We start from the raw sequence: 72,089 nt of genomic DNA, 5'->3' as shown, positions 1-72,089 counted from the left end.
AGGATGAAATCCTTGTAAGGGGGGAAGAAATGTAACACCCGGATTCAAGTATGTCAGTAAACTCCACTTCCAAAATTACCCCTAGAGTTGATTTTATAACTTATTGTTTAAAGAAATTGTAAAAGAATTATAGAAACTACTAAATAAGCAATAATTTTCAAAGGAGGTAAAATGGTCATTTTAGAAGGAATTAAGAGACAAAGTGGGAATGACATTGAATGGCATACTTGAAATTATATGGTGGTGCTAAGGGTTTTTGGTAATTGGCTAAGGATAAAATAGTCAATTACGGAAAAGGTGAAGGGCAAATTTGTCCAAAAGGTTTATATAACCCATAACCTATTCATTTTCTTCTTCATTTGCCGAGAACCTCCATTATTTTTAGCTAAAACTTTCCTTCAATCAAAATTCATCAAAAAACCTAACTAAACCACCTAATTTTCAAAGCCTCCAGTTATAAAAGGTGTAGATCTATCAATTCTGGTCAGTTCTAAGGTAAGAAATTTAATTTTTAAGAGATGTGAAATTTAGAGTTTTGATGGATGATTATATTTTTGGTTGATTAAGGTTGTTATGAAGAAGAAAAGAAAGAGGATAAGCTTAAATCACCTAATTACCAAGGAAAAGATAAGAATTTCATACTTTACATACTTGAAGTAATTTGAGTTAGGTTATTTAAATAACCTTTACTTATATAAGTGTGTAAGGTATTAGAATTAAGGTGATTTATGCTTAAAAGGATAAAGAAATTCATTATGATTCATGATGTAATTTTTGGCCATAAGGTTATTTTAGACATTTCATATTCCTAGGGTTAGCTTTGTGGATTTTGTGTGTTGAATATATGAGAAATGATGAATTGATGAAAGAATTTGTGTTAAGGGTAAATATGTAATTTTATCCATGAGGTTAATTTTTGCTTAATTATGTACATGATATGTGGAATAACCCTTATATTAAGTTTATATTATATATTTTGAAATTAATTTGATGCATGAGATATATATAAATGCATGAGAAAATAATATGATGTTTGATAAGGAGTGAAAAGAATAAGGGAAAACAATGAATGTGCATATTTCATATTATGGTTATACATGCATACATGAGGAATCATAGCATATGCATGATTTCAGAAAAAATAAAGAAAGAGGAAAAACATTTTCTAAGTTATGCATGTTTTCAGAAAATGGAAAACAAGTATTTTTGGTTTTATAATGACTCATATGATACAGGAAAGCAGAAAGTATGCTTAAAATCCTTACACGTGAGTTGTCCAAAAGCAGAAAGCATGTTTAAAATCCTTACACGCGAGTTGTACTGTGTGGACAGTAAAGAAAAATATCAGTTGTACTGTGTGGACGACAAAAAAAAATATTAGCTGTACTGTGTGGACAGCAAAGAAAAAAATGCGTGTAAGAGAGAATTGTACCTTATATGGTGACTGCAAGTACTATCATATGTAGTCTAGACTAGTCAATGAAAATATTTAAAAAAAAAAAGAAAGAGAGAGAAAGAATTAGTAATTATTTTATGAAAGTCATTTGCATTAGAATTATGCATACAAGCCTATGTGGCTGATAAATAGTTGAGAAAGATGTACAATCAGAAAATAAAAAAGTCATGGCACTCATACATGCATAAATCATAATGAGTGAATCATATCTGTATAGTAAGGAAATGAATAAATGGGTGAAAGAAAAAAATTATGATATGTGTTTAATGCGTGTTCTATGTCAATTAGTTTGTTGTAAATGGCTCAAACACGTTGAGTATGAAAGAGATTAGTACTGATAAGAAATACTTTGAGTATTGAGTATGATTTTCTTACTGGGTCGTGGTCGCTCACTCCGTTTAATTTAATATTTTACAGGTAAAGAGTTACAGCAAGGGTTCCCGGGGAGCACTAGTAAGACATGAGGCTAAGGGAGAAAGGCACCATAATTTTGTTGATTTATATGTTTTGATGTATATATGAATATATGCATATATATATATATATATATATATATATATATATATATATATATATATATATACACACTTGATATAGATGTTGGTGGATATGTATATATTTTGTTTCTTATATGTATATATGTGATTGTGTATAGCTATATCTATATATGTATATATATATGGCTAGTTATGAAAATTGGTTGTAAAGTTTCTGTGGGTGATAATTTTTTATGATGGTTATTATTATGTACTTATTTTATTAATTGTGATTAAGTTGATGAAAATCCAGTCGGTTGGTAGGACTGGTTTATGTGAATTGCTAATTGGGAGTGTTACAGAGTATAATTAAAAAGAAGAAAATTTTCCCCGGGCCCTCTAAAATAGGGGAACTCTTGCCGTTTTTCTGTAACACACCTATTTGTTAGGAGAGGTTACAGAACTTCTAGACTAATACTCAGAAATCTCTTGAATATCATCATGTTCATTATATAATCCCCTTCTTTCTTTGTCTTTATCAATATTTTCCTATAACGACTCTTTTATTTGAAATCGAACATCTCCAGTAACCTTCTTACATGGATCAACATTACCTCTTTCTCTAGCTAAATGCTGCTTCATTCTATAATACCTCTACCTGTTATTTGTTTTTGACAAAATCCACATATTAACACCTTCTTCCCATTAGAATTACTTCCCTCACTAATATACTTCCATGCTATATCTTTTTTTTTTTTTGTATGGAGTGTTCGAAAGATGCTTGTTGTCTAGAATCTGCCTCAGAAGATGGTGTTGACCTTGATGATATGTTTTCCATTTCACTGAAAAAATAAACTATCATGTACAATGACATTATTACAAGCAAACATTTTTCAATAAGGTAAAATGGACACACTAACTTAGACATGTGATTTTTTAATCTACCAAGAATTGAATGTTCTCATTCATCACTTATCATAGCAAAAAAAATGGTCAAGGATTATACAAACTTAACTGCAAATAATTTTCAATAATTCACTATTGGGAGATTTCTATGAAATGTCACATTAGAATTTTTAACTTGCTTGGAAAGGTAGAATGTTGGAGCTCCAGTAATTATAATTTATAACATGATAAAATTGAAGTAGCAAAGTGGGTGGTTTTATATATAATTAACTGAAAAAACAAATTTAATAGCTTCTAATCAGCACCTTAGGGTAGCAGTTTTTATAGGCAATGGTTTAACTCAGTTGTCTTTAACACGACCTAACATGATTCTTTTGTTTGTTAAACAATTTCAAACACCAATATCAAAGTATCAACAATGCTATGATTTAATCAACTACCCAACACCAAAAAACTAAAACTGAAACATTAATAGAATGGATTTCAGTAAACAAAAACAAAGATCATCTCCCTTTCAAATAGAAAAAAAGCATTGGGACCACAAATTAAAGTAAACCCATTTAAGCAAATAAGGAAATAAATAATAAATCAATAAGAAGAGGATTTACCAACGAAAAGAAGAAGACGTTGTGCCTGCTGGGAGATATTTTGTTTAAGTGAAATTGTGAATTGGGAATCTTTAGGGTTTTGTTTTATGTTAATAAATTAATAATATAATAATATTTTATTAATTAAGTAACCTAGGTTGAGAAGATACAAGCTATCAAGGGAGCCAAACTCGGTTTGTTGGAATTAATAATAATGTGCAGTGTTTGTTGAAATTTTAAAGTCAAACCTGGTTTTTTCAATTCTGATCGGTTTGTCTGGTTCTCCAATTTTGACCGGATTTGATCGAGCTATTTACTAAATCGTATTTTCACATCAACTAGATTGGATTTGAAGTCGGTTTCCGATTAAACTGGTTGAACCGATTAATTCGATCTGATTTTCAAAATATTGTTAAAAATCATAATTTTAATTTTTTTTTAATATGTATCTATTAAATTGATGAATAGTATAAAATTTTGCCCGTGCTAGATGTAAACAAAGCTTTGAGTGCAACCATAAATAAGGTTTTAACCAAACGACTACATTTGATGTGATGGGTTGGAAAATTCATGGAGACCGTGCAAAAATTTTGGCTTTAATATTTCGACTATTAACTTATTAGACACGGTCAAATCTAGTCTTGTCAACTAACGATGGATTTGAGCATAATTAAAACTGAATTGAGATTTGCTGAATCTTAGTTTGGCTGATGAGAGTCGATGCTTAAATATGAATTTAATGAAGTTTAACAAAGATGAATTTGAGTGCAAATTTAATATAATGAACCGAACTCTCATGTTAAAATTTAAATTTGGTATAACCCATCATATTATTGGTGTCTCAGTTTACAAAATTTGAAAGTCAGGGACACAACTACTGTATGATGAACTATAACGCCATAGGCTTGTCAAAATTTTAATATTTATATATTATTTAATTTTTTAAAATTTTTAACTTTTATACATCATACCAAATTGATCTAAAAACCTTTTGTAAAACCTCAACACGACCTAGACATGGTAATTCGTATTATTAGATTGTATTTGTACCGTGTCAATTTGAGTTTCGTATTAGCAACTTTCAACTGTAATCTTAATCCGAATTAAAATCATATCAAAATTTTTTAACTCTAACTCATCCTTATAATATTCGAGTTGATCGACCTGACCTAATTTGACATGAAATTATCTATTGTTTTCACTCTCCAAAGTATTTTTATCATTTTAATTTCTTCTTCAAATTATCTCAAACTATTATTAATAAAACATATAACATAACATTTTGTTTTATTGACAAATGTTTTAAACATTTACGTACTAAAACTTTTAAAACACGCCAATAATCTGACTAATCAAATAAAATTCTTATTACTTAATAATAAAATAAAATATTTAAATAAAAATACAAAATTATATGAGTAATTATATTAAACAAAGATACATTATATGCAATCTGTAAAGATTTCAATTTTTTGCTATAAAAATGCAACATATAATTTTAATATGAATAAGACCTTTGAACAAACACATCTATAGTCAGATTAACTAAATCAAATTCTTAATATTTAATAAGAAAATAAAATATTTAAATAAAAATAAACAATAATATAAGTATTTATAATTATACAAAGATATAGTTGTATGTAATATCTTAAAATAATTTCTCCAAAATATTTGTATCGATTCGAGTTTTGTCAAATTATTGTTGTGTGAACCTTAATACTATTTGATTTAATTTTGAATTATATCAAATTAATCAAAAATAAATTTCATATCAAAAAACTCATTTTTAATCTGATACTTTTCATATTGTATTATGTCGGATTAGTAGGTTAGGTTGAAATTGCTAACTTTAACACGGCCACCCATATTTACTTGTCTTCACGTAACCCTTGAATTTATGGGTGATGCTAAAGTGGAGTCATGCTAAATTTATTTGGACATAACCCACTTTCACCATTAGTCAAATTAGGAACATAAATGGAACACTCGATGAACCTATCACACAACGAGTAAATTACATTTTCCCACTACTTTAGGTTTGCCCTAAAAATAATTTCCATTGCAAGATTATATAAATAATACTTTCCTATCTAAAATCAAATTCTATTAATTAAAAAAATTTGATAGTGTTTGAAAATAAAATTATCATTTTATTCCTACAATTTTATTTTTTAAAGTATCATATAATTCAAAATTAATAAAAATTAGATAAGGGTGTCAATAACATATAATTATATGTTTAAAGTGAAAATGTAATTTTTGAAAATATTAGAGGCATTAATGAAAATATTTAGGGGTTTTGAAAATTAAAAAAAACTTCAAGGGTGTTTTAAAATTTTCATAATGCTCCTCGACAGCCTAAAAAATGATAGTTATAACTACGAAGGCTTGAACAAAATGCAACCAATTAGAGGTGTAAATGTTACATTATAAATATTGGGTCTATATCAATATTTTCAAAATATATGAGATGAATATGATAATTTATGAAAAAAAGAAGAGGACAATATAAATTTGCCTTCAAAAGTTTTGAATATTCCAAAATATTGTTCATAATTTAGTCTAGCAGGACATCGTTGTAATATTTTAAACGTTAGGAGGTGACAAGATGAGGTCATGGTGATGATGAAGAAACGACGTTGACATTAGGGTTTTCAAAAATTTTTAGGGATTGATTTGTAAATATTCAAACCTTTTAAACGGTTTACATGTCATTTTAAAAACATTTAGGTTTGACATTAAAACATTTTTTATTTTTTTTTCAAAATTTATATCTAATAAAATGACTATTTTACTATAATAATATTAACTTTTTAAATAAAAATTTAATTTTAAGTGAGAATATATTATTTATATCATTTAAAGGTGAAAGTATTTTTAAACCAATATTGTGTGCAACAATTTAATTTACTTCCCTACAACTACAAAGCCTATCACTTGTAAAACCCCTCCATTCAGAACCAATGAAACTCATAAATAAGGGTTATTAATTAAAATAGGTACGAAACTTTTTGTCTAAATTTTTTTAGGCAAATCTTCAGTAATTTTATTTTTTAAAGTTAATTTTATTTTATTTTCAATAATACTCTTCTCTACTAATTATGTTATATTCGGTATAATTTTTTTGACAATCTCTTCTTCTAGAGCATACTCTGTGTTTAATAAGTTATGATCCAAAGATTTAAAAATTTATTTGGAAACAAATCAATTTTTAGTATAATACAAATTAGAAAGAAGAAATAAATATAAGCGCAAAAAATAGATGTAAGTGCAAGTGGGTTCGTGCATATATAAGTGGGTGCATGTGGTGCGTGAGAGTACGTGCAAGTGTGTGTGGTATATACGAGTGTGTACAAATCCATATAGGTGCATGCGGTACATGTGGGTGCGCAATATATATATATATATATATATATATATATATATATATATATATATATATATATATATATATATATGTATATATATTATATTCATATTTTTGTAACGCACACATAATTTTTGTGCATTTACACTCTTCACACACTCACATATATTTGCACACACCACACGCACCTACATACACCCGCACTCACTTGCATGCATCGCACACATCCGCTCGCATTCGCACCTATTCCTCATATTTATATTCATTTTTTTATTCCAATTTTATTATACAAAAATTGATCTAATTTCAAATAAATTTTTGAATCTTCAGATTATAACTTACCAAACATAGAGTATGCTCTAGAAAAAAAGGTTGTTGAAAAAACCATACCAAATTTGACCTAATTAATACAGAGAGATATTATTTGAAATAAAATTAAATTTGCTTAGAAAAGTAAAATCACTCAAAATTTACTTAAAAAATAATTTAGGCAAAAACTTTCATACCTATTTTAATTAAGGGAAATTAAATTAATTACCTAAAACAAAGGGGAATTAAACAAAATTGCCCAAAAATCTAAGGATTAAATGAAAAGCCCTCTTTTGATGAAATGACCAAAATGCCCTTTTATATAAACCAAGAATTTTACATATCCCTTTCCACATTTCCCCATAGGTCTCCCACGGGTCTTCCACGAGTGCAACAATTTTCATCTTTTCCATCGACTTTTTATGTTTTCTAGCTACCAAAAATGGCAAAAAAGTTTAGTACACATCTCTAATCTTGTTTGAATCAATCTATTTTTAGAATTGTTGAGATTTGATGAAGATTTTGAGGTTTGAACACTTAGGGTTTCAATTTTGAACAATAGATAAAATGTTTTGATTCTTGGTTGTTTTGTATGAAATTTTTTAGGGCTATTGTGTTATAGGATGTGTATAATTGATTTGTGTTGAAATTGGAGGTTGAAATGAGGATTTTTTTGTTGGAAAATAGGTTAGATTGGTTGGAGATCCGTTTCAGGGGACCCCTAGATTCCTCGAGCTAAATTAAACCTCCCATGGGTTGAAACGATTGCCCATGGGATGAAGGGAAATTGAGCTTTTTCAAAATATTAGGGCCTAGGAGAAGAGGGGGAAATCCACGGGGCTAGTTAGAAATTTTACACTAACCCATGGGGGAATCCAGGGGGTTGGGGGAAATTGACTTTTTTAAACTATAGGACATGTAGAAGATTAGAAAATTGATAAGGGGATCAGAGAAAAATATTAGACCTGTTTGAGAGGAGAAAATTTATAAGAAGATAAATTAATATTTTTCACACTTAAGTTTTTTGACGTGTAGTTTTTGAATTTTATATCTGGTTTTCCTACTTTAAGGTTTTTCAATATGTAGATTTTGAATTTGACGTCTGTTTCTTGATTTTTGTGCTTTTTAGGTCTGTTTTATGATGTAATTATGGAATGTCAGATCAATTTTTTGGTTTTTGTTATACTAAGCTAATTTAATGTTTAGTTTTCGAATTTCATGTTTGTTTTTCCTAATTTAGGGTTCTTGGACAGGTTGTTTTCGAATATCATGTCAGTTTCATTATTTTTGTGATTTCTACGGTCATTTTCTTATGTAATTTCCTAATTTCAGTTCAATATTTCGGTTTTTTCGTTTCTAAGCTATTTCAACGTTTAGTCTTTAAAATTCAGATCCCTTTTTTTTAATTTTTGGTCATTTTAGGATATATTGACTCATACTTTTCAAATTTTCAAGTGATTTTTTTATTGTTGATATTTTAAGGTATTTCAACGTATATAATTCAAATTTCAGTTATGTTTTTTCAATTTTTATAATTGTAAGGTTTTTAGATATGTAGTTTTAAAAATTTTGTCCAATTTTTCGATTGTTATTATTCTGGAATATTTCAACTCATAGTTTTCAAATTTTCAAGCGATTTTTGGATTTTTGACATTCTAGATTATTTCAACATGTAGATTTCAAATTTTTATTCCGTTTTTTCAATATTTGCATTTTTTAGGTTTTTAGACGTATAGTTTTAAAATTTTTGTTCAGTTTTTTTATTGTTGTTATTTTGAGATATTTTGTCTTGTACTTTTTGGATTTTCAAGCGATTTTTAAGTTTTTCACATTCTAGGGTATTTGAACATGCAAATTTTGAATTTTAGTTTTATTTTTAATATTTGTCATTTCTAGGTTTTTAGACATGTTATTTTCAAATTTTATTTCATTTTTTTTTTATTATTATTCTTAGATATTTCGACATGTGCTTTTCAAATTTCAGTTTGATTTTTCAGTTTTTGTCATTTCAGAGTATTTCAATAGTTAGTTTTAGCAATTCAGGGTCATTTTTTTATTTTCATCATTTTAAGATATGTCGACTTGTATTTTTAGATTTTTTTGTGATTTTTTGGTTTTTGACATTCTAAGGTATTTCAACGTATAAATTTCAAATTTCAAATTTCAATTATTTTTTTTTTTGTTTTTTCAGTTTTCATCTTTCCAGGGTATTCCAATATGTAGTTTTCACATTTTAGCTTTGTTTTGCTCTTATTTGTCATTTCCATATTTGTTTATATATCTGTTTTGGATGAAATTTTTATAAACTTTCAAAATTTTTTATAGGATACTTTTCATAAAAGAAAATGTGTCTATAGCAAGTTATGACCCCTGAATGAGTCACGACACTTCCGAGCAGAGGTGATATGTTGTGTCCAGTGCACCCCCACATTTTTCTAACAGTTTATTAAACCTTCTATAATTATCTAACATTTCATTCAACACCCTCACATATTGTCTTGTATAAAAATGTATTTATATACTCTTAATATGTTATTTAAAATTGTCTTACAATATTTAATATCAAAAGACCCCCATATTTTTTTAACTTTTTTTAACTTCTTATAATTATCTAATATTTTATTTAACACTCTCACATATTGTCTTGTATAAAAATGCATCTATCTACTCTTAACATATCATTTAAAACCGTCTTACAATATTTAATATCAAAATGCCTCCATATTTTTTTAATATTTCATTTAACTCATATAATTATCTAACATTTTATTTAATATCTTTACATGTTGTCTTGTATCAAAATGTATTTATTTATTCCTATCATTTCATTAAAAATCTTCTTACAATGTTTACTATCAAAGTACCCCCATATTTTCTAACTTTTTTTTAACCCCTATAATTATCTAATATTTTATTTAACACTCTCATATTTTGTCATGTATTGAAATACATTTATCCATTCCTAACATTTTATTTGAATCCTTCATACATTGTGTAATATCAAAATACCCATATTTTTTTTTAACATTTTATTGAACCCTAAATTATTATCAAATATCCAAATACTCCTTTTACATGACATATGAACTAGATTTAACAAATAAAATTAAGTTTTGAGTTAAAATTCGTATAAATATCTTTTTCTCACGAATTGACTTTTTTCGATTCGAATTTAAAAATGCAAACTTCTTCCTTTTGAACGAACCTGCAATCAAGTATTTAAAAACCGGATTGGACCGACCGATCAAACCGTGAACCGGTACTGTAGCCAAGTACTGTTGAAGACAAAACCGTTGTAAGGTTGAAATTGGGTTGGACCGCGGTCGAATCGTCGGTTCGCACATGAACCACAGTCCAATTCGGTCTAGGCGATTCCCGGTTTATAAAATAACACTTTTATTTTTTTCCTGTTCCTTGCAATGCATGTAAACGCAAAATGCCTCAATATTTTTTTAATATTTCATTTAACTCCTATAATTATCTAACATTTTATTTAATATTTTTACATGTTGTCTTGTATCAAAATGTATCTATCTATTCATAACATTTCATTAAAAATCTTCTTACAATGTTTACTATCAATGTATCCCCATATTTTCTAACATTTTTTTAACCCCTATAATTATCTAATATTTCATTTAACACCCTCATATGTTGTCATGTATTGAAATATATTTATCCATTCTTAACATTTTATTTGAATCCTTCATACATTGTGTAATATCAAAATACCCATATTTTTTTTTAACATTTTATTTAACCCTAAATTATTATCAAATATCCAAATACTCCCTTTACATGATATATGAACTAGATTTAACAAATAAAATTAAATTTTGAGTTAAAATTCGTATAAATATCTTTTTCTCACGAATTAACTTTTTTCGATTCGAATTTAAAAATGCAAACTTCTTCCTTTGGAACGAACCTGCAATCAAGGATTTGAAAATCGGATCGGACCGACTGATCAAACCGTGAACCGATACTGTAGTCGAGTACTGTTGAAGACAAAATCATTGTAGGGTTGAAATCGGGTTAGACCGCGGTCGAACCGCCGGTTCGCATATGAACCACGGTCCAATCCGATCTAGGTGGTTCTCGGTTCAAGGCTTAGTATAAAATAACACTCTTATTTTTTTCCTGTTGCTTGCAGTGCATGCAGACGCAAAACTTCAGTTGCTGCAGTCGCTGAATTTCTCTAACTTCACATGCTTGGGTACGTCATTTATTACAGAATGATAAAGAAAACGGTAAAACTAATGCAAATGTTGAGTCTGGTAAGGAGGTTGAGAATTTGAAGGATGAAGCTTATGCATATACCAAGAAGCTAGCTAATATGGAAGGTACTGGGGCAAAACACAGAGGTGGCGTAGCTATTAATGAAAAAAGAGAGAGAGAGGTAGAGACAGGGAAAAAAGAGGATGTAAGGAATTACTGTTGGTATTTTCTTGAGAACTTTCAGACCTGCTCCTTTTGTCCTCTGTGCCAGTAACTAAGCATGTAAGTAGGGTATTTTTTCTTTGCTTATCAACTCTTCTGATGTGTTGCAGGCTTTTAGGTTTTTTGACTTGAATCTAGTCGGCTACATAAGGGTGAGGAAAATCTTTTGCTTTTGTTGAGTTAAATCCTGTAAAAGAGTTGTAACGTGTATTGGTTGGCTTTTCAGGTTGAAGACATGAGGTTGATTATCCATAACTTGGGAAAATACCTTTCCCACAGGGATGTCAAGGTGAGAATTTGAATTTTATATCTTCTTTCTAGGACCTAAATTTCTTTTTTAAATATAGATTTAAGAGCAATACTTTATATACCTAGTTTTGAATACTTAATTGGATATTCAAATGATATATCTGAATGTTATTTGTGTGATCGTGATACCCAATTTGGGATATTCAAAACTCTCTCTATATATATATATACACACTATGTAAATCATATGTAATTATTAATTAGACATAATTTTTTTTAAGTTTTTACATAAAACTATAATTCTGGTTCAATTGACCGGTCCAAACAGTCCAATCGATACCAATATTTAAAACACTTTTTTTTCGGTTCGGTTTTGAAAACCTTGCCTGTAATAATTGATATTAAGTTTAAATGAGAGTGAGATTGAGTGTTTGAGTAATATGAGAAGTGTTGATAGTGAAAGTGAGAGTGAGAGAGTTTATATAGATATGGTGAATGGTAGTTTCGATATTTTAAAAAATATTTAGATAATTTTTGTTTAAGAATAGAAAAAGTGAGTATTTTCGCTTAATATGGGGCAAAATGGGTAATTAATTTAATTTCCCTTTTACTAATATCCCCAAATATAATAATAATAATAATAATAATAATAAAATTATATATATATTTTAATATATAATTAAATATATAAATAATACATCATAATATAATTAAATAATTTTAAATAAAAAATAATATTCAATAATCAAGAGTTTGCTAAAAATTCTCCGTTACTAGTCATCATGATCGAATCTAACTACATCTATTTACTTTGAATTTTTAACAATTTTCAGTTTTAATTAATTCTCAACCATTCCGCCGCTCATCAATTCACACACGCGATAATCACGTGACCTCTTCACTCTGTCGTTTTGCCCCCACCTTTTTCTCGTTCTATAGCTTAGACATTCACGCACGCAGTCACAGTGGACTAGCTTGAAGCTTCTTGGTACACCGCTCATAATTTCAGCTGTTCGATCGCCCTTTCCCAAAGCGCACGATCTTTCCCCTAATATAGCTTCACATTATTATTATTCTATCTCTTCTCTATTCTTATACAAAATTAATCCATTAATCAAAGTCTCGTCGGGACGGGACATTTTCCGGCCGATCTTTTGGTCGGTAAGTCTTTTTTTTTTCTAATTTAATTTAATTTAATTTATCTTTCTAACAAAGCTGTGTTTGCTTAAATTGCAGTGATAATTGACGTGTTAGACCAAACTCGATTTCTTTTTAGTAGCTACCTTTTTCTTTAGGGATTTTATTTTTTTTCATTTTTCTAGGTAATATTATAAAATTAAATGTTCATTTTATTGATTTCGTGGTTTACGTTGCTGATTTTATTATTATTTAAATTATTTATAGCGAGGAAAAACAAAAGTAAATATAAACTTTTTTCTATCATTCTTTCGTAAGGCATCTTAAAAAGGAAAAATGGAGTGGTAGAATCAATATTTAACAAATTTATTTGTTTTATTTTCAAGCTTCGTTTATTCCCAGTATGCTTATCCAATTTTGTCAACCCTTCTGGTATATTTCAATTCTGACCAATGGTCGTTTTCAAAAAATGTGTCCTGTGATTTTTTTTTTGTTTTAATATATATTTTACATATGGATTGGTTTTTCTTTATTTTGCATACTAGCGCCCAGATTTCGGGCGTGTATAGATGAAGATGGATTTAGAAACGATGATTTGCTGTTGAAGAAGTGTGCTGTATTCGGCTTCTTTCTTGTTCCTTCGTTATAGGTTATTGGAAATGGGCTGTTTTCATTCTAAAGTTGCAAGACAGCCCCCTGGACATGAAGACCCTGTAGTTCTCGCCTCACAAACTGCTTGTAAGTCGTTGGATTTTTTTTTTTCATGAACTATTGTTTTGAGTTTCTATGAGCCATGGTTCAATGCTTCTTTGATTGGTACTAGATATGAAATTTAATAATAAAAAACATATAAAATATTAACATCATAAAGCTAAACTTTTTGCATCTTGGAAGTTTAGGATCTTGATTTTTTTCCGTGCCTTCTATTTTGATTTTTGATGTATAACATGTTTTAGTTTTCCTGATATTTCAATTGATTATTGGAGGAAACATAATAATTCTGAAGATTGTGAGTATTTTACCGGTACCCAGGCTTGCTTTTATATTGATAGTTTATTTTGACTTAGGATGAATATGGGGTGATTTTCTTTATAGTTGATATAAAACATGGAATGGAAAAAGAAAAAAACATTTTCAAAGATGGTTATGTCCAAATAGATTCTGTTAGTCTCAAGGGCCAGGCTTAGAGTAAAATCCCTTGGTTTCAAGGGCAAGGGATTAAATTCCTTGGGGCCATCTTCTTGGGGATATTCTATTTCTTGGCTATTTAGGTTCTAGGGTCTGAAAGTAGTCTGCAGTTCAGAAATTGTTGAAGTTAGATTAATCTTCTATGTGTGCCCATTTGCTCAGGTGCTCTATTTTATGTTAAGTTAAGTTATCTTCATCTGCTGCTTTTTTTGATCCCCAGTTAGTGTCAGTGAAGTTGAAGCGCTTTACGAACTATTCAAAATGATCAGCAGTTCTGTGGTTGACGATGGATTAATAAGCAAGGTATCTCGTGTTTCATTGCTTGTGTCAAAGGATTTTCCTCATCTATATATGCATTTACACTTAAACATACATACATTATATTTAATGCTATGTTAGTCCGGCTTCTCATTATGTAAAAGTGCTATATCTTTACTTATTAGTTATCTCTCTTTCATAGATGGTAATTCAGAACAATTGTCTTCCTTTGACAAACCCCCTAAGCCCCCTGGCTACCAATAAATAAAACTTTTCACAAAGTAATATAAAGGGTAAGATGTTGCATATGTAGAATGGATAAGCATTACAATTTGGGCTGCTGAAGACACTTTAGTTTTCTTTCTTCAAATCCAAGGCTGAATTTCACTTTAGAATTATATATTGCATCAAAGTTGATTAGACCAGATACTTTGTGTCACTGAATTGTGTTCGTATTGTGTCATTTCGGGTTTTTGGTCATAAATTCTCAACCCTACCTTGACCCGAATTATATTCGTTTCGAAAATTTTCAACTCTAACCCAACCTAAACTGTGTTCAAATTGACCCGACACATCCTGAATTGACCAAAATTGTCTATTGCTTTTGCTTTCTTAAATGTTTTTAGCATTTTAATTGCATTTCCAAATTACTACAATCTATTATTAACAAAACACACATGACATTTTGCCCTTTTTACAAATGATCTGAAAAAAAATGCATACCAAGATCATTTTAAAAAGGTCAATAATTTTAGTAACCAAATGTCATTCTCACAATTAAAAAATAAAATAATCTTTTTTAATAGAAATCAAGAATAATGGGAGTAATTATAATTATATGGAGATACAACAATATGTAATACGTGAGGATTTCAACTGTTGTTAATAGTTGTCCTTTAATATTTCTTCAATTTACTCCTGACAAATTCTATTATAGTGCCATTTTTCTAAACATTCAGGTAAGTTTGGGTTAATTCGAGTTATTTTCGTGCCAACCCAAACTTGACACGACTTAGTTTTGACTCATATCAGTTTAATTCAAGGTAAATTTTATGTTTAAAAAAAAAAAAACTTAACCCTAATTTTATTTTTTTCTTGTTATTTTGGGTTAATTGATCGTATTAAAAATTGACAACTCTAAATGTGATGTAAGTTTGATGACTTACCATCACAACTCAAATATATATACATGAAAACGTAGTGCAAGATGTGTTGATATGATTGCTATAATAAATTTGCGGCTTTCTATATTTCTCATGAATTTTGTGTGGAGCTTGCTAGACTTTCCATGACTTGTGATTCTTATGACCTCTATATCTCAATTTGATTTCATATATAACCTTCACCAAATCTCCTGGATTTTATTTTAGAGTAGTGTATGTGCACAACTTCGGTGCACAAATAACGATATGTCATCATGTGATTGGATAGTTGAAAATTACAGATAAAACAATACCTAATCACATTATGATATATCGTTCTTAGGAGACAAAAGTTGTGCACATCGTTTTATTGTTTATTTTATTTTCCAGTCAATTAAGGGTGTTGACAAGTTGATTTGTGATTACCCTATATTTTGCCAATTCTCTTGAATCCTTAAGGAGAAAAAGAAGACTTTTTTTGAATATATTTTATCTTTGAGTAGTCAAATTAGAACCAACTTTTACATCAATCTTTCACAAAAAATAAAGCAGCAACCATTCTACCATATGCCCCATAAACCACCATAAACATTTTACCATTCTATTTCACCGCCCAGTTACTTACATATTGTAATTCCCTATTCCATATCATGGTTTATTAACTGCATCTTTCCAAAATCCTCTCTTGTTTTTCTCATCTTACCTCTCTTTTCCTTCACTCATCTCTTTAAGATTTATTGATCTCTTTGATTTTATGATGAAAATTATTAAAGCTTAAAATGAGAACAGACAATATAAAGAAAGTTAATTGTCATCATGAGTTATGATTTAAGTTTTAAGCAGATATTTGAATCTTTTTATTAATTTTGGTAGTGTTGTATTTGAGACTAAATTTTAATTATTTTTTTGCATATGCAGGAAGAATTTCAGTTGGCTCTCTTCAAGAACCGAAAGAAAGAGAATCTCTTTGCTAATAGGGTATCCACATAAACTTGCATTAGAAGCATTATAAGTGTTATTAATATCAACTAATTAATTTGTTTGTATTACTTTTGAGATTCTAACATGCCTTAAATTTGTGTGTAGATCTTTGATCTGTTTGATGTCAAACAGAAGGGAGTCATTGATTTTGGTGACTTTGTTAGATCTCTCAATGTATTTCATCCAAATGCTCCTCAAGAAGACAAGATTAATTGTAAGTTAACTGGATGTGGTCTGTTGACTTAGAGTATTGTGTACGTCAATCTTTTTCCATTGTATTTTTTGACTATATGTGATAGGAGCCCAACCCATTATTCAACCAAAACAAAATCACAACCAATGAAGGAATAGAAATCATTTTATTTATAAAGGGGGATTACAATAGGAGAAGCGACAATTTGAGGAGCCAACACCCACAAATTCTAGCCATTCGAAGTGTCGGAGACCTCCTAAATCAGCCCTAAGCTTGTCCACAATTTAGATGCGCAAAACTATAATTTTCCTTCTCCTTTTTCCTCATTGTTACTCCCTTTTTATTCTTATCATAATATTAATATCGTAATTCAAACTTTATCAAAATTCTTAATTCCTTTAATTCAAATATTATCCAATTAAATTATTTTCCTTATTATTTTGATTCCATTACTAAGATATTATCATTATATTTAATTTCTATTATTTTCATTACTATTTTAATTTTAACATTATGTGCCCATTTGAAAACCACCTTTTCCTTAAAGTGGAAAATTTTAAATTTTTTTGCTTTCTTTCTATTTTTATCCAACTTGTCCGATTTTTTTTTCATCTTTATATTTCTTTCTACCCAATTTGGAAAAACAAACAGAAACACAATCACGAACAAACACAACCAATAAAGCAACATAAATCATTTTATTGATAAAAAAGATTACAATAGGATAAATCAACAATTTGAAGAGCCAAGACTTCCCAATTCCGACCATTGAGGCGTTGGGGACTTGCCTATTTAGTGCTAAGGCTGCTCACATCTAAGATGCCCAAAACTATAATTTTCTTCTTTTTCCTTATTGCTACTCCCCTTTTATTCTTCTCATATCATAATATCCTATCCTAATTCAAACTCTATTACAATTCTTGATTCCACTTAATTAATTCAATCATTGTCCTAATATTTCATTATTCAAATATTATGCAATTCAATTATTTTCCTTATTATCCTGATTACATTATTCATATATTACCTTAATATGTAATTTCCATTATTATTCTAATTCTAACATTACTCGTCCCTTCGAAAATTACCTTGTCCTCAAGATGGGAAAATTGGAAAAATCTCCTTTTTATTTTAATTTTTATCCCACTAATTCAAAATTTATTTATTTTTCATCTTTATATTTCTTTCTACCCAATTGGAAAAAACAGAAATACAACCAATGTAGAAACACAAATCATTTTATTGATAAAAGGGGATTATAATAGGATATATAGGCAATTCGAGGAGTTGGGGACTCCCAATTTTGGCCATTCGAGACGCTGAAGACCTCTTAAATCAGTAGTAAGGTTGCGCATAGCTAGGATGCCCAAAACTATAATTTCACTATTATTTTCCTCTTTTTCCTTACTGCTACTCCTCTTTTGTTCTTTTCATATCATTCATTCAAATATTGTCCTAAATTTCCATTATTTTCATTATTATCCTAATTCTAACTATATGTGTATCTGGAATGTCTCTGCAGTTGCTTTCAAGCTTTATGATCTTGATAGTACTGGATTTATTGAGCGCCAAGAGGTATGTTGGAGGTTACTCTTTTCATGTGCTCTGTCATGGTAGTTCTTCTGGAACCCACTTTATGTGTTTTTGTCAATTCATTTTGCATGGTACTAAATATTCCTTTGCCCATGGGGAGCTTGATTTTGAGTGTGTTCAAAACCATGGTGGTGGGAATTTTCAACCACTCAACCTATGTGACAGAAATTGTGGCTCATATCATGGTTATTGGTATTATTTTTAATGAGCCAAGCAATTCAAGTGGAAATTCTAAACAGGAGTATGAGTTTTCCGCTTTTACGATAAATTGATGGTCTTCCACAAAGATAGCATTTTCATTGTTACACGATCAGGTCCTGTACTATTTTGTTGACTCATTGAATATATAGATAATATTTTCAATGATACAGTTATAAATGATTTTTGGGGAAATTGTCATTTGTATGTTGATTGGCATGTGATACAGTTATACATATGTTCTTTTCTTTTAGTTTTTCAACATCATTTTGTGCATGAAGAAATATGTCAAGTGATAAAAGATTTATTCCTCAGTACAATATGATACTCTGTGACTTGTTCTTCCCTGTCCTCTAATTAATAATGATTGCTGGGCACCTCTCTACTAAAGCTTTTTCTGTGTCATATCAAAACGTATACCATCCATATGCTTAATGAGCCTTTTCGTGTACTTAGCAGTTAAAATTGTCTAGATAAGTGGTGAAGAAATAAAAATGGTTGAAGTTTGGATTCTGGATATCGTCGTTGATTCAGTTGTGCTTTATCTAATCATCTTTGCAGGCAACTTCATTATATGTGATTTTGGCAGGTCAAGCAAATGCTAATTGCACTTCTGTGTGAATCTGAAATGAAATTGGCTGATGAAACCATCGAGATCATTCTTGATAAGGTGAGCTAATGCTATTGGATCTTATTATTATTTTTATGTTTTGGCTAACCTCAGTTGTACTGGGATTTTATTTTTCTCAAAACTTAGCTGCAATGTGAGCTTCTTTAAAAACCCTATGAGTCAAATAACTTCCCAGCCCCATCCCCACTCCCACACTGAATTGGAGTATAATATTATTAGTTCTTGATCTTTCTAGCATATTTAGATTGTAATGGGACATTATTAAAAAAAAAATTAATCAGATTTTGTTCATAAGGTTGATTTGAATTTGTGGATGTGTGGCTTGTTAAGTATAAGACTACAGGCTTGGCATGAGTTTTGTGTGGATTTGCCAGGGGCTTAATGGGTTTGATCAGGTTTTGATCAATTGATTTTGGGGCATATGAACATGTGTTGTGGAGGCGATAATTTTTTTCCAGTCACTTTATTATATAATTGTATGCCTTTTTTAGTATTGACTTAAAGTTTTAACATGTTCAACTTCCTGTTGATAGACATTCATTGAAGCTGATGTCGACCAGGATGGTAAGATAGATAAATCTGAATGGCAAAATTTCGTTTCTAGAAACCCATCACTGTTAAAGATCATGACCCTTCCATATTTGAGGTAAGTAATTGTGTTTGCTTGCGTTGAATATTTTGTTTTACTAATTGCAGTTGCTTCTGACTAATATACACCTTACATTTGGTAATGTAAATGCAGGGATATTACAACTACTTTTCCAAGTTTTGTTTTTAATTCAGAAGTTGATGAGATTGCTACATAATTGAAGCAGGAATCGGCTTAGAAAATTTGTGTGTTTTCCCTTGTATTTGATTTTTGAAATTAACTAGTGCAGAAAGGGAAGGGAACAGTGCTTTGATGTGTGACTGACTATATAATACTTAGTTTAGTACTCGGTTAAATTTGAAGCTTGGTGATGTGTAGCTCTTTCCCAAATGTGTAGATTTAGATTGATTTGATTAATATCGTTTTTCTTACTTTAATTCCAATACCAAGTGATTCAAACAAAGGATATACTTCGTCATGATTTAGGTTTAGGGGAGAATGAGGCGAAGAGAGGTCAGTTGAAATAATACAAACTTTCATTCATCCTCTTCAATTTTGTTTCTTTTAATTTTGGTCCTCATTTTATTGCCCTTATGCCAAACAATTAGGACACACTATCTATAGGACTTACATGTATTTATGTGGTTGTCAATTTTAAATTAGACCTTCTACATCAGCGAACGAGTTCAGTTTTATAAAAATGGAAGCATTATAATTTTTGAATTATGGTTGTATCACATTTCCAACTTGGAAGTTATTTATAAAAATTTATATGTATAATTTTAAAATTATAACTATAATTATCTCTCTTGCAAATTGGAGTTTACAAAATTAGGGAAATTTCTGTATATGATTTAAATGATGTGTTGTGATTGATCTAGTTTGCTTATAACAATTATAATAATAATTATCAGGTGACCATTAGATTGACTCTTTATAAGACAATTTACAAGAGAAAGTATAGATCATCTTTTTATTGGGATAAGGTAAGCAAAAGATGTTCTAGCATAGGCTTTGGGGTCAGATGTGATTCAAAATATGATTGAGGATATCAGACTAATTAGGGAGAGGATGACACAAACCCATGATCGTTAGAAGAGCTATGTTGATCAAAATAGACGAGACCTGCAGTTCAATCTGGGTGATGACACAAACCCATGATCGTTAGAAGAGCTATGTTGATCAAAATAGACGAGACCTACAGTTCAATTTGGGTGATAAAGTCTTTGTGAAAGTTTCCTCCTATATATATGTGATGAGGTTTGGTTAGAGAGGTAAGTTGGCTATCAGGTATGTGAGACCATTTGAAATTTTGGGAGCGTATAGGTAAGGTTACCTATTGACTTGTGTTGTCAGTAAACATTGACCATATCTATAATGTGTTTCATATGTCGTTACTGCATAAGCATATCGTGACCCAACTTATGTGTTGAGGATAAAGGATGTGGAATTCAAGGATAATTTGGTTCAGATTCTTGATAGGTGAGTTAAAAAACCTCAGAAACAAGCAGATTTCTTTGGTTAATGTTCTATAGAGGAACCATAGGGTTGAGGAAGCCATGCAGGATGTTGAACAGGACATGAAACAAAGGTTTCAATAACTGTTCGAATGAATATTGAAGACAAAATTCTTTTAAAACGGAAGATTGTAATACCCGTAGGTATGCTCAACGGTTTTCTCATCTTTTGGCCTTGATTATTGTGTTGATGTGTTTAAAATTAAATAGTTATTGTTTGTGGCTAGAATGGATGTTCATTGTAAGGGTGGACACCTATTTGTGTGTTGAGAAGGGCAAATCCATCATTTTGCGTTGATTGCGTGAAAATGGTTAAAGCATTCATGTTAGGGCGTAAGTTCGTTCATCAGTTCACACGAATTTAAAATTAGATAAGGACTAGTTTTATGGTGATTTCAAGATTTACATTTAAGTTGGAAATAGTTGGAACGACTGTTCATGAAGGGGAACAATTGTTTTTGATGTTATTTTTTGGCAAAATAAAAAGAAGTTTATGGTTGTTTGGCTAATTTTGGAACCTTGTGATTTCAAAGCAAAAAATAGTTAGTGAGATGGAGATTTTGAAACATCAAAACATCAAATTCAAGCCAAGCCACAAAAAGATCATTGCTTTCATAAGAGGAAAGGTAAGTAGATGATCCTTTCCTTGTTAGCATGATTTGATACTAAAAGAGCATGATTTTATTTTTGTTCTTGCGCTAAATATTGAGTATTGTGAATGAGCATAGTGGAAATGTGTCTATTTTTTTATGATTTGCATGATGAATATGCTAAGGATGTGTAATTAGTAAAGGTGTCAATGGGTTGTGTTAAGTTCGATCAACTTTGGTGTGGCCCATCGGGCCTGTAGGCCTTGTCCGACCAAAGTTTGCATAGTCATGGGCCTTTCGTGTTGAGTCGGCTCGCTAAAATATATAGGCTTATGACACAATTCTATATATATAAGGATGTGCGATGTTGAGCCCTTAACAGGTTGACCATGGGTTGGCCTGTTAATTAAATAAAACTAATTTTTATAATTTTTTAATTAAAAGATTAAATAAAAATTATTTTCCAATTACACAATTTTATTCAGCCATATGCATGACTTTCTTCTGCATGAATTAACAGAACTTACCTCATGTTATGAAGTTTGTGCCCTCCTTCCATATTTATTTTCATAAATACTATATATTTGCAATAAAAATTATTGAACATTGTCTACTCTATTATCGTTGGAAATTAAACAATTTTCATTAATAGCATTTAAACAATTTTTTACTCCTAATAATTTTGCCCTTGGTAGCAACATAAAGTAAAGGAATTTCGGTTTAATATTTTTTAAATTTCTATTTTATTTGTTTAGATATATTTTAGAAAGTATTATGATACCTATATTCTTTAAAAATTTCATTAATTTCTAACATATTATATAAAGTTAAACATGTAGTTAAATAGTACACACTTGAGCATTGGTTCGTGGTTGTCTTCAAGTTCCAACATGTTTATTAGAGTCATAACAATCTCTCAATCATAAACTGTATTAAAAAAATAGAATTTTTTGGTTGACTATTGAATAAGCATATTACAACTAATTCATACATTTCGCCTGCTTTCAACATGAAATATGTTGAATTTCACCTAATTTTAACATTTGCTTTTAACTTTTTTCATCTTAACCTCATTGACTTACAAAATTCATGATAAGCTCGAATTCGTGATGGAGATAATGAAATGTATACGATGATATTTCTAATTGTTGATATATGATCTTTAGTCATGCTTCAATCATTTTGAGTTATTAAATTATAATATGACATGTATATTTAATATGAAAATTTTTTTCACTAAATAGAATATATATATGATTTAACATTAATTCAATTACTCTATCATTATTTTTTCTTTTATCAAAACTCATTGTAAAAGTAGAGTTATTAATTTTATATTCATAAAAAATATTAGCTAATTACCTATAAATTATATCCTTATGTGTATATTCTAATGACTTAAGTACAATTACTTTTTTACACAATTGTCAGTCATAATCAATGAAATAAGGCATTGCACATAAGTATCTTATGTTTTGATTTGTGGTCGTTCATAAGTTTGAAGTTATTGAAATAACATCATTAAAATTACCAAGTTCTATAAATTTTTAATTTCATTAATTCATAATTTCTAAAAATATTTGTCATAAGGGTAAACCTAAGAATTCTTTTAAATGTGGGTTGAATATTATTCTGCATCATCTATACTAAAATTTCATCTTCAGTGTAAGAAAAAGGTTAGTCAGAAGTGACAACATACCTGTCATGTAGTGTCACATTTTAGTTTGATCATGGATGAAATTAAACATTTCTCTAATGCACTTGGAACCACTCAAACCTTCTACTACATTGACGTTAGCACTAATAAATTGTGATCTGGTGAAGGCAATTTGTTGTTATCTTCTTATCTCGTGTGAAATTATTTTACAATAATTTGTGATATGTCAATAAAGATGACTGGTGCCACCCAAACTGACACATTTCAAACATGAGTCATAGTGTTTGCACATTGCCCATCGAATTACTCTTCTTTCAGTCATTTCCTGTGTTTGATCAAAGTGGTCCCACACCATAGATTTTTGCTTCTTTTTTTTTCTGTCAAGTTGTGACTCTCCTACTTTCACTTGTTGGTGTTTGTGCTCTTCTTCCACGTATATTGTCAATAATATCATCAGTGTCATAGTATTCAAATGGATTGAATTCATTTGAGCTCGTATCCATCTGTAATATTTTGATAAATGAAAAATAATCAATTGACTAACAAAATTCAAAAACTAAATTTTAAACACAGAAATATTGATTATGAATTTAGATAGTTCGAGAATAAGAGATTGATTAGAGAATGTGAGATTGAGAAAAATAAAAGATTGAGAGTGTATAAATTTTGGGAAGGGGAGATGGGTTTCTATAAAAAAAATTTGAAGAAAAAATTTTAAAAAAGTTAATTTGGTTAGGTTGGGTAGAACTTTTTAATTTTTTGGATTTTTTTTTTTTTGTTGTTTTTAAAGGCATGACTATAGTGTCATGTTGGGCTGGATTGGCCTACAGGCCGAGCACGACCCACTATAGTATTAGGTCATACGCTGTTAGATCACATGAATAAATAGTAGCCTGGGTCGTGCTTGGAGCTAGTAGCCCCTTTGACGCCTCTAGTAATTAGCCATGGTGATTTAACTTGTGGTAAGAATCTAATATTTATTTTCATGATCTAATGTATGAGCATTGATTAATGGTTGTCTTGAGGTAGAAACATGCCTAGGAATGCTAAATTGTGATTTGGTGGCCAAAAATTGCCAAACATCTGTAAGGTAAAGAAGTCGAATCAACAACGAATGGTCACTCTCACACAATGGTGACAACTATTCATCCCCTAGATTAGAGACAACGAACTTCGTTTGCCCTAGGAATGTTTGTTAAATAGTGACACCCTAAAAAACCATTCGTTATGGGATGAACATCCATTTATGATGATCTAGGAGGAATGACTAGTTTAGGAGCAAACAAACGTGCTCGGGGAGTAACATCGTTAGTTAAAGGTTTAGGTGAATGACCATTCAAGCTAGAGGTGTGACACTCGTTCATGGGCCATGGGAAATGAGCATGAAGCAATGGCCTCATATGCCTGTTCATGCAATGGGAAAATGGCTATGGAAAATGACTAGGGAAATGAATGAGTATAGATAAGCCCTAATGAAACTCGAAAAATAATGAGATGGATAATTGAAGATGCCTAACTATGTGGACAACAACACAGATCTCGACTGGATTAGATCTGAGTCGAAAACATAATACGATGTATATCTTTATTTTATCCACCAAGTTGTGTACAGTGTAGTAGTGAAAACAATAAGGCTAGTCTCTATGACCTTGATACTCATATGATTTATTATGCACTTGGCCCCGGGCATCTTAACATCTAGGATGCTTACCCACATACTTGACAATAGGCGTCTTAGCATCATGTAATACAATATGGGAAAGGCCTGACATGTAAGTGCATTAGGTATACTTTCTGTTAGACATCGAGGATGTTGTATGTTTTCACTAGGCATCCGAGACACCGATGTATATCGTTTGGTATTAGTTATTCAGGATGACACCACCAATAGAGATATGTCATTGGGTGTCGAAATAGTTCAAATTGACATTTGGAGAAGAGTGTCACAATCTTTCACCTTGTCTCAAGTTTATGAATTTTTATAATTGTTGATGTGTTTTTGAATTACATGAGTGGCTAAACTTTATTATTCTAGGAATTGAGAGGGATACTTCGATCCCCATGAACATGTAGTTTTTACTATTTTATATTTTAATATTATTGTCGATATTTGATTTAATGAATGGATATATAATGTGTTGTGTTGAGTTTAGGGCCTAACTTTGCACATGTTAGTAGACTTACATAGATTATCGAAAGGTGGGTATGACAAGGGCTGGATATGAACTGAGCTGAGCTCGAAAATAGATTGGCTCAAGTTCGACTTATAGAAAATTATGATAGTTTGAGTTCAATTCGAGTTCATTGAATTGAAACTTAAGTTAATTTGAATTTGATTTGATGTTTAAGTACAAGGTTCGTAACTCGGCTTGTAGATATGGCTCAAATTTGGTGTTCAAATTCATGATTCGTATTTGTGATTTAAATTCTAGCTCGAATTTGTGGCTTGAATTTGACTATTAAGCTTAATCCATTAACATATATTAATTTCATAATCAGTGCATCTTCGAACATTCAACTCAATTTAATTTTCACAATCTTTAATCCTTGGCATGATTTTAGCAGACCACGAATTTGAAATAATGAAAATCAGAAAACATAGGTTCATTTAATAAGTATAATCCATGGAGAAGAGTTGTAAATAGACTTTGTACTCCAAGCATCCTTTACATTAAAAACCCCAAGTTTCATAACATTTAATCATCCATAAACTAAAATGGCAATGGTAACAAGAAATCCCAAGGTTCACAATGATTCGGGGACACCAACCAAATTCTGCTAATTTGCCAACAAGAAATCAACAAGTGAGTTTAATGGATCAAAATGTATCATGAAGAATCATCAGTTCAACCTATCAAATCACACAAATATGTAGATACTACTAGATGTAAAATAATACCCTAAACCTTTACCTATGACAACCAACCGATACATATGGCCAATGATGGGACCAAACATTGCAATTAAAGTTGATTCTTTTTTTACATTGACCAACCTACACATATCATTATGAAGTTACAAAATATTTAGCCAATACACTATATATCAAGTAGAATAACTAGTATTATGTGATTATTATTAGTTTACCTGTTTCATATTTTCCTTATATTCATCAACATTACAATTGAGATCACTCTCAACACCAGAGAATTTGATTGTAGCCTTAACATATGCTCAAAATATCAATATCCATATTAAAAAAGAAAATAAGTCTAATAAAGTAAGGTTAACTTCTCATAATAATAGCATATAAAAAGAAAAAATTATCACCTTGTAGTAGCATGGGTTGTGCCAAATCCATATGAAAATATCCATATTTTAGAAAAATAACTGATACTCCTTTCCATGTGCATATTCAATAACAACCTCATCTACAAGTTCATTGGTGCCCTTTTTTTTCCAAACCAATTCTAGCATTTCATCAAAATAACCTACACAAATTATATCCACTAGAATGTGCATAATTACATATAATGAAATATCCACTAGATATCACATATATTCGATAGCCCCTTAACAGAACATGGACTATCTATATTAGCTAAAGCTTTTAGTAGCAAATAAAATAGTGATTCTGATACAAAATTGAAAAGTGCACAAAACATATTCAACCATCATAAAATAATTTTCAAAAAAAAAATAATAAAGAGGTAAAAAAAATTGAAAAGAGAAAGAAAAAGCTAAGACACTTATGAGAAATAATCTTATGATAAAAAAAATTCAAAGGAAGGACAACTTGGTAGTTAGAGGGTAGCATGAATCTTCCATTTATAGCAAAACCCTCATCTCACCTTTCTTCAAAGCCAATAAAAAAAATATAAAAATCACCCCATTCCCATAAGACTTGTCACCATAAATACACACATTTGAAAAGAGGAAAAATCATAATTAATTAAGTACATCATACATTTAAGTGGTCAGAAAAAGAGACAAAAAAAGTCTAACTAAAAACTCAACTTCAAAAATGCAAATTAGGTGCAAAAAATGTTGTCGCGATGTCTTTAAAGCTGAGGTAATGTTACCTCAACCTCACTATAAACCTTTAGGCAAAATAAATATATATATTTGAAAAAAAAAGGATTGAGAACCATTTCAACATCTATCCAAAATATCCAACAAATTGAAACAAATATTAACCAGCTGTGATGGTTTTCTCACTCGATGCATGACTCTAATCCAATCACCCTCGCAAATCATCATATTGACAGATTCTGGCAATAATGATGCCCTATAAGGGTTAATAACTCTTGATCTACACTAAAAGCTTGCTCTAAGGCTACAAAAGAGATTGGAATCACTAAAATTTATGCAGCCATCCAAGAAAGAACTTTGAACTTCAAATGATTTGTCTTCCACCATTGAAGAGCATTAAAGTCAGAGAATTTGGTTTCCTCATTTGTTTCTAAGCAACCTTTTTTGAGATACACATCCGCTCTATCTTGACAACTGGTTCGGATTTGACCTTCCTGATCTGTTGTCTTAAGCATTGCCAACCTTCATTTTGCACATATATACAGTTAGTAGTATGAGAGTCATGAGACATGCCTACCAAAATTTTCATTAAAAACATTCATTACGTAACAAAACTTTCAAAGTTTAAAACTTACCTGATCCATTAACTCGTGTTTATACATTGTTAGCACTTTCCAAAGATAAAAATTTCATATACTAGTTATATAAGGTTTGAAAAACCTTTTTGACATTCTCAATCTCCTCAATGGTCTGATCTTCACCATATAAAAAGGGAAAAACAAGCTCAATCAGCCGAACTTTAATCTTGCCACAAACATTAAAAGAAGAAATGAATAAGTCAATCATCAATTTTAATATAAAACATTATTAAACAAAATGCAAGATTTCTAAGAATTTACCTTGGATCCAACGTACTAGCCACTGCTATAAGCAAATTAACCTGCCCCAATGGTTATCAAATCTATTTATCATTTTAGAAACAATTAGATGAACAAATGGATCAGGATCAAACTCTTTATCCCTTAGTATTTCTTTTATTCTAAAGAGCTCAACAAAGTATAAATTAGAAGTAGGATAATTTGATCTCAACATTATATTACTAACATCATTAAAAATCTTCAAAAAATCATAAACAACAACGATCATTTGCCACTCCTTTGTAGTTGGGCAATTAGAATAATATTTATCTCTCTTATGAAATCTAGGAAACACTTCTTTGAATCTTAAAGCAACATTGAACATCTCCAAAATGCTATTCCATCTTCTCGAGCAATCTAAGATGAGTTTCCTATCATTAATGCCTAACGATTAAGCAATCTCACAAAAAATTTTCTGTTGGGCCTCACTATGCTTGAGATATTTAATACTTTCCCTCACATTGCCCATTGCCTCTTTGATCTCTTCGACCTCGTCTTAAACTAACAAATTAATAATGTGTTGTACAACAAACATGGAAAAGCTTCCTATCACAAATCAACCTTTGTTGAACTTTAAAATCCTCCTTCAACACAACTAGACAAGTATCATTTGTGCTTGCATTGTCCATAGTAATCATATGAACCTAACACAATAGACATTGAAATAAGAAACTCATATAAAAATATATTTCATTTGAATACTTAGCTTTAATAGAAAATTGAATAAAAATATAATTATTTTACCTTATTTTCAATTTCCCATTCCTTGAAACAATTAAAGAATATTATGCAATGTTAATACCTTTTTTAAGGGGAGGTAGGCAGACAAATTGATCACTCTTTTATTCAAACACCAATTATGGTCAACCCAATGCACTGTTATCACTATATATTCAATATGTTGGGCATCTAACCTCTAAAGATCAGTAGTAACACTTACTCAACTAAGTTCCACAAAAATTTTCTTTAACTTCCTTCGTTCAGCTCATAAACACCTTCACAATTTGCCTTTAATTGTTTTCTTTCAATTTTTTCATACAGAGGTTGAACAAATCCAAGTGAAAAATTGAATCCAACATATTTAACCAACATAAAAGGCTCCTCATCCAAGAAAACCATATGAGCCATTGCTTCTCTAACCTAAGAAACCCAAATTTATTTCAACAAAATTCACACAACATTAATTTCATCAATATATTTAGCATAAACAATTACATTGACCATAATAGTTGTTAAACAAATTACCTTATGGTGCTCATATTTTCCTCTTATCCTCAAAATGGGTGGAAGAGAGAAAGAGTCACACAATATTGATTCAACAATCTTAAAGTTGAGCATTGTTTGCCCACATTTAAAAACATGTTGTCGAAGAGCTTTCTTTCTTGCCAGACATCCGTCCATATGCCTTTTAATGTGAAAAGTACTTCTTTTTGTTCTTTAAACTGAGCCTTCAAGCAAAATTGGCAAACATCATATTTATTATCCCTTTCAACTTCAAACAATTCCTCGGGGAAACACTCCTAAATGGTTGATGTTTTCTTTTTCTTGTATGGCCTAATAACAAGATCATCATCTTCATTATCATTTCCTTGAACATTAACTTTGGAAATTGTAATCCTTTAACTGTGATCATCAACAACCACATCATCTTGAATTGTTTCAGGCCCTATAACCTCTTGTCCTTCTATATTTATATCCCCAACATCAATAACATAATGATCAAATGCACTAAACTCATGATTATCAAAGTTTATAGACATTCTATTTGTACCTTCTCTACATTTGTTAACTAACGTATGAGTTGAAGGTTAACTTGAATCTCCCAGCTTCAACTTTCTTTTTTTTACCATCTAAGTTAATTGGAAAAGAAAAATCATTGCGAACCAAATCAACAAAATTGAGAAGGACATTCATTGTTAATATCAAGGAAGAGACAAAGTTATTTATAATTAAATAGATACCCATTGCAACTAAGTATAGTGTTCATATAAAATTGAAACATAATAAGCTCTTCCGTTTAATGGTTCTGTTTGGTTGTTTCCTTGAATATGCAAATTATCAAATAATGAAATATTACAAACTTTATATAGTTATTTTCTTGCATATGCAATTATCAGATTTGACAAGTCAAAATCTTTATATAAACAAAGACCATTTCATACTTAACCAAGTCAAGTATATAAAATACTCTTATAAGGGCATTTAACAAATACAATTTAATCCAAATCAATATACCAAATACAATTTAATCAATCAATAATCAACCATTTAACAACTAAAATACTCTTATAAGGGCATAAATTTTTTTATACAAAAAAATTTCATTAATAATTATGTTATACTAGCAATAATTATACTAGTTTAATATGTAATTTTATACAAAAAAATCAGAAATAATTATGTTATACTAGCAAGCAACTGGTAACAAAGATGGAGAAACATAATCAATTTACACAAGTTTAAAACAGTTGTATATAGATAATCTGGATTTTTTAATTCCAAAAACTCATTTCCTAACAAGATAATACATTTTAGAAACCAAAACTTTGAAACATTTCAAAATATATTTAAGAAACATTCAAACACTTCAAAACAAATTTCATAAACATTAAAATGCAAAATTTAAAGAAACATTTAAGCAACATTAAGGTTAGAGCTGATACACAAAATTAGGGTTAGAGTTAGGGTTAGGGTTGTTACCAACAATAGAGGTTACAAAAGAGTAGAAGGTAATACGTTCCACTGAACCACAATGACGATAGAGAGAAAGAGATTGGTTGTCAGAATAGTGGCAGTACTAAACTGTGCAACAGATCCCATCAACGAACTTGAGGTACTGAGATATGGTTGTAAGAATACTGGTGGTGGTGATATATTGACTGTATCACAACGAAAATCAAGGGGGATCGAGGATGACTAAAGCAAAATGAAGGAGTTTCATCACTAGGTTTAATTGGGAAAAAGCGTGGAATTCTCTAAAATATTTGAAACTTGAAAATATCTAAACTAAGTGATTAAATGGAGAGTCATGGACTATATAAATAACACGTATACGCCCTTTATAGTGAAACACAACCATTTTATTAATTCTTCGACTCAAATTTGAGCTGCAAGCAGAATTCGTTTTAATTTGAGTTGTTTGATTAGTTTATGAGTTGAGTCGAGCTAAAACTAGTTTGATTCAAACTCATCTCAATTTATAAAATGAGATATATCTTTGACTCATATTTGACTCAAATTTGAAACATATGAATTTGAATCGAGTCAAATCGGCTTTTAAGCTCGAGCCAACTTGGCTCAGGTCCAGCCCTAGGGATGACGTTAGTGCATGCATTCATTGAACTTGAAACCATGATACTAGAAATAAGTTAAATCCTTATAGAGTTACTGGAGTCATAGAGCGTAAAGGGTTCAAATTAACCAAGTACCATAAAATAGGTGCTTGCTTAATACTTACACACTTAGTTAACCTCGCAAGGGGAACTGGGGTAACTTAGGATATGCAAACATCAACACATTACAATCACAAGAAAAACTTTACATTTATTTACAAGTTTGCGTGGGATTGTTGGTGAAATCTTATTTCTTAGAAATAGTTGTTATATAAGTATAGTAGCAAAAATACTATTTTCAATTATTAATGGCATTAGTAGAAGTATAGTAGTTTTAGTCACCTTCATTAATTTTAGTTTAATACAATTTAGACTCCCTAGCTAATAAATACTGCAAAACAAATTAGTGATTGATATTCTAATCTCTATAGGATAGATATCTATTATATTACTTGATGACTTGTGACATATGTATTCGGAGAAAGGTGTTGCTAGACTAGATTGATATCCAAGAGAGTTTTGAGTGATTAGGAATCTATAGGGATTCGACATGAAACATAGAATAAGAGATTATAGGCTTACCTAAGGTAGTACCGTGACTTAGGTGCACTTGTAGATATGGTATAGTTCATTGATTGGTGTCCTTATCTAGAGAGAATTGCTAGCACCACACCTGTCGATTGACTTAGGACTTATTAGAATGTAAATAGTCTATCAATTGGAGTCTGTAGTTTGAGACCCTAGGATCACAAAAAGATAATACAACCAGGATTAGAGAGCTTTAGAGTTGGTAGCTAGAGTAGGTAAGGAGATTCCCTTTATTTAGTCAAGATCCGATAAGCCTTATAATGGAATACGGATCAAAGTTAGGTTAGAAAAAGAAAATGATAGATTTGATTGATGGATTGTAGGATAGATCATTTGTAACACCCTTTCTAAATGTGCAACCTTTCGGAGTAAGATGTCACTAACTTAGTCTAAATGAGTATGCATTCATTTAAATTTAACCTCATACATAAAAATTACAAAAATACCTTTAATAAATGAAATACATGGAAACATTCAAAGGATGTCATAAATTAAGTAACATAACAATTATCCATAATATAAGTGTAGCAAATACATAAACATAACATTAAGTCTCTAAAGTCAAATATGTATAATGAAATCATAAATGACAAAATTACCCTCATGCAAACTCTACTTTTGTAGACTACTACTTGTACTATAGCCATTACGATCACTTGTACTTACAAAACATAGTAAGTAGGAGAGTGAGTGAAAAGTCACTTAGTAAGTAGGAAACTCTACTGACTTCTACAAAATCCTCAAACAACTCTTGGCTCAACCCACTATAACTAGGTTAATAGAAGTCCATCTCTAAACCCCCACAATGATGATATATGTAATCTTAGGAACCTTTAAGCTCTATAAGACATTCTTAAGGACTATTTGGGCCCCGTTCATTCACTAAAAAATCACTCAGAATTCTAAACTAGTGTGACCATATCATCTCTTTGATGAAAACATTATCTCATCTTAAACTATATACTAGGCTGATTGGATTGGATTGATATACAGATTTGACACCTTTACCATGTAAGCTCGTTATTCAGTCCATTCACCTACACCACTACAAATTGTTGAACTGAAACTAGGCTCTACTATTAGTAAAGTACCCTACTGCTAGTAGAGTGTCTTACTACAAACTTGCCCTACTGTGGGCAATGTAAACAGTATAAATCATGGTGCCCTCTCGTAATGACTATAAGATATGTCAACATGCCAACATCTCGAACCACATAATCAACTCAAGCTCGTTTTAGCTTTCACATTCCTTATAACTCATGTCGTAAATATAATAATTCTCTTGGGCATATTAGGTGCTAATGCTTACCATAAAGTTTACATTATCCTTTGAGAAAACCCATTAAACTTAGCATATTTCTCCAACTTTCACTATTGATTGAATTTCATGCAAGGTGTACACTGTTAGATGTACGAGCGTGTGTCAACCTCTTCATGTACGATTAGTCTTTCATGGGTGTACATGTTTATAAATACTACACACAGACGTGCAAGGCCATATGCATGAGCAAACCTATTCTATTATCTAGGCATGACTTATCTTTTTATTCATTACTCATCGTGACTTCGCTTACATACATGTACGAGTATGCATAAGCATACAACTTGCCATACTTAAACATGTAGCTATAGGGAATTTGTGACCTTGGGTAGTGGAATAACAATTTAAAATTTTAATTAAACAGTATAAACACCACAAAAATCCCTATTTGGATTATCCTTGTAGTAAGATTAATTCACAAACATGCAAATAATACACATATGGTGTTTTTCAATATACCTACATAGGTAGCTATTTCATCTTTCTCTAAAAGGTAAAAGGTTACGAAGTCACTCTTAAAATCAAATGTAAGCTTGCTCTTGGGTATCTACACAAATATGAATGAAGGCTATTAGAACTTGAGCATGATTTGTTTAATATTTGATGAAAGTCACGATAATCGTTTTTCATCTCATGGGCAGCTAGGGTAAAAAGAAAAATCATGTGTTTGTGAGAAAGTCATGTTTAGAAGAATCAAAGCACATGAGGCTAGCATTTTTAGTTTTCCCATAATGTACACACCTCACTTTTTTCGTGTGTAAAAAAATTACAGACACGCACACATGCACATACACACATATATATATATGTACATATATAGGTCTACTCGTGTGGGTTTTATATATATTATTTAAATATATGTTTAATTTTTATTATTATTATACTTTTATTTAAACTCATGACCCACATGAAATTATGAATTAGGTTTAGATTTATCCAATTAGAAAAAACAAATCCAATCTTGTACTTTCTCACATACATCCCTAACCATTCAAGATTATTTTACTTTAGTCTTTAAGTATCCTAAAATATACATTTGGGGCCTTTCCAGGACTCAAAACACTTAATCTAAAATCTAGATCAGATCCAACTTGAAAAATTCTATGCCTTTAGAGTTTTATCAACTCTTTTTTGTGTGTGACTCATAGGTTTTTCATTAAGTTAATAGTGACTAGATTAATGTTAGACTTTTGACCTGATATCTGTTGAGACACAAGCCAAGATTGGTCTCTAACGAGATATCATGACCACTCGATTAGTAGAGATCAACATGTGACTTCTTTAACCTGTCAGTGATATAGTTACTTATACAATTTGATCCATTTGTAATACAATATCTCTTCAAGTTAGGCTGTGGTATAAATAAAGAGTTTCCCTTAAAACTCCTTGAATTGCATAAACTAACTTTTTGTTAATGACTGGATAATATCGGATTAACTATAAACTTAATCTCATTGTGGTCATAGATTTAGTTAGTCATTGCCATTCATTAGAAAACCCTAATTGAGATATCAACTTTCAAGCTTGGGAGTAACGAATCTTTTATTGATCCACCATAGACTTCATGCAAATCATAATATGGCTAATCACCATTTTTCTAGCAATCCTTTGACCAGACTACGTTGGGTTAGTGTTAAATCATGTCAATCCTTACATAAAACAGTCTAGTGACCTCAAGTTTAAGAATCGCATGTACCTTCATTTACTAAGAGGATATATTTCATAGATACTAAAGTAACCATCCATATTGAATCCTCGTAATGGGTTAGTTTAGTGAGCACATCTACAACATACACCTATGTGTTGTACTAAGTCATCAACAAACAACTTTGGCACTTGAAAATTTTCATCATCTTTTAATGAGGTCATTCAACACTATGATAACTCTATCACTATTACTCGTGCTCTTAGTCATGGTAATATCAAAGTTATGGACATTTTAAGAATATTTATCTAATATGCACATAGGGTCACAATTAGATGTTTTGCATTAATCCCCTTGTTACAGTTCAACTATTTTTAGGACATTTGTCTAAGCATATATTAATATTCTATAATAGACAACAATAGTCATAAGAAATTACAAATATAACATTTTATTAACGAACTTGTATCATCATGAGGATTGACTCTAGGGCACCAACCCAAACAATCTTCCATTTGCACTATAGTCAATCATCCTTGCAAATAATATTAGATTACCGTATGCACCCATCATAGCTTTTGTTGCAACTGAGCATTCATTAATACAATTTGTCCATTGAGTTTTCTAAAGTTAATTAACCTTTCTTCTTGTCAACCATAATTGACAAGGTGAAATCGTCAAAGTATATAATTACACTGTTTGGTAAGATCATGACTCCATAAAGTATTTGTTCGGTATTAATAGTACCAAATCAATGATGCAAAAGCCAAAGTTTATGATCTAATATTCCTTTTAAAGCCATACATTGTAAATGTCTTATACTCGACTTTCAACGTAGAATTTATTCAACATATATATGACTTGACCTCTAAATTGATATTTATTATTTTTCAACATGATTTATCTTATGTCACTGTTACTTATTTAGTGACTTCATCCTTTATGACCTAGAAATTATCTATATTCCTTTTCAAGAATTCAAGGATATTCTTCTAGTATGTTGTCTAATTATGCTTATTTGAACACAACTGATATTTCTAAAATGTTGAGACACAAACTTCAAATATATTTCATGATACTCATGATCATTTTAATAATTGGTGGTAATAAAAATCCAATCATCTTTGTCACTTGATTTATGTGTTAAATGACACATTGTCTAAGAGAGACATGTATCATTATGAAAAAAGAGAATCCTTTCAGATTTTTATTTGTTGAATCCTTTCAGCCTTTGTTTGCTATATACACTCCAACTTAAATTTAGTAGTCTATATGATCTACAACAATAAATTGAATAAGGACATGGACTACTTAGTTTAAGTCCTCTCACAAAGAATTACTTGGTTATCCAAGTCTTATGCTAGCTACAAATATGACATCTAATTCTAATATGTTTATCGTTGTATAGATATACAATGTCAAAATTGTCATTGTACTCTGACTCGCTTTTCTACATAAATTTTATATTCATTTCAATAAAACCAAAAGATTTTATGGTTTTACTTGTACGAATATTTCTATATTCCAATATTCATGTGAGTTCTTAAACAAAACTCATCAACTTGCATAGCTGACCAACTCATTTTCTAGGTTAATACCATTGGTTGTGATATGATCACAATCATTCTAGATTTTATCCATTGGAGTTACTTTTGACAATTAATTGTCAAAACTTTAATGGTATGAAGCACCCATGATGGTATCTAGACTTTAGCATCACTTGTATCATCACTTTGATGATTTTAGCGCATTTATCAAGAGTTATGAAAATTTTAATTCTTATAAACTTATAACGCATCTCATTATTCCTACATATTTTTGTGTACATAGGCTAATTACTCCTTTTCATTTAGGATTGAGTAATCTCTATTGTGATGTTCAACCATACTTATTGGCACATCATTTACTTTATGTCTATCTTTCTTATGTATTAAAAATTGATTTAGTTATATTATTCTCTCATTCTTTTAGAAAATGACGTAGAAAAGGATCTTCCAAAATAAATTTTAAAACCTGTTTAGTACTAGAAAGATAATATTTTTAAGTTTTTTTTTAGAATATCAAACAAGATTATCTTATTTAACATACTATTCAATATACGATGAAAGAATGGTTAAAAGTGAATTCTAAGTAAAAGTGCAAGTCTAAGAGACACAAGGTCATGTATGGAGAGGCTATGCTCATGTGTCATGCCACATCAACCATATAAGATTGATTTCGCATAAATTGCAAATTTAAGTGACACACGATCATATACTTTAGACATAAGCCAATGTATGTACTGAATTTGTTTTCAATTTATAAAAGGCACATTGCTACATTTTAGGGATTATCATCCAAATCCCTAGATACATGAATTAGAGAGAAAAAGGGTGAGAATAAGAGTCTGATATTTTGGCTTCATGGTGGCTATTTTTGGTGACATTTTTGACAGTAAGGAAATGAGAGAACCTAAAGAGAATGAAGCCTAGTTATGCAGTCCTATTTCTATAGATCAAGTTTGAATTTTACAGCTTTTGGTAAAGAGGTAAGTAAGATCTGCAATGTTTGTATGTAGATACGTATATATATGATATGTATTGAGGTTGTATGGTTATGTTGTTGTAAAGAGTAGAATGTGATATCATATTAGGTTGATAACTTTTCATTGAGACTTATGAAATCTATATCTAAATTATGCATTAGTGTGAACTGATGTCATGATTATTATGAGTTGGCATATTTAAGAATGTTGATAATGTTGTGTATGTGAAATAATGATGAGAATATGATGTTAGATGTCTATGTTGTATATATAGATCCTATGTCATGTTTATGCAAATTTCGTTGATAATATTATGAGTAATTGAAATGTGGTCAAGTAAACTTGTTGTGTTAATGATCTCCAGGCTATAATATCATAGAAGTGAGGTGTTTAATTTGTTGAGAATAGAAACTCTTTCTTTAAAGATCAAATTAGGGTTTAGATACGACATTTTCTTTAAAGATCAAATTAGGGTTTAGATACGACGTTTTCTTTAAAAATCAAATTAGGGTTTAGAAAGAAAAGAGTAAGAGAACTAAGCTAGAGATTTAAAGGTCATCCCAGGTAATAATACAAAGATTCTAGGTACATAGGAGTATCCTACATGCCTAAGAGTTCAGTATAGTGGGGCACGATATATATTGTTAGACTGAAGCGAGAGCGAGCTAAGTTAAGTAAAGGCTCAAAATGCATGCTAGCTAGACATCATGGGATCGTTACGAGGAGGCACTGTGAGTACATATTTCCTACATCGCCCACAGGAAGACACATTTGCAATAGGATATCAAACCCACAGTAAGGTACATGCTTGTGGTTAAGCCCAATTAAGATATAGTTTAGTGTAGTGAAATAGAGAAATAACTTACATGGAAAACGTGCTAAATCCCTACATTCAATCCATACTAATCAACTTAGTATATAGTTTCAGTTGCAATTTTCAAATTCAGATGCTTTCTCCAAGTTTAGTAGGGTCACGTTAGATAGGAAAAACAAAGAGATAGCTTACATGACAAAAGTGTTAAATCCCTGTATTTGATCTAGATCAATCAACCTAGTATATAGTTTTAGTTACAATTTTCAAATTTAGATGCTTTCTCCAAGTTTAGTAGGGTCACACCAGATAGGAATTTGGGAGAACAGTTGTTTAGTGATCGAGAGGGACACAGTCGACCCGAGAGTTAGGATATACAACTTGGACAATCTCTAGAGTTCAGTATAAACATAAAGATAGTACATAAGACCTATTATCATCTATAAAGGAGTTTTATGTCGACTCTGGGTGATAGAGTTAGTATGGGTTGAGTTTAAGGGCATTTTGGAGATCTTAGTAAAGTTATCAGTATAGTGTCCAACTTACTTAGTGTTTTATCACTCACTTCCTTACTTTCTTGCATACAGGTACAAGTGATTGTGAAGACTACGGGATGAGTAGCAGTCAAAGGGCATAGGCTTTAAGAGCATTTTTGTCTCTCAGTTTATTTCCAAATTTTTCATTTTTCAGTTTTGTTCTATTTTATAACTGTATTAGACTACACACATTATGATAATAATTCATGCTTTTATATTTGACATCTTTTGTTATGCTTTTGAGACATTTTTTATCAAGGGTATTTCAATCTCCATCATTCAACAAAAATCAAATGACTCAAAATTCTAGCCATGATTTAGTCTTTTGTGCTATTTGATACAACATTTTTTAATAATTGTCATTAAGATGATGTTCAATAATTGAATAATACTCCTACTAATGTTAGTAAGAAATCAACATAATCATCTTTGTCTTGATAAATATAACTAGTCATGACTAAGCCCTTAATGTGTCAAATTAATGGTTCAATTAAAATTAATTTATACGATTGATAATTCTTGAAATAATCATAGTTATAACTCTTGAAATAATCATGTTAAAGACTTAGTCTTCCTTCTTTTGTTAGCTGGTAAGGTTTTACATTGTTTTGCTCTAGTTGTCAGGCTTACCACATTAAAAGCAAAGTACCTTACTTTTTCTAACTGCACCATAGTATATGGTACTAGTTGAGATTCAAAATTTAGCTTGGGTGTAGCTTTACTTCTTTTTTCTTCTCTTTTCAAACTAGTTTCAACCTGCTTAGCCATTCTTATGTGTACATCAACATTTACCACAATTCGTAGCAAGGGTTCATATGGATTCTTCCTTATTATCCTTCAGAAAGTCCATTGCGAACTTAGTGTAGGATTCAAGTAGAGACAGGATAACAAGGTTAAAAGCCATGTTATTCATCATACATGAGTCTAGAATTTTAGCCCTCTTGATCAATTTAATTATATTTAAACACATAAGTTCCAATCTCTACTCTGTCATCAATTTTTTTATTAAAGATTTCTTTCGTTACCTGATATCGCTCTTAACAAGCATGACCTAAAAAGATCTTATGCAAACAATCAATTATATCTTTATCAAATAAACTGATACTTTGTATATCAGGAGTCAATGAAGATAATATGATGCTCGATACTTATTTTGCATCATTTTCATGTTTCTTGAAAGCATATGATTCCTTCATTTCAGCCTCAAGTTTGGTCACAATAGGTAAATCTTGTACAACATACAAAATTTTCTTCTCTTCTAATACAGTCTGTAGATGTTGATACCAGTTGAGATATCTTGCATCTAACCCAAACTTGTTTTCAAATATTTTTTTAAAGGTTGAGTTGTGTGTTAAGTCTATTCTACAAAAAATAATAATAATAATAATAAAGTCATATTTTAATTTTATATATATTTAACATGGTCTTTTGTTAAATAAATGCTCCCACTATTTTTATTCAAGTCTACAACCTTTTCTATTGGACTTGGGAAATCCTTATGGACTTCCTAGCGAGTTGAGATCCCATTGCATTAATTCTCCCATTCTTTTTGGCTAACAAGTTTGAACTAATTAATAGGTAGGTCAATCAAATCAATCACAAAAATCTACGATCTTTAATTCAATAGTTACGCATTAACCAATCATGTGATATCAATTTGGTCAAAAATTTTTTGAATGTATGTACATGCATGAAATCAATGTGTACAGGTGTACACAACTTCAAAATCCATGCATGTGCGTCCAAAGGGATGTACACCCATGAGGAAACCAAGTATAGTTGTATAGTGGCCTATGTACACTTGAACAAGGCATGTAGCCCGAGTGTACCTAGGTTTTTCCACCAATGTCAACCAATGTAATTCATCAACAAAAATAAAGAAAATAAACACTAGCAAAATAACAAACAATTTATGTTGTTATTTGCATCAATTATAAAATTGCTTTAACAATTTCGTAATAACAATTACAAATTAAATATTATTTTGATATTAATATAAAAAATTAAAAATATATTGTAAAAATAAATAGGTATATTTTGTACATTAATCCTTAGTAGGTGGCTCTAATACTATTATATAGATTTTTCAATCTTTAAGCAGCAGAATAACAATTTAAAATTTTAATTATACAAGCAAATATATTGTAAAAACCTTGGATCACCCTTGTAGAGAATTAATTCACAACATGTATAAAACACATATAAGGTGTTTATTCAATATACCTACATAGACGGTTTCTTCATCTTTCTTTGATAGCAAGAGGTTGAGAAGTCTTTCAGAACCAAATGTAAACCTACTCCTTGATATCCATACGAAGGAGCAACTTAAATAGAGGTCGAAATCATGCTCGAGGCTTGTTTGAACTTGATGATGGCTTGTAGCTTGATAGAGAAGGGAAAAGCTCTCTGTGTGCCTACGCATGTTTCGTCTGCCCATACATCATCTAATTAATTTCCTCAAGATTTTTGATAATCAACCTAAAATCGTGGGATAATAACAATAGGATAAAATCTTATCCTTAGCCTAATTTGAATTTTAAATTAGATGATGGCTTTGAGTTTATCCAACTGGATAAACTCTATGCTACTATTTCTAGCATATACCCTAGCTTGTTAGGAATATTATAATAAGGTCCCAAAGTATAATAAAATTTATTTTGGGCCTATAGACCTTTCTGAGGTTTTAAAAAGGATTGGATTCGAGCAAAATTTATAGCCTTGGGTAGCAAAATAACAATTTATAATTTTAATTAAACAGTATAAACACACCACAAAAACCCTTATTTGGATCATCCCATAATCAAATTAATTCACAAATATGCAAATAATACGCATAGGGTGTTTTTCGATATACCTGCATAGGCCACTCTTTTGTTTATCTCTAAAGGCGAGAGGTTATGAACTCGGTCTCAAAATCAAGTGTAAGTCCACTCCTTAATATTCACATGAAGCACAAATGGTAATGAAGATTGAAACCACGCTAGAAAACTGTTAAAACTTGAGCATGATTTGTTTAATATTTGATCATAGTCACAACAATGGCTTTTTATCTTATGGGATACTAGGGTAAAAAGAAAAATCATGTGTTTGTGAGAAAATCACGACCTGGAAGAAACAGTCATAAATTCCTCTATCCAAAACATGTCATAAAATCCTAATACTTCATGTATAAACATTCATGTATTTTATGTATCATAACATAAACCAATCCAGTCTCATGTTATACACCAAAATCACATATCAAATAACTAGAATCACGAAGTTTCATAAACTATAATAATCAAAGTAGGACATAAATTTATTTCCTAACTTCTATTCCTCATACATGATCGAAACATACATAGTACAGTCCATGCTTTTAGAAATCAACCCAATGATCCCATGAACCACAATAAGACATATTATATAGAAAGGTAGAGATATCCTACTTATTAGTTTTCCCTTCACTGAATGATTTGATATTGACTACAACTTCACTCTTCGTCCTCATCTTTTCACTATCTAGCTAAAGAACCCTTTGATTCACCACTAGAGATAGCCAAACAACACTCAATTTCTCTCTTTGAAATGGGTAAGGTCACTTTGCATGTAATGGGATAATGATCACAAAATTCCAATAACAGGCCTTTTATAATCTTTCCCAACATAACACCATGCATAGGCATGCATACTTAATATGCACGTTATCCATTTGGCCAACATATCACTCAATGTATGGGCGAACACCCTCTATGTACGATCATAAGACCCTTAAAATTACAATACATAGTTATTTTCATTACCAACTCAATCATAACAATACATATACAAATATATATATATAGGCAAAAAGACTAAAATGCCCTTGAGATGTACATGTGGGTGTTACATCATTCTTACTTACTGAGTGTTTTTTATTCACTTCGTTCCTTTTGATTTTACATGTGAGAAGCATAGATGAGACAAAAGTAAGGTAGTTGATCAGTGATGGAGCGACATGCAACAAATAGACTTTTAGGAATTTCTATTTATGATATGATTATGACTATTAGACGTTATGATTTGAGTAATGAGTTTATTTTGATATTAATGCTTGGAGATTTTTTGATTTGATACATTTATTATGATTAATAAATTGAGATATTTTCAAACTATAGAATTGAAGCATGTTTATTCATGATTACTTGATCATGCATGAATTTACTTGGTGATTATGAATATACTCGATATAGTTTTAGTAGCACTTCACCCCAAGGGATAAAACTTTCAAGGTAGGGTGTTATAATTATACAAGGGCAATATATTTGACTTATGTTTTTTAAAAAGTTGATTTGTATTCATATTGCTAATGGTGTTTGCATTTTCATTATTAAAAATGAATTCAACACTTATTTACTTCGTTTTGTCATAAATCAAAAAGGAGAAATCATTAGATCATTATATGTTTTAATGTGACAAAAACAAGAAAAAAGATTGTGAAAGGATTAACAAAGTTTCAGGCAAGTCTAATGTTATGACCAAAAATGTAGGAAATATGCCTAGAATGTCTATTCCAAGAAAAAGGAATGCTCATTCCATCTCTTAGATTTCTCATTCCACTATAATCAACCTTGTTTCACTGATCGTTCCCTATTCTATCTAAAATAGAAAAAAAAAAGTTGAAGTTTGAAGGTAGAAATGCCCATTCAAGATGAAGAACACCTATTCTATAATAATTCAAGTCAAGAATGAGATTGCTTGAAAGCCCATTCAAGCTTTTGCCAAAGCTAAAAAAATTGAAGTTTGAAAGTTGGAACATCCATTCAAGTTGAACATTTGTTCCACTATATATGAAGTCTAGAATAGATTAGTAAAGGAAGTCATTTTGGAAAAATTAGATGAAGATGACGATGGAAATGGACATGCACGTATGGGGAAAGCAACAATCAATGTCGTTCAAAGGAAATGAAAGAAAAGTAGCATTTATACCTTCTCCAAGCTAGTTTATTTGAAATAGATGATGGAGTGGAGCTTCCCAAATGCAAAACCTCTAAATTGTTGCACCAATCAAGAATAAAATGGCCTTTGGCCAAATTAGTAGTGAGAGAAATGGTTTTAGCTAAAATGAGTTCATGCATGAAAAAATGAACTAACTTTGTCTTTTTATATTGGTGGACTTAATTAACGAATTCTTAATTCTTGCATGACACCTTGCAAAGTTCTTTATTTACATAATAGTCATACATGTATATCTTATATATACATTAATCACCCTAATTTTATCTCATGAACATCTTAACATTTAAAATGCCACTTTCACATCCTTATAACACTATATAATATTACTTTTATTACCTTTGGAATGTGGTAGTCATCCTTGGATAATCAATTCTCTCTCTCTAAAATATTTAGTTTATTGGTGTGACTATTTAGGTTCATCATGGTGTAGCCTTGAGCCCTTTTAAATGATCCAAAAAAATATATGGAGACTTAACAACTATGGTAAACATCTCACAATGTGTCACAATCTTTAAACCATAATGACAATACAATCTATCAAACCTATTTTTCGATTGTACATTTTGTGTAAGTAAGATCCTGCTATTGTAAAATCTTAATTGAGTACAAGTTTATGGTTTGTCAAAACCCTAGTCTTGATACTTCTTTGAATCATCGATTAATATATTTAGAATATGTCATCATAAACATCCTTCATATGACTTATATTATACTTTAGCTAGAGTTTTTTGTTTTCAATATTTATCGACGTTTATGTAGAAACTCAAAATTAGAAAATTTCTAAGTCAATATGTACTCTGAATGTAGTAACTCTAAGTCAACCGATTCCCTCTTGATCATTAGTCATCTCTGTATATGAACAATATATGACCAACTTGGTTTTATCATACAAAACATGATTGGCTCCATATTTATACACCATATGCATCCATATCAGATTTGACCATGATAACTCAAGTTAAACGATTACTCCATACATTAGTACAATCATATGATAAGTCATTGACTACATTGCAATGACCATATAACTTACCATAATTGGTCACATTTAAAAAATAGTTCACTAATTGTTAATTCACTCTAATGCCTTAATGACATTACCGTCATTGTCACTCGCACTAAAATCATCTGATAATATTTAATAGAGGCATTAAGTATGTCTACTATATGATATTATTACCCAACTAATATCATATCCATGGGGAATAATTTGATAATCTTGTTTTACTGATTAAATGAATTACTTGAATAGTTCACATACATACTTTATATTTAAGATGATGGTCCAACATTTTAATGTCACCTTAGTTAGTGGGTCAACAAAATTCTCTGTTGATAGTGTCTTTCATATCAATATTTATCCAGTTCTAATGAATTCTTAGAATGTTATACTTTCACAAAAATATATTTAGACTTATGATATGCCCTTTATTCTTTTGTCGATGTAACAACACCAATATTATCATATAATATAGTCATTAGATAAACCATGTTTGGAACCACACTAAGTTTAGATACGAACTTTATGCATCTATACAAACTTTTCTAACTAACCGCACCTTAATTACGTATGAAAATGAACCTTGATACAAACTTTCTATCATCAATGTCTAACTGAAAATCAGAATCTAAGTATTCCTAGATGTTTAACACTAAACTTTCATAACTCAAAATTAAATCCTTGGTTCTTCTCAAGTATTTAGGGATCGATTTTATAGTTGACTAATGTTTCTCCCTTGAATTAGTCTAATATCTACTCGTAACACTTACGACATAGGCTATATCAGGTCTTATACATAATATTGCATACAGTAATCCCTCTACAACAGAAGCATAAGACTAATTACACATCCTCTATCGCTCTTTGTTAGTCTTTGGACCTATATCTTTAGAAATATAAAAACTATGAACAAAAGGCAAAAAGCCTCTCTTTGATTTTTTCATGATGAACCTTTTCAACAACTTTTCTATGTACAATTTCTGGGACAAACCAATTATCCCCTTTATTTTATCTTTATAGATATGAATTCCAAAAACATAAGTTACATCTCCAAAGTCTTTAATTGAGAAGGTTCTTAATAACTAGATTTTAGCCTCATTCATCATGCCAATATCATTACCTATCAATTATATGTCATTTACATACAATACGAGAAACATTATGGCATAATCCTTAACTCATTTGTAAACATAGGGTTCATTCAGAGTCTTTACAAAACTAAACGATTTGATCATATCATCGAATCGAATATTTCAACTTCTTGAAGCTTGTTTCAATCTATAAATAGATTGATGCAACTTTTACACCTTATGTCTTTTAGCAGTGGATAAAAAACCGATAAGCTATTCCATATAGATGTTTTCCTCAATGAATACATTAAGGAACCAAATCTCATAATCATGATATGTAGTAATGGCTAGTATTATATGGATGGATTTAATCATAGGTATAGGAGAAAAAATATCCTTATAATCTAACCCTTGTCTCTAAGTATAACCTTTTACTACTAGCTAAGCTTTATAAGTCTCTACCTTTCCATCCTTACTTATTTTTCTCTTGAAGACCCACTTATAACCAATAGGAATTATTCTTTTTGATGGATCAACAAGTGTCCAAACTTAATTAGTATGCATGGATTCTATTTTAGAATTCATAGCTTTCAACCATGTACCAAAATCAGTATCTAATATAACTTCTTCATAATTTCTTGGATTATCACCATGATCTATTTCTCTTACTATGAAGGATTCAAAATCCTACTTATAAGAAATTCATATCTATTTAGAGGTCTCGATACTTTAAAAGATCTTTAATCTGGAATAGGTGTATCATATGAAGAGGTCTATTAAGAGGATTCTCATGGCTCAGCCTATTTGATCTGAGGTTTTTTGAACTCTTCTTTAAGCTCTATTATTCTTTCTGTACTATCTTCTTGTAAAAGCTCTTTCTCTAAGAAGTGTGTGTTTCTACTAATCAAAATTCTTTGATCAGTTGGAAAATAAAAGTAATATTCTAAACAATTTTTAGGATATCCTATAAACCGACCTTTTTTTGATTTGACATCCAACTTATTAGTCTTAACTATTTTGACAAAAGCTAGACATCCCTAGACCTTTAGATAATTATGACTGGAAGGCTAGTCATACAACATCTCAAAGGGTGTCTTCTGGAAAAATTTGGATAATACTCTATTCAAAATATGCACAGTAGAAAGTAAGACATATCCTTATAATGACATCAACAACTCTATAAAACTTAATATGGATTGTATCATATCCAATAAAGTATGGTTCCTCATTTCTGATACAACATTGTGTTATGGTATGTATTAAGGAGCTAATTGGGATATGATTCCATTTTCCTTCAAATAATCTTGAAATTCCATACTCAAATATTTACCTCCACGATCTAATCGTAAGGTCTTAATATTCTTTTCAGACCATTTGTCTACTTCATTCTTAAATTGTCTAAACTTTTCAAAAGATTTGGATTTGTATTTCATTACCTCGAATAATCATCGATAAAGGTAATGAAGCATTGGAAACCTCCTCTTGTTGTTTCATTGAATGGTTTACATATATTTGAATGTATCAATTCTAATAATTCTTTGGATTTGTCCCCTTTATTTTTAAAGGGTGATATGGTCATTTTTTCTTTAAAGACATGATTCGCAAGTTGGATAGGTTTCATAACCCAATGGATTTAAAATCCTATTTGTTTCTAATCCTATTATCATGTTGTCTTTTATATGGCCTAATTAATGATACCAAAGTAATCATTGATTAATTTCTTCTTAAGATCTCTTATTTGTAACAAAATTCATAATACTTAGATAATTTAGTTCTAAAACATGCAAGCCATTTGTATTTATTGCTTTGCCAACTAGAAAATTTCCAAAATGAATCAAACATTCATTTATATTGAACTGTACATAGTAACAATTCTTACATAGAACAAAAACATAAATTATATTTCTAGCAACTCTAACAAAATAAAGTACTCTATACAATCTCAAAACATCTTTAGATGGGAGTGTCAAAGAATAATTCCCTATAGCTTCAACTGCAACATTTGCTCTGTTTGTCATCCTCAAAATAATTTCATTTTTGGACAACACATAACTATTTTATAAGTTTTGTAATGAAACACATATGTGACATGCAGCCGTTGAATCTAATGTCTAGGAATGATAATTCGAATTAGTTGTTAATTCAAACCATATTACAAATGAAGGAAATATACCTGTTTTCTTCTCTTTCAAGCTTTGTAGATAAAAAAGACAATTCCTCTTTCTGTGTCTGTCATTCTTGCATTGGAAACACTACTTCTTGGCCTTGGCCTTCTTCATATTGGCTTTAATTTTCTTAAAGTTTTTCTTCTTAGGTCTGACTTCTGGTATTTTTTTAGGTTTCTTTTGCTTCTTTTTAGTCTTATTACAAAAAGCAACATGAATTTCTCCATGCCCCTTTCCTTGTTTATATAAATCATGAATCTCTTTCAAAAGCTTTGGAAGTAGACGCTCAATCCTATTGTGATTATAATTCATTTTGAATGGTTTATAACTACTTGAAATGGATTACAAAATTAAATTTATTTTGAGTTTGTCAAGCATGACAACTCTATATACATCCAATTACCTTAGGATGTTTATCATCTTTATGATATGATCATCCAAAGACATTCCTTCCCTTAACTTATCCCGAAAAGAGTTGAACATAATTCATACTTGATGACTCGTGAATTCTCGTCATACAATTCTTGTAAGGTGACAAGGATACTGTACACGTTATGCATGTTTTCATGCTTCGTCTAAAGCTTTTTGTTCATTGAACCAACATATAGCTTCAGGCTCTCACATGATGCTCTTACCAAGTTTTAAAAACTTCATTTTCATGTTCAATGGCATTTGGAGCCAAATTAATAGGAAGAGGTGCTTCTAATACGTATTTGGATTTTTCAAAACTAAGAACAATTCTCAAATTTCTAACCCAATCCTTGAAGTTTAGTTCGGTTAAAATATTATTATCCATAATGCGTAATAAGTTGTTATTGGCCATTTTCAAATTATCACAGTAAATAAAGAAGCTGCAAAAAAAAAAATTATTAGTGTCTTGTATAAATTTAAACCTTTTAATGCATAACCATATTAATTCCCACTATTTTTGTCGAATCTCGCACTCTCTTAGATAGGATTTGAACATTTTTCATCAGATTAAATTTCTAGTAGGGAATCAAGTTTTTATTAAATTTAATTAAGCTCATATAATAGAAATCTTGGTCAATTAACTTTAATAAGTAGGAAATCATTTCCTTTTATATTACTATAGAAGACTCGATTTGTATTTCTTGCCCTTAGCTTCATATAGCTCACATAATAAAACTGTTAGTATTTTCGACTAGTTAAATTTGAACCGTTACGCTTTATTAAAATGACATTTTCATCATGTTCTCACATAATAGAATCTTGGTTAATATGAAAATATTTATCCAAGAATAAGATGAACCTAATTCCATGACATAAAGCTCATATCCCTCACATAATAGAAATCTTGGAATATTATAATTTATGTTAAAGAATTTAGTTATCTCATAATAGGAGACATAGATTTAATAATTTTACTTAAGGAGATTTAGGTTTAATTTAAATTAATTTAAGTTTAATTTGCAATTGAACTTACATAGATAACATATATGCAAAATAATAAACACGGGGGATGATCATGGGTTTTTTTGAAAATACATCATAAAGACAAACTATTCAACTAGATCTATATTTTTGATTATATCACTATCCAGATTTCGCTCGGGTCCCAGTCCAATCGATGCACTTACAATCGAATTATACCCATGATCATCCCAAATAAAACATTTATCCATTAACTAAACTAACATTTATAACTGTTATGAACTTATATATAATATAAATAAATATTAAACGTGTGATTGATCTAGTCAATCAAAACTTCAATATAGACTACATTAATTCAAGGACTTAACAATAAATAACATAATGCATAGAGTGCCAATATTCATAATATTTACCATAGGTAACAATTAACCATATTTAGTCCATGAATGAATCCGGGTACATACAATATTTCACATCCCTAATTCTCATTATATCAATATATTTAACTTTATGTCAACTTTAAATCAATTCTTACATTTAATCATCATTAAATGTAAGTTGACATATATACATAATTTATCATTTCATCACTATTAAATTAAATCATGCATTATTTTTCATGGAACATATGCATCTCATACCATTCATTATATGACCTAAAATCCATTTCACCATGCATCCAAATTCCATGCAAATGCAATTATATTAGTTGCATATATTTTATTCTTCACCCAAATTCACTTTAATCAACATAAAGCCTACACATTTAAAACATCAGTACATGATTTAAATGGTGTTTTTTTCAACTCAATATCATTAGAACACAAAAATAAACAATAAATTGCGATCATAAAAGTATGGCTGAGAGGTACACATGCTTGAATAAATTTGAAAAACATGATTTTAAGGCAAACAAAGCACATGCATGTACATCCATGTTAGCTACACATACTATTATGCATAAAAAACAAAAACTTGGCTCAAAAGTAAACATGCAAAGAGCCTAAAATGGCTTTGATACCATTTGTAAAAATTAGATGAAGATAATAGTGGAAATGGACATGCATGTATGGAGAAAACAATAATCAATGCCATTCAAAGGAAATGAAAGAAAGGTAGGATTTATACCTTCTCCAAGCTAGATTATTTGAAGTAGATGATTAAGTAGAGCTTCCCAAATGCAAAGCCTCTAAAAGTTGCACTAATCAAGCATAAAATGGCTTTTGGCCAAATTAGTAGTGAGAGAAATGGTTTTAGCTAAAATGAGTTCATGTGTGAAAAAATGAACTAACTTTGCCTTTTTATATTAGTGGACTTAATTAGCAAATTTTTAATTCTTTCGTGACACCTTACAAAGTTCTTTATTTACATAATAGTCATGCATGCTTACATATACATTAGTCGCCCTAATTTTATCTCATAAATATCTAAACCTTTAAAATGTCACTTTCATATCCATATAACACTTTATATGATATTACCTTTATTACCCTTGGAAGGTGTTAGCCATCCCCAAATAATCAATTCTTTCTCTTTGAAATGTTTGATTTATTGGTATGATCGTTTATGTTTACCATGTTGCAGTCATGAACCCTTTTATATGATTTGAAAAATATTCTTAAAGACTCAATGACTATAGTAATCATTTAAAAATGTGTCATAATCCCTAAACCATAATGAAGACACACTCCATTAAGCCTATCGTATGTTTCGTGCAGGTAAGATCTTTCTATTGTTAAATCTTGATTGAATATGGGTTTATGGTTCATCAAAACCCTAGTCTTGATACTTCTCCAAATCATCACTCGATATATTCGAAACATGTCATTACAAACATCTTTTTTATGACTTACATTATACTCTAGCTAGAGATTTTTGTTTTTAATATTTATCAACGTTCATGTAAGAACTTGAAATCGAATAATTCTTAAGTTAGCAAAAACTCTGAATCTAATAACTCTGAGTCAACAAATCCCTTCCTGATCATTATTCGTCTCCATATACAAACAATATATGACTAACTTGGATTTATTGTATGGAGCATGACTAGCTTTGCATTTATACGTCATATGAACCATACGGATCCGTATCAAATCTGACCATGATATCAAGTCAAAGGATTACTTTGTAGACTAATACAATCATACTAATAGTCATTGACTACATTGCAATGACCATGTGACTTATCATAATTGGTTACATTTAAAAAAACAATTCATTAATTGTTAATCCACACTAATGCCCTAGTGACATAATCGTCATTGTCACCTACATTAATATCATCTCATAATATTCAACGAAGGCATTAAGTATGTCTATTGTATGATATTATTGCTTAACTAATATCACGTCCATAGAGAACAACTTGATAATCATGTTTTAATGATTAAATAAATTATCTGGACAATTTACATACATACTTTATATTTAAACCAACAAAGAAAGCAATTTACAAATATGAACAAAAGAGGATTTTTTGTAATTAATAAATCATAATTACATATATATAAGATGATATGCCTTGAAACTGATAACACGAATGGTTCTTAGGGCATACACTAACACATTCAACAATCTAAACTAAATGAAAAAAAAATTGAAGTCCAAGTTTAGAACGCCCATTCCAAGTTTGAAACACTTGTCTTGCAAGCCATCTTCAAGTCGTTTTACAATGAACAAGATCATTTTAAGAATATATTACCTATTTTGATCGAAATTAGACAAGTTAACAAAGAATGGAATGCCAATTCCAAGGAGTCAAATGTTTGTTGCAAGCAAAAGAAAACAAAAGTATATATCCATTGAAGCTTAGAACAATCGATCTCCTTTTCAAAAATTCTAATCTTTTAGTCAAGAAAGATTGTTCTTTAGGACTTTATGTTAGAATTTAAAAATAGTTTTAGAGCCAACGACTTTATTTTTTGTTCAAACAACTAGCTTACATCAATAATCCAAAATCAAGTATAAAAGCAAGCATTTGGGGGCATACTCAAAGCAAGTGAGTTCATACTACTTAAAGCATATAGATTTTGGGCATATCCAAAGTGAGTAAGTTCATACTATTCAAAGGATATAAATTCTACGTGTAAAGCAAATTTATTCTTCAACCAATTTTTACTCTCTTAGTAGTTCAACATAAATCTTTAGAAAAATTGTGTAAATACTTGTGTAATCATCCTAGTTGAGAGACATTTTACTTACTTTTCTTGTAATCTCCATCTTATTGGGTGAAATCCCATATAACTAAGGTGAAATTCTAAATAACTATTGTAAAGTGCAACATCATGGACCGACTATTGTAAAAGGGTGGAATCTTATACAACCAGGGCATAGTCTCGTGATAAACTAGTGTATCAGGTTGATATGGTGTCAGTGGAACTTCAAGGGGGTTTCCTCGAAGAATTTGATGTATGAGGCATGGAATTGAAGCATTGAAACATTACAAACTTTAATTCCACAATAATCACTTGTTAACTTCCATTCACCCCTTCCCTTAAGGATTATATTAGCTATTTAGTTTTACACCTCTATTGGTAAGCATTCATCTTCATTGTGTACATTATGATTGGTCTTTCTATCACTCCTCATCTTTCATGTCTATGGCTTATGCGACATGCTTACAATCTCAATTGGGCTTTGGATTAAACAAATTACGGAAAAGGAAGGAAGATGGTGGAAATAATCCAAAAGAAAATTGTGAGATTTCTCAATTCCAATTACTAGATTTATCTAACGCCACTGTTTTGGATCTTGAAGCACTTAGATGTTTGTTAGTTATAGGTTTTAGGTCAAGCATGCAATTAGATTAGAGGAAATAATGGTAGAGGGTTCCAACAACAGAGTTATCGTGGTGATGCCAAAGGTTAACGTAGGTGTTTGTATCACAACGACTTTGTTGGTGTCTTTTAAGGAAGAAGGTAAAAACTCATCAAGAGGTGAGCATCGATGAGGTTGAGCTTTGATGTTGATTACAAGTATATTACGTTGTTGCATGGGTTGGATCTAGTTAAGGTGGAGTTAAATTTTTTGGGTTGCGAAATCATGTATAAGTTAGAAATAATAAATAGGGGTAATATGGTAATTACAATTGTTGCATCAATGTGTCAGTTTTTGTTAACATAATTGATTTTAAGTGGGAAAATGTAATCTTTGTGATCAAGAGGGGGAAAAGTGTTTTCAGTCAAAACCTTGAATGAGAAAATATAAATCATTTTATTGAAAAATTCCACGACCATCACTTAGCCTTTTCATTAAAACACACTTACACACAAACACATAATAGTTGAATCACATATCGTATCATTTATTGAAAATCTAATTTTTCGTATCATAAATCATATATCGTATTGTATAATTTAACTTTTTAAAATGAAAATAATAAAATATTAAAAAATTCAATTGCCACAATAACATATTAAAAAATATCATAAATACCTTATGAAATTTTAAAATTTCTCAAATACATTTTTCTCACATAATTTTTTATCTAAAAAAAATGTATCATTTATATAAGTAATATGTATCGTATCCTACGATATAATCATTGTATTAATAAATTTTTTATGTATTTTATAATATATATTATTTTTTATTTATATAATAAAATATAATATATTATATTTTATATAATATTGATAACTACACACAAAACCCTCTAAGAAAACGATATTGATTTTATTTATTATCAACGAAGTTAGGTTCGCTTAATGATCAATTGATTTATCTGACGATCTAAACATTCTCATCGGACACCTACCGCATTCCATGGGGATCGCATTTCCTTGATCATACGCCATGTGTCCAATATACTCCCTTAAAAACATATCCATGCACGTAATCTTCCCCTCAACTGCCAATGCAAACAAACCAAGCTGTCTGCCGATTTGTAGGCCTCCTGGCCGGGCACTTAAAAATCTTTATTTCCCATTTTACCCTCTCTCGTACTCTGTTTTTTCCTGTTAAAAAAATAAAAAGATCCTGCGATACTAAGGATGAATTAAGCCGCTAACCTCTTTGTACAAGACGCTCTGAAAAATTAAAATTAAAAAAGGAAAATAAAACCTAGCTTGGTGAGACCTGGGGCTAGTTTAGGCATTCAAATTGCTATGTGTCGGCGGTCATTAACATCCTCTAAATAAAGCCATCGTCGGCGAGGAAGAGTATTGAGAGATGTACAAAGAGCGAGTCGGTGGCTCCAAATCAGAGGTTGTAAGTTCAGTCGATCGGAAGCGGATTAACGACGCATTAGACAAGCAGCTCGAAAGATCTTCTCCATCCACTTCGAGAGGCACGATCAACGGCAATGATTTGTCCGTTTTGATGGGGAAGCATCCAGCTGATCATCACCGAGAAGCTCTTGCCGCTTCGCTCTTCAAAAACAACGCCTCTGATGGTATCTCCTTGGTTATATGCATATACATCTCGAAACAATAAATATTATTTAAGAATAGTTTATTTTGATGATAAAACTGTGTAGCTTGTTTATTGTACAGGTTATTATTATTTTTGGCTTTACTGTGTAATACTCTAGATTATTCTAATTGTACTTGGATTGTTATCTTAAGATTTTTCTGTATATTGTTGTTCCTTTTTTGGGAATATGAAATTGTAGATTTATTAGGTAATTTTATAAACATTGAACCACCTTATTAGGTTTGGTTTTCAGTACTCTAAAAGAGACTGTACTGCGTTTTAATTTAGTTCTAAACTGTAATTCATATATGAAACTTCACTCTTTTTTCTTCTAATTTACAGAAGCTAGACTACCTTCAGTCATACTTCTATTTGTAATGAAAGGGCTTTATGTTGCTTTCTTTATCAATGAAAGGGTGATTCATCTACTGAGATGAAATTAGTGAGCTGCTTGATATAACCTTTTATTTTAGCCGTGTTCTCTTAGGCAACTTTGAATTCCTGATTTTTCTAGTTGCAAATATCTGCTTTTTTAACTTATTATTTCTTATGAAAAGATTTTCTCTGTGTTATCTATGTATTAGCACACATACTTTTTGGTGTTGAGTCCGACAATAGGGGCATATAGATATTCACTATTTTTCATCAGTCAACTGCGGTGGTTTATGTATTAAATGCTGTTATTGAAGGTTCGATTTTTTTGTGAAGTCCTGTTAGTTTACTGTTGAAGAATTTAATACTATCATAAAATATTCTGTGTTTTATATTGTCTTCCTTGAACCCCCTTCTTCCTTCATAATACTTTTCCCACTTGTAATATATTAGGCTGTTCCTATTAGTTGGCTAATGTATATTATATCTTTTTTGGCTATAGAGGAATCGGAAACCGACACTGAAGAGTCTGATGTCAGTGGCTCTGATGGGGAGGATACATCTTGGATCTCATGGTTTTGCAATCTTCGAGGAAATGAGTTATTTTGTGAAGTGGATGATGATTATCTACAAGATGATTTTAACCTCTGTGGTTTAAGCAGCCAAGTTCCTTATTATGATTATGCACTTGATTTAATTTTGGATGTCGAGTCCTCTCATGGTAAACTTGCGTTATTAAGGAAGCACTGAATTTTTATCTACATGTAATCTTGTTGAAGCTTGAAATATAAATTGTAATGATCATGCGATTATTTCTGCTTTAGCTCTTCTTCATTCTGATACCATGTTACTGCCAATATCGTGATTATTGTTATTCAACATCACTTGATGAATTCTTCTGTTCGTCTTTTTTGCGTCATGATGCATCAAATTTTACTCTTCTTTTTCAAAGCTAGTGAATTTCTTATTTGAACGTATAGGTGATATGTTTACAGAGGAACAAAATGAAATGGTTGAATCTGCAGCAGAAATGCTTTATGGCCTAATTCATGCCCGATACATACTGACTAGCAAAGGAATGGCTGCTATGGTAAGTTTTTTTATTTTTGTGATTCGTAAAATTTATGCTTTTATGCCACAACATTTGGGCACTTGTTAGAATAAATATTAATTAAATTTTTACAGTTAGACAAGTACAAGAACTATGAATTTGGAAGATGCCCAAGAGTCTATTGTTGTGGACAACCCTGTCTCCCTCTTGGTCAATCAGACATTCCTCATTCAGGCAGTGTGAAAATATATTGCCCCAGATGTGAAGATGCTTACTACCCCCGATCAAAGTATCAAGGTAGTATCCTTACAAAAGTTCCTTTTGAGTCCTTTGTGATATATTGTCTAGTTTCTTTTCATGCAACCTTGTAGGGTAATTGAACCTGAATATTGCTAGATAAATGTAATCTAGATATGACCACTCTGTTACTCTAAATATCAGTTTTGAATAGATTATACATCAATATAGGTGGCATGTTTACTGTGACTCGTGCAAGATTTATTGGAGTGCAATTGGGTTTTTAACTGAACATTACATTCCCTGGAAATTGGCTTGCAAATATTTCCTAAATATCTTTAACTCTATATAGACATTGATGGAGCATATTTTGGAACCACATTCCCACACCTGTTTCTGATGACTTATGGGCACCTGAAGCCACAGAAGGCAGCACAGAGCTATGTTCCAAGAGTATTTGGGTTCAAGATCCACAAACCATGATGCTGGAATAGGAAGCTTGTTTGGGTGAGAATTTTCTGAAAAATGCATTACCCAGCTTCTATGTGGAAGTGTTGTCTTTGAGAATTCAGTCTAGGCTCTCTTTAACATGTTTCAAATAGTAACGTAAAGCAAATTTACTATCATGGGGAGCAATCATTTTTTTTTTAATTTCTTGTTACAATTTTAGCTTCCTCAGCATCTCTGTAACTTCAATCGTTTTTTGGTAAGGTATTATAATGCCTCGAACTGCTTTATTCCATATTGCTGCCTTAATTTTATGATTAGTGCCAGTGTGGCTACTGACTTTGTGTTCATTTCCTCACCTAATTATTATTTTACCGCCATATTTTTGCGTCAAGTGAATGGTCCATATTATTCTAATTTCTAAGGATCTCTTATTTAGGTACAATTGGTATAACAATTTCTTTTAAATAAATAAAATTGTTTATTTTGGTCCTGATGTTGCCCATGCCAGTTTGCTATGCGAAACAGCTGGTGATGGGTTTGTACTGGTGGCAGGCATGGAGCCATTCCATTTGAATTTGTAAGTTTGTGGATGGACGCCCCGAATAAACGAACACATCCACTGTCCACACGGAACTGGATTGCCATTTAAACAAGTGTTCATCATAGGTCTGGAGTAGAATGCTGGGATCCTCTCAAAGCCTTTGTCCTGATTCTCATTCATTATCCTATGTGAAGCATTTTGCCTACGGTGTAAAAAGCATTGTCCTGATTTTCATTCAAGATCCACAAGGCCTTTTTGAAGTTTATTCTGTACAATTTGAAAACCACCTTCCGATGCATTATTATTAAGAAGCTGAAAAGCAAAAATTAAATTCTAATTCCAGGACCCAGATGTTGTTGTCTCTGGTTTTGATGTCCTGGGAATTGGGTTAATGGTTGAAATAGCAATATTTGGAGGTATATCTGATTTTATAATGAAAGTATTAAACTTTGTTTTTCTTTATTAAATCAAAATTTTCAATTTCTTATTGAAGACTTCATATTTATATTTCATCACACAATAACATGTTTAATCTCTAATGTAATCAAAAGTTACTGATGTGAATTTTTTAAATTTAATTAAAATATGATGTTTGGGATCATTTTTTATTGATCTAGATAATTCAAATTTTTTTAATTGAAGAGGGTGAAACTTTTATTTTTTTCGATTAAATAGAATAAAATTATATTCAATTACATAAAAATAATTTTAACTTTTAAATATGCATTACGTCTTTCTACAATCTCTCTAACGTATCCATATATTTGCAATTATTTTATCATAATAATGTTTATCAGAAATGTTACACATACCCAGATCAGGAAAACAGTTGGGTACCCACTGATGTGGCATTTGACATGACAGATGCCACATCCTTTACCACATCAAAATATCGACATTTTACACTAAAAAATTAGGGAAATTTTAATAAATAGCTAAAATACCCTTCAATTAAGCAAAAATGCCCAAATTCACTATTTTTAAGCAAAAATACCCAAATTCTCTATTTCTAAGCAAAAATACCCTAAAATTTTTTTAAAATATCAAAATTGCCCTTCTCCACATCTATATAAACCCTCCTCCCTCACTCTTATTACACACACTTCTTATATCACTCAAACACTCACTCACACTCATTTTTATTCAAGATCAATTAGTAGAGGTTCATTCGGACGGAATAAGTACGTATTTTTGAATTCGACTCGAAAAAAGACTATTCATAAAAAAAAGGTATTTATATGAATCTTAGCCTAAAAACTTAATTTTATTTGTTAAATCTAGTTTATATGTCATAATATAGGGGTTAAATGTAATGTTAGATAAATATGGGGGGTATTTTGATATTATACAATATATAAAGGATTTAAATAACATGTTAAGAATATATAGGTATACTTTGATACAAGATAATATACAAGAGTGTTAAATAAAGAAAGAGATAATTATGAGGGGTTAAATAAAATGTTATTAAAATATGGGGGGCATTTTGATATTAAACATTGTAAGAACATTATAAATGAAATTTTAGGAATAGATAGATGTCTTTTGATATGAGACAACATAAAGGGTGGTAAATGCAATGTTAGGTAATTGTTGGGGGTAAACAAAATATTTAAAAAATATAGGGGGTATTTAAAATTACATAATACATGAAGGATTTAAATAATAGGTTAAAAGTAGATAGATGTTTTTTGATCCAAGAGAACATAAAATGGTGTTGAATGAAAATTTAGATAATTATAGGGGGTTATATGAAATGTTAAGAAAAACATGGGGGTATTTTGATATTTCATAATATCATGAAGGATTTAAAAACATGTTAAGAATGAATAGATATATTTTGATAATAGGAAACATACGAGGGTATTAAATAAACTATTAGATAAATATGGGGGGCTAAAAAAAATAAAAAAATATAGGGGGTATTTTTTATATTCAACATTGTAAAAAAGCTTTAAATGAAATATTAAGAATAGATAGATACATTTTGATACAAGGTTACATAAAAGGTTGTTAAACAAATTGTTAGATAAATATAGGGAAAATATAATGGGTATTTTGATATTAAACATTGTAAGAACGTTTTTAATAAAATATTAAAAATAGATAAATACGTTTTGATACAAGATATTATACAAAGATGTTTAATAAAATATTAGATAATTATAGGGGGTTAAATAAAATTTTTTAAAAAATATAGGGGGTATTTTGATATTAAACATTATAAAAACGTTTTAAATGGAACGCTAAGAACAGATAGATGCATTTTGATATAAGATAACATACGAAGGTGTTATAAAATTGTTAAATAATTAAGGGGGTTAAATGAAATATTAAAAAATATGAGGGGTTTTTTGATATTAATAATTGCAAGAATGTTTTACATAATTATGACAGATTTTTTTGTTGTAAATGAATAATTATTTTCAAAAACTTGTCATTGCAGGATTGATAATTAAAATGGATGGTTATGCATCGGTTCGTTACTAAAGATAATGGATTCAAGGTGGCAACAACACAATGAAATATGCTGGAGGATCCAAACAATTGATTAAAATTCCTTATGGAACAACATTCGAGGGATTTATTGAGCTTTTGAAGGAGTCTTGCGGTATTGATCCAATGAAAAACTACCTTCAACTATCAATGAAGTCAAGAAAAATTGAGTTCGACTGCCCCGTACAGATCCAAAATGATGAAGATATCCAGGGTCTTATTGATATGTCTCAATACTTATAAGAATGTATTCTTGTTTTTGTTACATGTACCCTAATTGAAGGGCAGGAGGAAGAAGATGAAAATGAAGATGAAGAAGAAATTAGTAGGGTCAAAAAAGAATATGATTTGGAAAACTTGATTGATTTCAGTAATGACCCGTTGTACATTGCAAACTCATGGTCTTATGAAGAAAAAGATAGAGTTCCCGATTTGGGTGACTTTGATGGAAATGATATGCCCGATATTCCTTCTGAAGATGTAAAACCTGAGTATATGACATCAATTACCGAGGGTATGGATAGTTTGCAGCTTAAAGATCTTATTTCAGGTGGTGAAAATTATTCTGGACCATTTTTTGACAATGTCCTCACTTATCCATTTAGGTGGCTTCCTGATTTTCCTCTACAGCCATCAACATCATCAGGTGGTTCCAAATCAATCCGATAGAAGAATGGTGTAAAGGTTAATGATATTTTCCATAATAAAGTTCAATTGAAAGACGTTGTGAAACAATTCGCCTTACTTAAAGTATTTCAATTCATGGTCAAAAAGTCTAACAAGAAACGATGGGAAATTAAGTGCAAGGTTGAAAATTATGAGTGGTATATACATGCAACCAAGTCCAAAGTCGGTGAAGTGTTTCAAATCAACTTTATGAATCCTACCCACACATGTTCAGTTGATCAAATCATGCCACACCACAGACAAGTTGGGGCCCGAGCTTTAGGTCAATTAATGAGGTCAAAGTTTGTGATGATTGATCGAATTTATTGGCCTAAGAAAATAATTGTGGACATCGTCGACCGATATAAAATTGATATTTCATATTCACAAGCATGGAGGGCAAGAAACTGGGCTATAAATTCATTGAGGGGCTCACCGAAGGAATCATTTATGTTTTTACCATATTATTGCTACAATTTATAGCGTACTAATCCGGGCACCTTTACTGCTATTGAAACGAATGATGACCATCGATTTAAGAATTTTTTCATGGCATTAGGATGTTCTGTTTGTGCATTCAGAGAATATCTTCGCCTTGTTATTTGCATTGATGTTGCTTTCCATAAGGTCGATATCTAGGGCATTTATTCATTGCGGTGGCTTTTGAAGGTAATAACCAGATATATCCCATTGGTTTTCGTGTCGACAAAAAAGAAGATCACGATATGTGGTGTTGGTTTCTCAAGAGGATTAAAGAATGCATCTGTGCCCTCTCTGAGCTGGCAATAATCTCAGATCGACATCACGCTATATACTCGACAATGGTTGAAGTCTTTCTAGATGTCCACCATGGATGTTGTTGTCATTATCTTCTGTGTAACATGCGTGCAAGGTATAAACGAGACTCAAAGATATAGTGTTTAAACGAGTAATTAAATTTGTAACAGTTTATCTTTTTCATACATTTTGATTATAATCAGTTCTCATATTTTTTACCACCTTACAGGTTGCGGGTGCATATTGGAAAGCCGTAAAATCATACATAAAATTAGAATTTGGGACAATGATGCAATCTCTTGACTCAAGCTGGAGTTTATCTATATGATGTCGGATTTGAGCATTGGAATAGAGCGTACTTTCCAAGACATTGATACAACATCATGACCACTAATATTGCTGAGTCATTTAATGCCCTTGTCAAACATGCACGGGGTCTACTTATCACAATGCTCATCGAGTTCATTCGTGGTACCATACAATGATGGTTTTACGAGAGGAGAAACCATGCAAGTAAGTATCAAATCGTTAATAATTAAAAGTTTTTTCTCATGTACTTTTTCCCATTAGTTTTGGTTATTACCAAATGTGTTGTTAATATTTTTTCAAATTATAGATGAATGTCTTAACTTTGTCACCCCTTTGGTGAAGGAGAAGATCAGTAGTCGCCTGTCAAAGTTTGCACACCTAGAGGTTCGACCGATTACACCTACTCGGTATCAGGTTGTCGGTTTTGGTGGATTCATGGGTATTGTGGACTTTGGTGAAATGTCTTGAACATGTAGAAAGTTTCAACTTTCACGTATTCCGTGCAAGCATGCCATTACTGTTCCACGACATATGAGGCTCACGAATGTCAATGCATGGGTTCATCTATTCTTCCACACCGATATCTATCTTGTAATATATCAGGAACATGTCAATCCTCTTGGAAACCAATCTGATTGGTTGCACTCATCAGAAGAAATAGTTTTCTCCCCCCGTCCTTAATAATGGTCGTCTGGGTCTTCTCTTCAATAGAAATCGACGTCCTTCACAGGCAGAAAATGTTACACTGAGGATTTGTAGTCGTTGCCATGAACCAGGACACGTACTAACCCAATGTAAAAGCCTGATTACCATCTTGAGCTCCATCCCGCACAAACCCAATGAACCAGGACACGTACGAACCCAATGTACAAGTTGCCAAAAACTGTTTTTCGACTTTGACTTGATGCAGTAAACATCATACGTGTCGGAAGCCGCAGCTCTGGTATACCACGTGAGGAAAGATTCCTCATGCTCTGAGGCAAAGGATGGAATGGTCGTGAGTTACCGTTTCACCCTCCCTCTAAGTGGATTTGTATATGGGGTGCGAACTAGCGAACCTTTCCGGATGATCCGACCGCGTGTTGTACGAATCAACTACAAGTTCCATAAACTAATAATTCATTATTAGTTCCTACGTAACAATTAGGCATTAATCGATTAATGTTACCTTCTCCATGTATGCATGAAGAGGTTTGACTGGAGAATCCTGAATGAGGGTCAAGTCCACCGTGTATGTTCCCTCGACAGACTGCAAAATTGTAACTTTGTTCATTCATGACCAATATATATGAATATTTATATACTAATTATAAATACTCGATACCTCAATGTGGATGGCCTCAGAAACGTCCTCTTGGAAGTCCTCCTCTTGTGAACTAATATACACTGTCCTTTTGCTCGAGCTCGGGATATCAGCAAGTAACCATAGTTGCTCGTCCTGAAAAAGAGACAAAACATCATTAAATAAACATTATAATTGGAAAAACAAATCGATCAATGATATTTCTTAAAAAAACATAACCTCAACTTCCAGGGAAGGTGTTTGGGGAGAACCCTTGATTGATAATATCTCAATGCGGGTTCCCTATATGCATGAAAAGGATAAAATGGTGAATAATATTTCATATAAAATATAATATCTACAATAATTTTCATACCTCAAGTGGAGGATCTGAAACAACCGAAGATCCGACCGAAAGGCCTTCATGAGGAAGACTCTATACGAATATATAAAATGAATTAATCGATAACAAAACAGTTATAAAAATAAAGTTTCATCGATAAGTGATATACCTCAGTTCAGATAGGTGATGTAACAAAAGGGCTAACTGGTGCCCCTTCTTAGCGACTACCCTAAGGTAATAATAATAATAACTTAATTTGTGGTATTTCATATATAACAATATTATAATATAATAACAACATTTAACATTAAATATAATTTTGAAATTACATACAGACCTTATGTGGCTGATGGGATGGTATTATGGTATCAATGGGGGAGGTCGTCTCGATATCGTCGTCCCTCTCCTATACAAATATAATTATAGTTCTAAAAATAATAACGAAATACAAGTTTTATAAGTAATAAATTAGAAGTGGTTTTACAACCTGAACGATGGGGGCTGGACATGTACGCGTGACGATGTCTTTCAAACGAGTCATATGATCCTGTAATCGAGTCATCTGTGAATCTATATCATCACGTAATTGAGTCATCTGTAAAGACATATCATCGCGAAAACTCGAAATCTCACGCAAAATTGTAGCACCCCAGTGCGTCAATGTAGCATCTAATGTGGAAATACTAGGTGATATGGATGAGGGACATTCCTCGGTGTCATAATGGGTAGTATGGTCCTCTACTCCAGGATGGTCTATGGTCAGTGGGCTCTGAACTCCAGAGGGATATAGAGGCTGCTCCATAACAGGAGGTTGAATAGGCTCCTCATATGTCTCAGAAGTCTCGACGGGTATATTTGAATGTCTTGAGACAGGAAAAGCCCCGTCTTCTATCGTGAGAGGAACTGGAGATGATGAGGAGGAATCAGCATCTGATAAACCGGTGTACTCGCGAATGTCAACATACCATGGTTAACCCTCCTCCATCAGTGATAGATGAAGCGGGAATGTGACATCCTCCTAATGATGAAGATATATAAGTCAAAATAATTACAACATTAAATGAATTAATTGACTTATTAATTAACGAGTACATACCGGATCACCAGTGAAAATACGACCTATATGAGTCCAAGTAGGGACGTCCCACGTATGCCACCTAAACATCCGTGGGGACGCATAGATATCAATAAGGTCAACCCAATTGTACAAGGTATTCAGCGTCTCATATACCCAAAACTGTAATATAACCATTAACAATTTAAATAATCAATTCGTATTTTTGCCAATTAATATATATAGTCAATAAATTAAAACTTACCTGAAATGCGAAAGGAAATTCATATAGGTCGTATTTACGCATTTCAAGCATCCGTCTGGAGCACACTCTGTCACTTGCCTGTAACATAGACTCGTACGTCATCTGCCACACAAGAATGCCCCAAGGGTAGGTGTTAAACCTGTCCAGATGATTGACCAACTGTAAGTATTTCACGGATACTTTCTTTCGTCGATCATTCCCTAACAACACCATGTTAAGAATATATAGAAAGGTCATCTTGACGGCGTCAATATCGTCATCCCCCCATGGCCTGACCAAGAAAACACGCTCTATGTCGTGGTACTGCACCTTCGGACAACCTCAAAAGTATGTATCTTTGATCCTATGTCCGGAGGAGCGAGGAATATATGAAGAAATAGTAGTGCGTCGACTAAACGAAAGGCTTGTCATCAAAGCAAACTCAAACGGGCTAAATCTAACATCAACCCTGCTAACCCTAAACCATAACTCGTCTCTGCTGGACAACCGCTGCAACTGGCATAATAGAAATACGTGAACCAATATCCCAGAGAATTTGATTTCGGGTAGATGAGGGAGATGCTCGAAACACATCCTCTCAAACAATCGAAGCTGCTCTGGGGTCAATATAGAAGTAATCTTAGATAATGCGGTGCGTTGTGCACAACATATCACATCTGCACGGAAGTGTCTGGACTCATCGGGGATGCGCAACTCACCTTCAACACGTTTTTTTTTATGAGAAATATCTTGCAAAAAGTTTAAAAATTCGTAAGAAATTCATAAAAAACAAACATGTAAACAAACATAGTAATGTAAAAAAAAGAAGATAAAATTTTAAAAAAAAGATTTCGTTATGATGAAACGGTGAAAATAATAAAAAACGGAACTGAAAATCGAAAAAAGGGAAATGAAATTCAAATTCTATACGTTGAAATACCTTAGAATATTAATAATTGAAAAATCGATGACAAATCTGAAAAATACGAGTCGACGTATCTTAAAACAGTTAAAATAGAAAAAACGAGCTGAAATTCGAATTTTATACAATGAAATACCTTAGATTATCAATACTCAAATAATCGTTCAGAAATCTAGAAAATACGAGTTGATATGTCCTAAAACGGTGGAAATTGAAAAAATGAAACCAAAATTCAAATTTCTAACATTGAAATACCCCTAGAATGTCAACAGACGAAAAATCGTTCAAAAATCTGAAAAATACGAGTTGATATATCATAAAATGGTAAAATTCGAAAAAAAGAAAATGAAATTCGAATTCTACACGTTGAAATACCATAGAATATTAACAATCAAAAAATCAGTCGAAAATATGAAAATATGAATCGATATATCCTGAAAGGATGAAAATCGAAAAAACGGAACTAAAATCGAATTCTATACTTTGAAATACCTTAAAATGTTAATAATAAAAAAATCGTTCGAAAATCTTTAAAATACGAGTCCATATATCCTAAAACGGTGTTATTCGAAAAAATGAAATTGAAATTCAAACTCTAAACGTTAAAATACCCTAAAAGGTCAATAATCAAAAAATCATTTGAAAATCTGGAAAATATAAGTCGATATATCATGAAAGAGAGCAAATCAAAAAAACGAAACTGAAATTCGAATTCTAAACATTGAAATACTTTAGAATGTCAATAATTGAAAAATTGTTCGAAAATCTGGAAAGTACGAGTCGATATATCCTAAAATGGTGAAATTAGAAAAAACGAAAATGAAATTCGAATTCTACATGTTGAAATACCATAGAATGTTAACAATTGAAAAATCAATCGAAAATATGAATCGACATATCCTGAAAGGATGAAAATCGAAAAAACAGAACTGAAATTCGAATTTTATACTTTGAAATACTTTAAAATGTCAATAATCAAAAAATCGTTTGAAAATCTTCAAAATACGAGTCGATATATCTTAAAACGGTGAAATTCGAAAAAATGAAACTGAAATTTGAATTCTAAACGTTGAAATACCCTGAAATGTCAATCGAAAGATCGTTCAAAAATCTGAAAAATACGAGTCGATATGTCATAAAACGACGAAATTTGAAAAAACGAAAATGAAATTCGAATTTTATACGGTGAAATACCATAGAATGTAAACAATCGAAAAATCGTTAGATAATCTGAAAAGAAGACTCGATTTATCCTAAAATGGCGAAAATCGAAAAAACAGAGTTGAAATTCGAACTCTATAAGTTGAAATATGTATGAATGTCATTAATCAAAAAATCATTCGAAAATATGAAAAATACCGATCGATATATCATAAAAAGGCAAAATTCGGAAAAACAAAACTGAAATTCGAAAATACGAATCAATATATCCTATAAATGAAAAACTTGAAATATTGAGTTGAAATTACCTCATTACATCGTAAAATGTGCCAAAAAAGCACAAAATTCGAAAAACCGAATCTCAAATTCAAAAACTACATATGGAAAAACCCTAAAACAGAAAAAACGGATATAAAATTCGAAAACTACACGTTGAGAAATCCTAGATAAGAAAAATTTTAATTTACCCCCTAAAGAAATTCCTATTACAAACAGGTCCAATATTTATCCCTTGGCCGCTTAGTAATTTTCTAATCTATTAGCACCCCTGTAGTTTCAAAAAAGCAAAATTTTCCCCCAACCCACGGTATACACAACAACAACCACTGTCACGTGGCAAATTTCGGAAAAGCCCCTCATGGACTAAGGACTTTTAGCCAGCTCCGTAATGTTTAGAAAACGCTAATTAACCCCCTAACCCACGGTCAATCTCTCCTAACCGTGGGAGAATTCGTTTGATCGTGGGAAACACTGTTCCCACGGTCAGACTGCTGATCGCTTCGGAAGCATTTTTTGGCCAAAAATTCTTCGTTTTGGCCTTCAATTTTAACACAAATCAAATCTACATAGGCTATAACACAAAACCTCTTAACCAATTCAACGAAAACAACCAAGAATCAAAACATTTTAAACATTGTTCAAAATCGAAACCCTAAAGTTTCAAACCGCAAAATTTCACTGAAATCTCAATAATATGAATAATAACTTGATTCAAATAAGATTACGGAAGATATACTAACCTTCTTTGCATTTGCAGTTGCCGAAAAGCACAAAAATCGCCAGAAATCTGGTCGACCGTGGGACGGTGGAAAATTTCGAATTTTCTTTGAATTTGCACAGTAAAATGCCCAAAGATTACCGTGGGAAGTGAGGAAATTTGTTGTGTTTATATATAAGGGCAGTTTCGTCATTTCACAGAAGTTGGACATTTTTGCTTTAACCTGAATTTTTTGGGCAATTTCACTTAGACCCCCTTAATTTTGGCCCTTTATTATAATTTCCCCAAAAATTAATATTCACACAAACCCTAATTACAAAATCCAAAATAAAAATGGTCTATTCCCACACTACCTTTACTACCGTCAGCTATCACTTTTCGAAACCACTATCAGTCGTCGCTTTTCAAAACCACAGTCGCTCCTCTTGTTCCAACTATTTTAAAGGAGAAAACTCTTGCTATAATTAATAGTAAGCGCTCTTTCTGATTCACAAATAGCAAACAATCTATCATTATATGTACATAATTAGACACATTGAAGGTACAATGATATTGAAGACAATGTCTTATTGTGTCTGTATCATAATTGGTTTTGAGACTAATTGATAGGGGTTTTCCTAACCACCTCTAAAACTCTCATATTTTTTCAACTAATGGATACTTAACTAGTTACACTCTTTTTATCAGCAATCAATTTTATACTAAAATACCTAAATTCTAACATTAACTCAAGAATTACTGAATTATCAACAAGTAAAATTCAACCTAACAACACAGGATTACCCAAAATTTCAGTTGTTCCTCCCACAAGACAGCCAAAATTGCTAAGACCCAAGGAGATGTATGCAGCAGAACACAAAGCCTACCATTTTCCACCTAGTAAGCAACAAGCTACTGAGTTAAAGCAAAAATTAAAAACAGAGGAGAACACAACACCAAGACCCAACAACAGTAGCAGAAAAAGACCATCACAGTAGCCAATCAAAAACCATCACAGCACATCTGCAGAAAAAAATAGGGAAATTATAAAAAAAAGGCAAAATTAAGGGGGTCTAAGCGAAATTGCCCAAAAAATTCAGGTTTAAGCAAAAATGCCCAGGTTTTGTGAAATGACGAAACTGCCCCCATATATAAACACAGCAAATTTCATCACTTCCCACGGTCATTTTACTGTACAAATTCAAAGAAAATTCAAACTTTCCCCTTTCCCACGGTCATCCCACGGTCAAACCTCATTTCCGTCAATTTTCTTGCTTTTCGGCAACTGCAAATGGCAAAAAAGGTTAGTATATCTCCCGTAATCTTGTTTGGATTAAGTTATTGCTCATATTATTGAGATTTGATTGAGATTTTTCGGTTTGAAATTTTAGCGTTTACGGTTTGAACAATGCTTAAAATGTTTTGATTCTTGGTTGTTTTTGTTGAATTGATTGAGGGGTTTTGTGTTATACAACGTGTAGATTTGATTTATGTGAAAATCGGAGGCCGAAACGACCAAAATTTGGCCGAAATGGCTGCCGAAAGGATCGGCAGTTCGACCATGGGAACAGCGTTTCCCACGGTCAAACAATTTATCCCACGGTCAGTAGACATTGACCATGGGTTAGGGGGGTAAAGTGGCTTTTTTAAAATATTGGGGTGTCAAGGAGAGTCCTTAGCCCACATTGGGTTTTTCTGAAATTTCCCATGTGATCGTGGGTTTGGCAAAATTATGAAACTGCCCTCTATATAAACACAACAAAATTTCATTTCTTCCCACGACAATATTTGCGATTTTCACTGTGCAATTCAAAGAAAATTCCAAAGCTTCCCACTCTCCCACGGTGAACCTCATTTCCGCCGATTTTTTTGCTTTCCGGCAACCGCAAATGGCAAAGAAGGTTAGTATATCTCCCGTAATCTTGTTTGGATCAAGTTATTGCTCATATTATTGAGATTTGATTGAGATTTTTCGTTTTGAAATTTTAGGGTTGACGGTTTGAACAATGCTTAAAATGTTTTGATTCTTGGTTGTTTTCATTGAATTGATTGAGGGGTTTTGTGTTATACAACGTGTAGATTTGATTTATGTGAAAATCGGAGGCCGAAATGACCAAAATTTGGCCGAAATGGCTGCTGAAAGGATCGGTAGTCCGACCATGGGAACAGCGTTTCCCACGGCAAACGATTTATCCCACGGTTAGCAGACATTGACCATGGGTTAGGGGGGTAAAGTGGCTTTTTTAAAATATTGGGAAGCCAGAGGAGATTCGTTAGAACACAGCGGGTTTTTTTGAAATTTGTCATATAACAGTGGACCTTTTCAATTAAGGAATTTTTATGAGGGGGTAAATTGAGAATTTTCTTATCTAGGGTTTCTGATCGTGTAGTTTTCAAATTTTATATCCGTTTTTTCTGTTTTAGGGTTTTTCCATATGTAATTTTCAAATTTGAGATTCTATTTTTCGAATTTTGGTACTTTTTGACACATTTTACGATGTAATGATGTAATTTCAACTTAATATTTCGATTTTTTTGTTCATAGGATATATTGATTCGTGTTTTTGAATTTCAGTTGCATTTTTCTGTATTTTGCCTTTTTATGATATATTGATTCGTTTTTTTCAAATTTTCAAATGATTTTTTGGTTAGTGGCATTTATAGGTATTTCAACTGATAGAGTTCGAATTTCAAATCCGTTTTTTCGATTTTCCTCGTGTTAGGATAAATCGAGTCTTCTTTTCAAATTATCTAACGATTTTTCGATTATTCATATTTTATGGTATTTTATCGTATAGATTTCGAATTTCATTTTCGTTTTTTCAAATTTTGCCGTTTCAACTTCTAGAATTCGAATTTCAGTTCCGTTTTTCCTAATTTTACCGTTTCAAGATATATCGACTCGTATTGATTCATTTCTGATCAATTTTTCGATTATTAACATTAAAAGGTATTTCAACGTATAGAATTTGAATTTCAGTTCCGTTTTTTCGAATTTCACCATTTCAGGATATATTGACTCGTATTTTCAAGATTTTCGAACGATTTTTCGATTATCGTCACTTCAAGGTATTTCAAAGTATAGAATTCGAATTTTAGTTCCGTTTTTTCGAATTTCACTATTTCAGGATATATCGATTCGTATTTTCAAGATTTTCGAACGATTTTTCGATTATCGTTACTTTAAGGTATTTCAACATATAGACTTCAAATTTCAGTTTCGTTTTTTCGAATTTCACCATTTTAGGATATATCGACTCGTATTTTCAAGATTTTCGAATGATTTTTCGATTATCGTCACTTTAAGGTATTTCAAAGTATAGAATTCGAATCTCAGTTCCGTTTTTTCGAATTTCACCATTTCAAGATATATCGATTCGTATTTTCAAGATTTTCAAACGATTTTTCGATTATCGTCACTTTAAGGTATTTCAAAATATAGAATTCAATTTTCAGTTTCGTTTTTTTGAAGTTCACCATTTCAAGATATATCGACTCGTATTTTCAAGATTTTCGAATGATTTTTTATTATCGTCATTTTAAGGTATTTCAAAGTATAAAATTCAAATTTCAGTTTCGTTTTTTTGAAGTTCACCATTTCAAGATATATCGACTTGTATTTTCAAGATTTTCGAATGATTTTTTATTATCGTCATTTTAAGGTATTTCAAAGTATAAAATTCAAATTTCAGTTTCGTTTTTTCGAATTTCACCATTTTAAGATATATCGATTCGTATTTTCAAGATTTCTGAATGATTTTTTGATTATCGTCACTTTAAGGTATTTCAAAGTATAGAATTCAAATTTCAGTTTCGTTTTTTCGAATTTCACCATTTCAAGATATATCGATTCGTATTTTCAAGATTTTCGAACGATTTTTTGATTATTGTCATTTTAAGGTATTTCAAAGTATAGAATTCGAATTTCAGTTTTGTTTTTTTCTATTTTCGTCCTTTTAGGATATCTTGATTCATATTATGTTATTTTCGATCGATTTTTCAATTGTTAACATTCTAGGGTATTTGAACGTATAGAATTCAAATTTCAGTTCTTATTTGTTAAGTTTTGTCATTTT

The 72,089-nt window shown here is 31.0% G+C and overlaps 2 protein-coding genes and 1 long non-coding RNA gene across 10 annotated transcripts; 2 read left to right on the top strand and 1 right to left on the bottom strand.

Annotated features, from left to right (window-relative positions):
• The first annotated feature begins 12,718 nt into the window (after positions 1 to 12,718).
• LOC123204603 (calcineurin B-like protein 9) lies at positions 12,719 to 20,146 on the top strand. Of its 5 annotated transcripts, XM_044621358.1 has the most exons (10): positions 12,720 to 12,954; positions 13,030 to 13,362; positions 13,476 to 13,668; positions 14,339 to 14,421; positions 16,437 to 16,496; positions 16,605 to 16,713; positions 18,215 to 18,267; positions 19,073 to 19,153; positions 19,648 to 19,760; positions 19,857 to 20,146. In XM_044621358.1, exons 3-10 carry the CDS (start codon positions 13,590 to 13,592, stop codon positions 19,918 to 19,920), a joined length of 642 nt encoding a protein of 213 aa, XP_044477293.1. In that variant the 5' UTR covers positions 12,720 to 12,954; positions 13,030 to 13,362; positions 13,476 to 13,589; the 3' UTR covers positions 19,921 to 20,146. The 5 variants fall into 5 exon arrangements, with proteins under 5 accessions (XP_044477294.1, XP_044477293.1, XP_044477292.1 ...); XM_044621359.1 differs by lacking the exon at positions 13,030 to 13,362 and having other exon boundaries at positions 12,719 to 12,954; positions 13,580 to 13,668; XM_044621357.1 differs by lacking the exon at positions 13,030 to 13,362 and having other exon boundaries at positions 12,720 to 12,950.
• Positions 20,147 to 27,531: 7,385 nt separating this feature from the next.
• LOC123204168 lies at positions 27,532 to 31,376 on the bottom strand. Its single transcript, XR_006499458.1, has 4 exons — positions 31,057 to 31,376; positions 28,339 to 28,379; positions 28,075 to 28,243; positions 27,532 to 27,961 (listed from the first exon to the last, which is right to left on the bottom strand). It is a non-coding gene; the product is annotated as an uncharacterized LOC123204168 (long non-coding RNA).
• A 23,200-nt stretch (positions 31,377 to 54,576) lies between these two features.
• Positions 54,577 to 58,275, top strand: LOC123204715 (casein kinase II subunit beta-1-like). Of its 4 annotated transcripts, none has more exons than XM_044621510.1 (6): positions 54,577 to 55,112; positions 56,007 to 56,225; positions 56,485 to 56,594; positions 56,690 to 56,855; positions 57,145 to 57,299; positions 57,795 to 58,275. In XM_044621510.1, exons 1-5 carry the CDS (start codon positions 54,890 to 54,892, stop codon positions 57,273 to 57,275), a joined length of 849 nt encoding a protein of 282 aa, XP_044477445.1. In that variant the 5' UTR covers positions 54,577 to 54,889; the 3' UTR covers positions 57,276 to 57,299; positions 57,795 to 58,275. The 4 variants fall into 4 exon arrangements, with proteins under 4 accessions (XP_044477445.1, XP_044477444.1, XP_044477443.1 ...); XM_044621509.1 differs by having other exon boundaries at positions 57,751 to 58,275; XM_044621508.1 differs by lacking the exon at positions 57,795 to 58,275 and having other exon boundaries at positions 54,578 to 55,112; positions 57,145 to 57,589.
• Positions 58,276 to 72,089: the final 13,814 nt, after the last annotated feature.

Source organism: Mangifera indica, chromosome 20 (genome assembly GCF_011075055.1).
Source record: "Mangifera indica cultivar Alphonso chromosome 20, CATAS_Mindica_2.1, whole genome shotgun sequence".
Classification (NCBI taxonomy): Eukaryota; Viridiplantae; Streptophyta; class Magnoliopsida; order Sapindales; family Anacardiaceae; genus Mangifera; species Mangifera indica.
This window is presented reverse-complemented; position numbering and strand designations above follow the sequence as displayed.

Excerpts from the sequence above, each read along its gene's own strand:
- LOC123204603 (XM_044621359.1), top strand. The coding sequence starts at position 13,590 with ATGGGCTGTTTTCATTCTAAAGTTGCAAGACAGCCCCCTGGACATGAA. Across the intron at positions 16,497-16,604 it reads AGAATCTCTTTGCTAATAGG|ATCTTTGATCTGTTTGATGT; the intron begins GTATCCACATAA and ends ATTTGTGTGTAG. Across the intron at positions 16,714-18,214 it reads TCAAGAAGACAAGATTAATT|TTGCTTTCAAGCTTTATGAT; the intron begins GTAAGTTAACTG and ends ATGTCTCTGCAG.
- LOC123204715 (XM_044621510.1), top strand. The coding sequence starts at position 54,890 with ATGTACAAAGAGCGAGTCGGTGGCTCCAAATCAGAGGTTGTAAGTTCA. Across the intron at positions 55,113-56,006 it reads CAAAAACAACGCCTCTGATG|AGGAATCGGAAACCGACACT; the intron begins GTATCTCCTTGG and ends TTTTGGCTATAG. Across the intron at positions 56,226-56,484 it reads GGATGTCGAGTCCTCTCATG|GTGATATGTTTACAGAGGAA; the intron begins GTAAACTTGCGT and ends TTGAACGTATAG.